This window comes from Panthera onca, chromosome D2, assembly GCF_046562875.1.
Source record: "Panthera onca isolate mPanOnc1 chromosome D2, mPanOnc1 haplotype 2, whole genome shotgun sequence".
NCBI lineage: Eukaryota > Metazoa > Chordata > Mammalia > Carnivora > Felidae > Panthera > Panthera onca.
Window position 1 is genome coordinate 7,839,496 of NC_138349.1, and position 69,774 is coordinate 7,909,269.

At 49.5% G+C, this 69,774-nt stretch overlaps 2 protein-coding genes and 1 long non-coding RNA gene across 4 annotated transcripts; 2 read left to right on the plus strand and 1 right to left on the minus strand.

Annotated features, from left to right (window-relative positions):
* The first annotated feature begins 561 nt into the window (after positions 1-561).
* On the plus strand, positions 562-5,526 carry NKX1-2 (NK1 homeobox 2). Its single transcript, XM_060641253.3, has 2 exons — positions 562-966; positions 2,632-5,526. The coding sequence occupies exons 1-2, from the start codon at positions 753-755 to the stop codon at positions 3,369-3,371; spliced, it is 954 nt and encodes a 317-aa protein (XP_060497236.3). The 5' UTR covers positions 562-752; the 3' UTR covers positions 3,372-5,526.
* Positions 5,527-17,805: 12,279 nt separating this feature from the next.
* LOC132684787 (uncharacterized) lies at positions 17,806-20,216 on the minus strand. Its single transcript, XR_009612792.2, has 2 exons — positions 19,719-20,216; positions 17,806-18,053 (listed from the first exon to the last, which is right to left on the minus strand). It is a non-coding gene; the product is annotated as an uncharacterized LOC132684787 (long non-coding RNA).
* A 28-nt stretch (positions 20,217-20,244) lies between these two features.
* On the plus strand, positions 20,245-41,593 carry OAT (ornithine aminotransferase). 2 transcript variants are annotated; one of them, XM_060641256.3, is made up of 11 exons: positions 20,245-20,351; positions 27,079-27,164; positions 29,517-29,744; positions 32,141-32,365; positions 32,470-32,565; positions 35,868-35,995; positions 36,761-36,883; positions 37,524-37,652; positions 38,435-38,548; positions 39,281-39,425; positions 40,520-41,593. In XM_060641256.3, the coding sequence occupies exons 3-11, from the start codon at positions 29,546-29,548 to the stop codon at positions 40,678-40,680; spliced, it is 1,320 nt and encodes a 439-aa protein (XP_060497239.1). In that variant the 5' UTR covers positions 20,245-20,351; positions 27,079-27,164; positions 29,517-29,545; the 3' UTR covers positions 40,681-41,593. The 2 variants fall into 2 exon arrangements, with proteins under 2 accessions (XP_060497239.1, XP_060497238.1); XM_060641255.3 differs by lacking the exon at positions 27,079-27,164 and having other exon boundaries at positions 20,254-20,351.
* The last annotated feature ends 28,181 nt before the right edge of the window (positions 41,594-69,774 follow it).

Sequence of the window (69,774 nt, forward strand, 5' to 3'; positions counted from 1 at the left end):
AACTCCTCATCTTTGAACCTCAGTGTCCTCATCTTTAAACGGGGATGATAGTTTTGCCGGGCCACTCCCACCTCACAGGGATGCTCAGAGAATCAGACGAGATCGCGCAAGCCCGGGGGCATTGTGAACCGTAAACCGTGAGAACGTTAGAGCCTTTCAGTCCGAGGTGACCAGGTCTGAGGTCACCCCTGTGATCCACAGGCGCGGCAGATGTGCTGAGCGTTGCCTTCGAGTAATCAGTGCTGGCCTCAATTACATCCCCAATTCAAAGTCACGGGGGAAAAGTCACAAACGCAAGCGCAAGTCAGTGTGTGTGTGGGGGGGGGGGGGCGGGGGTGTCCCCCAGGAGGGAATCGTCGCGCGATCCGTCGCTCGCGCACGCCAGCAGTCCCCGTGGGTCGGGCGGAGGCGCGCGGAGCCGGCGGCGGTGTAGGGGCGGGCGCGCGCGCCGGGCTCACGCAGGCGCCCCCGTGCCGAGGCGAGCGGCCCCCGCGCGGCGCGGGGCGGTCGTGGGGCTGCGGCGAGCGCGCCCTGCACGTGGTGGGGGCCCGGGCCGAGCAAGTGCCAATCCCGGCGCTGCGCCCCCGCGGCTCTCGCCCAGCCCCGCCCCCGCGCCCCCCTCCCCGGCTTCACTTGGCCGCCGCGACCCTCCTACTGGCCGGAGAGCGGCGGCCCCGCCACAGCCGAAGGCAAGCCCCAGCGCGGCCATCCCGGACCCCGCGCCGCCGGCCTCGGGCCCGCGGGCGGCGGGCATGCTGGCATGGCAGGACGGCGGGGCCAAGGCGGCTCCCGCCCACCACAAGATTTCCTTCTCTGTCCTGGACATCCTAGACCCGCAGAAATTCACCCGCGCTGCGCTCCCGGCCGTGCGTCCTGCTCCCCGGGAAGCCAAGAAAAGTTTGGCAGAGGCCGAAGCGGGGAAGGACGCCAGCCCGGGGGACTCAGCTCGGCAGCGGGAGACCCCTGGTAAGGATGCGAAGCGGTCCCCAGTTCCGGGAAGCCCCAGCCCAGATGATGCCACGGGGAGTTGGAGGCGCGCGGGGGGAGAGGGGGAGGGCAACCGGGGACAGAGTGAGCGGCCCTTAGCGGAGCGTTCGCCAAAGGGAGAAGGCCACCCGGGACGAGGTACAAAGTGTTGCCTTGCCTCTGTGTCGGAACTGAACTGAGGCAGAAAAGAGGCCCCCAACATCCTGGGTCAGGGATTTGCCTACCAAAGCTGGTCCCTACTCACCGGCCAAGTCACTAAGCGCCACAGTTCTATTTTTTTGCTCGGCAGTGGAAACTAAACAGCGGGCGTCCACCTTAGTCCCCAGGCTCACTCATTTATCGGGCATTTAATGCGCCCGCTGCGTGCCAGGGCCTAGCCTAGAGACGGGGATAAAAGTCAGGGAAAACTTCACAACCCACGAGGCAGAGAACATCATGAATACTGCCTCCATTTTATGATTGAGGAAACAGAGGTGAAATCATGTGGAGGGGTCTTCGTGAGTGCGAGGTCAGGTTTAAGCACCGCGTGCCCACTTCGAACCACCCTTCCCACCATAGAGACACCTGCAGAGATGCCGCTGCCCCAAGCGCTCTCTCTCCCCAGACCCAACCATTGACTGGGGTGGGAGCAGGGATGGAGTGGGGCGAGGGGAGGCCGCCGTGGTCCTCTCTCCTCGAAACATTTTGACTTAACTCTGGTGGACACTTGATGAGAAGCCTGGGAGAGTTTGTGCCCGGAAGGTAGGACAAAAGACAGCAGGATCCGTGCTGGGTTGAAGCGTGGGCACGAGGCTCCCTGGAGAGACGCTGAGTCCGGGCGCAGGTCCGAGAGACGCTGGATGTGGCACAGCCCCCCGCTTCTCCTCCCCAAGTTTGGCAGTGATTGTCTGGGCCTCCGGGCGCCTCTGGCGGCTGCGCTTGGGCCAGGGCAGTCTGCCTGGTAATTGTTCGGATCGCCCCTCGGAGGGGCCGCTCTCCCCTCCCCCCACCTCCATGATCGATATTCTATTACTGGCGCCTGCATATCTCCTGCCCGCAGCTTGCAGGTACCGACTTCAAACCCCCTTTCCCTGTCTGATCCTAATATTGTTCGATTAAAACTTACCTTTAATAGATGACATCTATCGATCCGGCCCCGCACAAATCTGAAACTCTATTAACACGGCAGGAGAGAGAAGATGGGAAAGAGGGAATTTCACTTTAAGGCGGGGGGGGGGGGGGCTTAATAACTTCTTTTTTAATTGCTAGGAGTTCCAGACCAAAATAGGCTTCTAGCGACCAGAGAGACACAGCCCTAAACGCACTTGACATTTCGATGTCTCAACGTACAGTGATCCTACCCTCCCAATATTGTCCAATATGGTCATTATTTTTTCTTAATGCAAGGTGTCACTCATTCATTCAAAACCCACTTCTTGGAAGTCAGCTAGGCGGCAGCTGAGTAAAGGGCAAGAGGATCCCGCACCCCTAAACCCCAAATCCTGGCTTGCGAGGATGTGTGGTCGCGGGGGTGGGGGAGGGGGGAGCGCGATGCCGGAGAGGGGCCGACCTGGGGGCTCTGAAAAAGAACAGGAGGAGGAGGTCTGGGGACCCGGAGGGGCTGGGTCGTGCGGGGCTTCTGGTCACCCGCCCCTTTTCCACTAGATGCTGCGGACCGCGGCGCGGGCGCGGCGTCCCCCTTGGAGGGCTCGGAGGCCGAGGAGGCCGAGGAGGAGGAGGAGGAGGCCGAGGACGCGGGGCGGCGGCGGCGGAGGGAGCGGGCCGCGCGCCTGGAGGCGGACCCGGCGCGTTCCCCCGAGTCCCGGGCGGCGGCGTTGGCGGCGGGGGACCGGGCCCCCGGCGGGCTGGCGGGCTCCCCGGGCTCGCCCGACTCCCCGCGGCCGCGGCGCCGGCGCACGGAGCCCCGCTGCGCCAAGCCCAGGCGCGCGCGCACCGCCTTCACCTACGAGCAGCTGGTGGCTTTGGAGAACAAGTTCCGGGCCACGCGCTACCTGTCCGTGTGCGAGCGCCTGAACCTCGCGCTGTCGCTCAGCCTCACTGAGACGCAGGTCAAAATCTGGTTCCAGAACCGCAGGACCAAGTGGAAGAAGCAGAACCCGGGCGCCGACGGTGCGGCGCAGGCGGGGAGCGGCGCGCCCCAGCCCGGGGCGCCCGGAACGGCAGCCGCGGCGGGCGGCGGCGGCTCGGGAGGCAGCCCCGGCGCCCCCGGGCCGGGCGCGCTGCCCTTCCAGACTTTCCCTTCCTACTCGGCGGCCAACGTCCTCTTCCCAGCCGCCACCTCCTTCCCGCCGACGGCCGCCGCCGCCGCCGCCGCCGCCGGGGGCCCCTTTGCGTCCTTCCTCGGACCCTCCTACCTGACCCCTTTCTACACCCCGCACCTATGAACCTGGAGCTTCTCGGGGGTCCACTTCGTCGGGACTCACAAATGACTGGCGTCGTCGTGTGGTCCCGGTTCCACCGAGGGGCGCCGACGTGCACGGCCCGCCCCCTCGTGGTGAACGGGTGTGTGCGCGCCGCTTCCTTTCCAGCTGTGGGGAGGCGCCACCGGAGGGCAGGGAGAGGCCGCCTGCCGACTCCCGCAGCGCCCCTTGCCGCCGCGCCGACCCCCTGAATCCACGAGATCCGCAAAGGGGATCAAGGATCTGCAGTCTTTAAAAGTGCCCCGAGATGAAGGCTGTCCTCAGAGCTTAGCGTTTCTGAACTTGGCTCTTCGCTTCGGGTCAGGCTCCATTCGGTTCAAGGGCTCCTTTTGAGGGTCTGGGTGTCCCGAGCAGGGCTAACACTGCCGCGCTGCGGGGTTGCAGATGCCGGGGACCCGAGACTTCCTGCCCACGGGTCGCTCACAATTAGGATGGAACCTTCGAACGTTTTAGCTCACACACGTGGTAAGCAGCTTGCCCTTTTCGGAGCGGATGGTCTCCCTTTTCGTACTTGATTATTGGCCCCAAACCAAGGCTTCCTCCCAAATATTGAATGAGCTGGGTCCACGAGCACACACTGGCGCGGTGAAATGGACTATTTTTCAGATGCACAAATTTCTACGTTTTTAGATTTTCATTTCAGACGGGGACTTGAGCACAATTCTTGTTCCAAACGGACTCTCCTGAGAGACTAGGTCTCTTACTTTTCTGAGAAGCCCTAGAAGTCTCTGCTAGGAAACGTAACGGCTTTGTGGCCCGCAAATAGTGAACCAAAAGCTAGGAGAGCGGAGCTCCTCCGGCACACGTGACTGTCCTGAATTGGACTTTTTTTTTTTTTTTTGAGCAGCAGGCAAAAGTTCCTATTAGAGTATCAGATTAGAAACGAATGGTATGAAAGCTGTCTTTACAGAGAGGGGACATTCGAAAGTGAATGCCTGCTGGGCTATTTTTTAAAAGCACAAACTCAACATTATTAGAGCTTCATCTAGAGCAATTCTTGTTCCAAACAGACTCTCCGATGGCATGGTGAACACGTGAAGGGTTGTCAAGGGTGTGAAGGAAGTATTTCTGGGGCTACAGCGGAAGCAAAATCGTACCCGTAATGGATTCAACCGCCGCAGCTTAATGTATGGCCCTTAGTTCCAACTGCTACTTTTTTCTCCCTTAAAAAATTAGTTATTCTGTCAAATTCTCACGCCAGACTTGTTTGGAATGCTGCTTTTAGTTTTCTATGTAATATGTGTGAAACTCATATCTCAGAAACCCAGCTCTGCCTAACTAGGTCACGTTTATTTCTTCCTTACCTGGATTTGATTATTTGAGGCCTGCTGCTATCTACGTGGATAGCATCCTGCTTGCCATTTTTTGATAGCCTGTGCCATTAAAAATTAAATTTAATGATCATGGGCTGCTTCTAAAGTACATGCGTTTGGTCTCATGAACACATGATATCATAATTTTGAAATATCTAGTTCTATGGTTATCAGAAATGATAGAAAATATCCCCCCTCCCTTATGCCAAATTCAGTGAAGACTCCCTATTCACAGGACTCTCACAAGATTTGAGAATGTGTATCATTTGATTGCGTATTATTTACTAATTACTCTTTTCCTTCTATTTTAAAGAAGAGTGTCCCCAAACAGTGCATTGTTTCTAAAAGACAATTGATGCCAGATGAGATTAAGAATGCAGTTACTATGGTAGAGAACATTTTATTCACTTTACGCGTTGATAAACACTCCCTCAATAACCGCTCCTTGGTTTCTGAAAAGCAACACCCATGCGTCACAAACAGGCAATTCAAGTACACAGAGGCAAGATCTGTAACGAGAAGCTGGATTTCCATAAGATGTGGAAACATTTCATCTCTCAGGTACCAGAGTCCCAGAAGACTCCAGTCGGAAGAGAGGGACTAGGGAGGGAGGCGGGAAGCTTATCTGCGGACTAGCTTGAAGTGCTGTCATTCTTGACCTTTCCTGTTAGGACACCTTGTAGCAGAGTAATGCTCCAAGTGTGTGGCTTTGGATTTGTGCTGCTTTGAAAGGCCCCGTGGCTTTCCAACCAAATCCATGGATGTGTTTGTCTAATAAATCCTTTTTGTAATGCTTTCTCATTTAACTGTTTCTTGTTTTCTCTTAGCAAAGTTTTCAACTAATTTTGTAATTATCAGAGTTTGTATGTATGTGTCCCCTCCCCTCGCCAGCTAGTATTCACAAACTGAGGGTATCTCCACCCTGACCCTACTTTTTCATGCCACGTTAGGTACTTTGCCAAACCCATGCCAAACATACACGGAATGGCTACCCTGGCAGGCAGCATATACGAACACACAGGGCCATTTTCTTTTTTTTTTTTTTAATTTTTTTTTTTAACGTTTATTTATTTTTGAGACAGAGAGAGACAGAGCATGAACGGGGAGGGTCAGAGAGAGGGAGACAGAGAATCCGAAACAGGCTCCAGGCTCTGAGCTGTCAGCACAGAGCCCGACGCGGGGCTCGAACTCACAGACCGCGAGATCATGACCTGAGCCGAAGTCGGCCGCTTAATCGACTGAGCCACCCAGGCGCCCCAACAGGGCCATTTTCAAAGCAAAAGTGAAGCATCTTACAGAATTTTGTTAGTGGCTACAAATTAAATCAACACCTATGTACCAGATTTTTAGGGCATTAACTTCCTAGACTCACTGTGCAAGTTCTTAGTACCTTATAAAGTGCCTGGTAGGTCACTTTTTGGAGTTGCGCCATCCATTGGTCATAGATTTCTGATGTTAAAAAATGACTATTTCAGATCCCCACTTGAAACCCCACAGCCAAGAAGAAGGGGAGTGAGTGGAGAGCGTCTCATACGTTGAGAAATCCCCATCCGTTTTATGGGCACGGATCAATTTAGTGTATTTGTCTTTTTAGAAATAACTGCTAAGCACCTATTGAACTAGTTTAGAAAAAATCTTTTTTACATTTATTTATTTTTGATAGACAGAGGCAGAGTACAAGTGGGGGAGGAGCAGAGAGAGAGAAGGAGACACAGAATCCAAAGCAGGCTCCAGGCTCTGGGCTGTCAGCACAGAGCCCAACGCGGGGCTCGAACTCACAAACCACAGGATCATGACCTGAGTGGAAGTCAGACGCTTAACCGACCGAGCCACCCAGGTGCCCCTGAACTAGTTTTAAAAATGATGAATAGGTCAACAAGATATTCTTCAATAAATGCTAATAAGTACACTTAAAAACATAATTCCCCCTCAGGGTGCCTGGGTGGCTCAGTCGGTTACACGTCCAACTCTTGATTTCGGCTCAGGTCGTGATCTCAGATTCGAGCCCCATGTCGGGCTCTATGCTGACAGCTCAGAGCCTGGAGCCTGCTTCGGATTCTGTGTCTCCCTCTCTCTCTGTCCCTCCCCTGCTCGCACTCTATCTCTGTCTCTCAAAAATAAAATAAACATTAAAAACTTAAAAACAACAACATAATTCCCCCTTAAGGTCAACTGAAGGGAAGCATTTAAGCGTGAATGAAGTGGGAAGACCAGATTCAGGGAAAGAGAAATAGGAAATGTCCCTTCTTGCTTCTAGTTGGAAGAAAATCCCACGGGAGCCCAGTTGTGGAGACAGAGGGAGAGGGAGCCTTGGAGACTGGAGGACTCGGTCCCTGCAGGAAGTGGGAGGGGAATGCCAGCTGGAGAAAGCCAGGCTTCCCCATACCTAACCCTCCCTGGTTCTCTGGGGCTGTGGTTATCAAGGACCACAGGTGAGGCCCCTGACCTCTGAGTGGCTGGGTTCGAAGCCACTTCCACCCCGGAGTCCATATATGAACTTGGCAAGTTCCCTGTGTCTTGGGCCTCAGTTTCCTCACCGTGGTGCCTAGCTCAGATGAGCAATTCGTATGGAAAACACTTAGTTCCTGACACATTGAAGGTAGTTGTTACGCCCAGTTTGACGCTGGGAAGGACGGTAAACGCGCTGTACCTAGCCCGACCCCCTCATTTACAAAATTTTTACTGCAGCATAATAAACATACAGAAAACTGAAAATACCCGACGTGTACAGCTTGGTGCCTTTTCACAAACAGAATACACCTTCCTAGGGGCACGTGGCTGGCTCAGTGGAGCGTGTGACTATTCATCTCGGGGTTGCAGGTTCAAGCCCCATTTCAGGTGTAGAGATTGCTTAAAAATAAAATCTTGAAAAAAAAAAAAAGAATATACCTTTATAATCAGCATCCAGATCAAGAAACTGAACAGGATGAGCATCTCAGAGCCCCCTTGTGTCCCCTTCCAGTGATTACCTCCCCCACGGACATCCGAAAGCATAGATTACTTGTGCCTCGTTTTATTTTTCTTTTAATTATGGAAAAGGAATCCTGCAGTATATATACTCTGTGTGCCTGGCTGTCTTTGCTCAACACTATTTATGAGTTTCATCCATGTTGTGTGGCATATAGTTATAGATTATTCATTCCTGTTACTGTTAGCATAGCACTGTAGACACAACTCATTTATCCATTCTACTGGTGGTGGGTGATCAAATACTCCTTCATTATTTTGGTTGAACTGTCTTGCACACATCTTTTGGTAAACATATCTTCCTATTTCCGTTGATAATGTATCCAGCAGTGGGGTTACTGGGTGCGCAGATGCCTAGCTTTAGATACAGTCAACCAGTTTTCCAGCGTGTGGGGGCAATTTCCATTCCCACCTGCAAGGGAGGAGAGTTCCAGGTGTTCCACATCCTCCCAACATATAGTATGGACCACCTTTTCCATCTGATGGTCCTGGAAGCTATGTAGTAGGCATCGCACTCTGGTTTTAAATTTCATTTCCTGACGGGTAATGATGTTGACTACCTCTCCATATGCCTGTTGGCCATTGGCGATCTGTTTCGGTGAATGCCCTGTCACATCTGCCCACTGGTAAGACAAGCTGAGTCTTAGAGAGGAGGGGACTTGCCCCAGGTTGTCCGTGTTACCAAAGAAACTGAGACTCGGCGAGGTTATGAGACTCGCCTAAGGTCTCACAGTAAGAGAAGAGCAGAGCCTGAAAGCTGGGCCTGATGACTCCAGGATGATTTAAATGGTACATGAGGCCACCAGTCATATAAAATATTTGGTAATTTTTTTTTAATGATCTGAGCGCTGCTTGGGCATTTAAAAAATGTTTATTGGGGCGCCTGGGTGGCTCAGTTGGTTAAGCGTCCGACTTCAGCTCAGGTCATGATCTCACAGCCCGTGGGTTCGAGCCCCGCGTCAGGCTCTGTGCTGACAGCTCGGAGCCTGGAGCCTGCTTCAGATTCTGTGTCTCTCTCTCTGCCCCTCCCCTGCTCGTGCTCTGTCTCTCTCTGTCTCAAAAATAAATTAAAAAAAAAAAACATTTAAAAAAATGTTTATTTTTGAGAGAGAGAGAGAGATAGAGAATGCAGGGGAGGGGCAGAGAGAGAGGGACAGAGGACCCTGAAGCAGTAGTTATAGCTAAGTATCAGTGTTGGAAAGAAAGGGTATTCCATTGTTCCTCCGTCCTCCCTCCCCCTCCTCCTTCCTTCCTGCCAGACTTGTACTGAGCACCCATTCTGTGCCAACTGTTTTGGATGGTGGGAATTTAAGTCAAGTGAGTTCCCAGACACAGGGTAGGTTACAGTCTGTGTATTCCTATCTTTTCTGTGATCATGGTGGTTTGTGGAGACAAAAAGAAGACAACCCACAGGGCACCTGGGTGGCTCAGTCTGTTAAGCGACAGACTGGCTCCGGTCACGATCTCATGGCTCGTGAGTTCGAGCCTTGCCTCTGGCTCTTGTGTTGACAGCTCAGAGCCTAGAGACTGCTTCCGATTCTGTGTCTCCCTCTCTCTCTGCCCCTCCTCTGCTCACTCTCTGTTTCTCTCTATTTCTCTCTCAAAAATAAACATTAAAAAAAAATAAAGAGGACCCTTTATTTTCCCTCTACCACTTACCAGCTATGCAATCTGAGGCGAGTTTCCTCAAATGTCTAAGCCTCCAAGAGGCACATATATGCCCTTAGTAATTGTTAAGGTTCTTCTTGCCAGTGTAGAGATTGGCTTATGTAGGTAACCAAGGGGTTGGACCAAGGCCCAACCTTGGGATTTTTTTTAACGTTTTAATTTATTCTTGAAGGAGAGAGAGACAGAACATGAGCGGGGGAGGAGCTGAGAAAGGGGGAGACATAGAATTTGAAGCAGGCTCCAGGCTCTAAGCTGTCAGCACAGAGCCCAATGCGGGGCTCGAACTCACGAACTGTGAGATCATGACCTGAGCCGAAGTCAGACCCTTAACCGACTGAGCCACCCAGGTGCCCCTTAAAGATTTTGTTTTTAAGTAATCTCTACACCCCATGTGGGGCTCAAATTTAAAACCCTGGGATCAGGAGTCACAGGCTCTAATAACTGAGCCAGCCGGGCACCCTGGGGACTGCATTTTCAATAAGCGCTCTTTTTTTTTTTTTTTTAAAGTTTTATTTATTTAAGTAACTTCTACACCCCATGTGGGGCTGGAACTCATGACCTTGAGATCAAGAGTCAGCATGCTCCTCTGGGCCAGCCAGGCGCCCCAATAAATGCTCTCCCGGGCAGCTGCTGATTACACAGTGCTCATCCTTTGCGAGATTTACTCTGGCCAAGAACACAGGGGGCGGGAGAGGACAGTAGACAGTCCACACAAAAGAGCTGAGTGGACAATCTTGTAAAATTATTTATTTTACAAAATCGATTCCCTTCTTGTGAGTCATTTTCTTTCATGTGTAGTTAATACATTTACAAAAGGAGCTGCTGTTCTCTTTGCTTTTATTTTCTTAAAAAAATTTTTTTTTAACATTCATTCATTTTTGAGAGACAGAGACAGAGAGAGAGACAGACAGACAGACAGACAGAGTGTGGTTGGGGGAGGGGCAGAGAGAGAGGGAGAGAAAACATCCGAAGCAGGTTCCAGGCTCTGAGCTGTCAGCACAGAGCCGGATGCGGGGCTCAAACTCATGAACCGCGAGATCATGACCTGAGCTGAAGTCAGATGCTCAACTGACTGAGCCACCCAGGCACCCTGTCTTTACTTATAAATAACCTGCAGATCCTAAGGCAAAAGGGGCCGGGTCTGGGGGACAGTTAGGCTGCACTTTGAGAGCGTCACACTCATGAGGTCCCAAATTACCACAAACGTGCAGGAAGGTTTCAAAGTAACCATTAAAAGGCTAGTTTCTTCCCTTTTTAAAAGGTCTTTTCTTTCACAAATGCATTTTTTTCTAAGGGGTTCTGGGGTGGCACAGGGGGCTCTTTTTGGTACATCATCATTTGTGGCTCTAAGTCACTCTAAGTTCTTAGGGATTCAGAATACTTAGTTCCTATGAATGGGGCACTTGGGAGCCTTGGTTAAGCGTCTGTCTGACTTCAGCCCAGGTCTTGATCCTACAGTTCATGAGTTCAAGCCCTGCATCAGGCTCCGCACTGCAGCAGAGACTTCTTAGAATTTTCTCTCCCTCTCTCTCTCTCTCTCTGCCCCTCCTCGGCTTGTGCTCTCTCTCTTTCAAAATAAATAAACTTAAAAAAAAAAAAAAAAAAAAGAGTACAGTACTAAGTACCATAGAAGGAAACTAACCAACTCCTCTTGGAGCCTAAAAATCCCCACTCACATCTAAGCAAGATTCTGATGGAATCTTTTTAAAGACATCAAAACAAAGTTCAAGCACATCTCTAGTGTAAAATGAGCTTCTTTCCATATAGTTCAGTAATATTGGTGAATAGAGCCCGTAGCAATTATTCAAGAGATACCACAAAAATACCGCGTCTTGTCTGATAAATTCACAAGGTGTCTTAATAAAAATACCTTATTCTTGAGTCACACTTCTAAATCTTTCAAAACATTTTAAGTCTTTACTCTTATTTATTTATTAAAAGATTTTATTTTTAATTTTTTTTAATTTAATGTTTATTTATTTTAGAGACAGAGAAAGACAGAGGGTGAGCAGGGGAGGGGCAGAGAGAGAGAGACAAAATGCAAAGCAGGCTCTAGGCTCTGAGCTGTCAGCACAGAGCCTGATGCAGGGCTCAAACCCATGAACCCTGAGATCCTGACCTGAGCCGAAGTCGGAAGCTTAACAAATGGAGCCATCCAGGCGCCCCAAAAGATTTTATTTTTAAGTAATCTCTACACCCAACGTGGGGGCTTGAACTCACAACCCTGAGATCAAGAGTTGCACGGTCCACCGACTGAGCCAACCAGATGCCCCTCAGCCTTTTTTTTAATCGGGAAAATATACATTACGCCGAATTTACCATTAAAGCATTTGATTTAGTGGCAAGAGGTATGGCCACAATATTAAGGAACCGTCTCCTCTATCTGGTTCCAGAACGTTTTCATCCTCTCACGCAGAGACCCTGCACCCATTAAGTAGTTACCATCCATCCCCACTGCCTGTACATTAACAGCCACTAGTCGGCTTCCTCTGCACATTTGTCTTCCCTGGACATTTCCTATAAATGGGATCATATAAAACACGGCCTTTCTTGTTTAGCTTCTTTCTCATGTAACGTTTTCATTGTGTTCATCCATGTTTTAGCAGGTGTTAGTACTTCACTGCTTCTCATGGCTGATTAATACCCACTGTAGGGAGAGCCCACATTTTGGCCATCCATTCCTCAGTCGATGGACATTCGGGTTCTTTCCACGCTTTTGCGATTGTGAATAATGCTGCCGTACACATTCGCGTAAGAGTTTTTGTTTGCACGCCTGTCTTCAGTTCTCTTCGGTACGTAAGTAGGGGTGGGATTACTGGCTCACGTGGTAATCCCATGTTTAAGTTGTTAAGGAATCCTAGAGTATTCTGCACCCTTGTACATTTCCCACCGGCAACAATGAGGGCTCCGATTTTTCCACATCCTTACCAACAATTTTTATGATTACTGTTTTTTTTTTAATTTTTAATGTTTATTTATTTTTGAGAGAGAGAGAGAGACAGACAGAGAGAGACAGAGCATGAGTGAGGGAGGGGCAGAGAGAGAGGGAGACACAGAATCCCAAGCAGGCTCTAAACTCTGAACTGTCAGCACAGAGCCCGACGCTGGGCTCCAACCCACAAACCGTGAGATCCTGACCTGAGCCGAAATCGAACCCTTAACCGACTGAGCCACCCAGGAGCCCCTGTTATTACTGTTTTCAAATTAAAACCAATTAGTCGGTGTAAAATGTATCTCATTGTGGTTTTGATTTGCATTTCGCTAATCACTAATGATATTAAACATCTTTTCATGTGCCTGTTGGCCATTCATAGGTCTTTGGAGAAATGTGCATGTAAACCTTTCGCTCACTTTTTAATTGGGTTGTCTTTTGTTGTTGAATTTTAAGAATTCTTTGTATATTCAAAACACATACCCTCCTCCTCCCCCTCTTTTTTTGTACATTAAAATAATTATACTCCCAAGACTCCTCCCTCCCTTCCTTTGCACAATTACTGAGCACCAGCTGTGTGCCAAGTGCTATCCTAGCATCTGGAAATGCAACAGGAAGACCCTGGCTGGGCCTGGGACAGGAGCTCGGGTGAGTGAAAGTCACAGACAGGTGCACACCTGGTGCAACAAAGCGTAGAAAATGCCATGGCTTTCTTGTCAGCAGTTTCTGTATGAAGCAACACTCTCCTTAGCACTGATGTCATTTGGAATTCGGGCTGGAAATAAATAGGCTATTGATGTCACTTCTGCCATGCTTGTTCTATACAGATCTGGTTTGTGTTTTACAAAGGTCTTGCCAGGCATTTATAAGGTGTGGCAGACATTATTAACATAGAAGCTAATGTTATTTGTGAGATATGTTCAAAGGATCAGAGTTACTTGTTTTCCTGAGATGAATCGTGATTGGTTTTTTTTGCCCTTACAAACTTGCTAGCTTTGGGTTGCCTGGGTGGCTCAGTTGGCTAAGCATCCGCCTTCGGCTCAGGTCATGATCTCACGGTTCGTGGGTTCGAGCCCTGCGTCGGGCTCTGTGCTGACAGCTCGGAGCCCAGAACCTGCTTCAGATTCTGTGTCTCCCTCTCTCTGTGCCCCTCCCCTGCTCATACTCTCTCTCAAAAATAAATAATGAAGATTTTTTAAAATTTAAAATAAACATTAAAAAAATTTAAAAATTAAATATAAATAGAATTTCTAACATTTTCTTCCTGCACATCCTTATCACATCTTACACTTCCTCCCAGACTGAATCCTGACACATTGCTTTTCTCTGCCTGGGCGGCCAGATCCTCTAGCAGGCAAGGCCTCACCTTAATCCCTTAGCACCTGCTACATTTTGTCTGGAGTCAGGGCTTCTTCCGTCTGGGAGAGCCTGCCCGTTTCTTTCTCTCTGTCTCTCGCTCTCTTTCTCTGCCAATTCATCCACATATCTTGGGGATCTTTTACCTCTCACACTGGAATATGTTGGCACTCAATCAATTGCCATTAAATGATCGAACTACCTTTCCACCTTTTGGTGGGTCTCATATTGTCGTTTTCTCCGGTGTTTGGGGTTGGTTCTATTTTTCCACAACCTTTTCAGAAATTTGGATAACGAGTCTGAGGCAACACCACACTAAAAAAGAAGTTGTTCGTAACTTTTGTGTAGCAATAGAAGCAATTTTTTTTTTTTTTTCCCTTTCAGGTCATCACAGATGTATAAGCTCAATAAAAATCAACTACTTAGAAAAATGGCCACACAGTTGAATGTCGCAGTGGGAAATTGCTCTAAGTTTTCCAACTGCCTTCAATTTGTTCGCTACCCCTTTCAGAGACGGCACCATTCCGTGGACCACGCCAGCCTGCTTTGCTCTCCTCGGAGACCTGGATTTAGAGTCTTAGCCTTGAAATTGGAAGTGCAGGTCAGTCCTGTGACCTGGCAATCCTACTTCTAGGACTTTTATGAAAGTCCTTCTACACTTTTATGAAATGTCACAGATCAGGTTATCTATTGTGACACACTTTGCAATAGCAAAAGACTGGAAATAATCCAAGGGTCCTGCAATGGGGCTATTAAGCAGCTGTAAACAAAAGAATGAGGGCCCTCTCTCCCTATTGACACAGAAGGAGCTCTGGGGCACATATAACCTGCTCTCAGGGGTGTTAGAAAGTGGAGAAAATAATGGCATGCATTTGTATTTGCTTCTATTTGTATGAAGAGTCGAGAAACCAGAAGCTAATACAAAGAGTTGCCCTTGGTAGGGGATGCTGACTGATGGCTTTGGGGCAGGAGGAAGAGTTCTTGGGGTGTACTTTTAAATTTGCTTTGACTTGTAAATGAGGCAAAGTATTAACTATTTACAAAACAAAAAGAAGTTGCTTGGGAGTGAAAGTGTCGGAGAGGAAAGTAGTTCTATGGAGTTGTCAAAAAAGAAAGAAAGAAAAAGAAAATAAAGAGCTACATGCTTTATACAATTGGATGACTTCCAAAGTTCCTTCAAATATCTCACTCTTTGGAAATTAGGAAGAAAATTGGAACTGTTTTTTTCCACAATCTGCCCAGTAGGGCACTGGGCTACCTCTTTGGATTTATGACAAGTTTCCTTAGAAAACTAACATACGTGGGAAGGTGTTACCAAAGCTTGTTTCAAGGACCAGAAGAAGGCCAGCTCAGAATGAAGTTCCTAACATATAATCCAGCCCAACTGTGCTTTGCTTCCTGACCTCCAAGGGGCAGATGAGAAAACTCTAGGGTGGTCATGAGTAGGGCCAGAGTGGGAACAATTTCTGAGCTATCTGAGCACCACTTCAACTGTTAAAAAGTTGCCTTTTTGGGGCGCCTGGGTGGCTCAGTTGGTTAAGCATCCAACTTCGGCTCAGGTCATGATCTCACAGTTTGTGAGTTCGGGCCTCGCATCCGGCCCTGCGCTGACAGCTCCGAGCCTGGAGCCTGTTTCGGATTCTGCGTCTCCCTCTCTCTCTGCCCCTCTCATGCCCATGCTCTGTCTTTCTCTGTCTCTCAATAATAAATAAACATTAAAAAATTAAAAAAAAAAGTTGCCTGTTCTAAATAAAATTTACCCCAGCAGATCCCAGTAGTAAAACAGTTGCCTTTTTAAAAAAAATGTTTGATTTATTTCTGAAAGAGAGAAACAGAGTATGAGCGGGGTTGGGGCAGAGAGAGAGACACACACAGAATCCGAAGCAGGCTCCAGGCTCTGAGCTGTCAGCACAGAGCCTGACGGGGGGCTTGACCTCATGAGACACGAGATCATGACCTGAGGCCGAAGTCGGAAGCCACCCAGGCCCCCCAAAACAGTTGCCTTTTTAATTGGCACTTCTCTAGCTTTCTAAGTATAAGACATGATTTACTTAGATTTCAGTAGGAATCTGCAGAAGAGGGAAGATTCAAAGCCGGGTGATGATGGTGAAGTTTTGTGAAAGAACCTTTACTCATTATTGTAAATAAAAAGATTAATGCCCCCGTGGTTTGAGCCACTGGGTAGCTTAGAAGTAGGTAGGTCTTTTACTATGACATTTATTAGAGGTCTTCAGGATAACCCATTTTACAACACGGATAAGTGAGCAATGGGATCTCAGGTTACCCCGGCAAGGAGCGGAGTCAGGATTGACTTCTGGATTCTCTGACTTCAAATAAAAGCTATCCAAGGTTTGGCACTCAGAGTTAGCCTTCATGGAATCAATAAAAAAATCATTGCAAAATACACTGAGCTTATTAGTATCTGGATAGATAAGGATGTAAATATTTAACTAGCACTTGCGATTTCTCTTATTTTTTTAAGTCATGAGCAATGCAAATAATTTCCAACATAAGTGGCTGCAAACGCACTACTTGGATTTTTTTTGTAAAAAAAAAAAAATGGACTTTCACCTTGAACTTTCTTACTTGAAATTCCTTCTTCTGATTGTCTCAAGTGTGGAACTTGATAGGGTGGGAAACCTGGCTTCTTGGCTGGTCCATTACCTATCTCTTGTAACATTGGCTGGCGCCTTTACCTTGGAGTCTTGGATTTGTCTTTAAAAGTATTAGATTACATGTTTAAAGCTCTTCAGCTCTAAAATCTACTATGCATTTATATCTCTAATTCATAATTTCAAAATCCATTTATTATGCTTCAACATTGAGGATTAGCTGACTTTTCACCTCCACGAGACGAGTCTCTTTTTAAACACTTGCTCTTGAGCTGATTTAAATAGTCCTCTCCTCTAGCTGGGTAAGCCCAAGTGGCTGGTTGGCCTCTATCCCCCTTCTGGTATTTTCCATTCTTTTTCTACTCAGACTTCCAGGCACACGGTATACTCCAGCTATAGTCCCCAGATCCCAGAGTCCTCGGAGGCTCCCTTCCTGGATCCAGTTCTGTCCCCATGAGATTTGGGGATGTCATGGCCCATGCTAAGGACTGGTCTCCCTCCTCCTCTCCAGCCCTCAACAGTATAAACTTACTGCACCCAATGACATTCCTCCAGCACTTAGATAATGGACAATAATGGTTTGAAGTGTCCTCTTTTTTTCAGCCCCAGCTTCCAGGGCTGTCATCTGCACTGCCGTTCCTAGTCTGAGAGTGGGGAGGGCTTTGGGCCACCGGGGCTTTTGGAATCTCAGGATCGTACTCCTGTAATGGCCACTTGCTCTGTCACTAATTCCCGTCCACCGGAAAACAGTGTAGAATAATAATTCCTACTAAGGCACCACGGAGATGGTTTCTGGGAGGCTGTAAAAATCCCGCAAGACAGGTTCAACCTTCAAGAACTTATAGCCTCCATGGGATGATAAGACATAGCTAGAGCTAGAGGTGTATGGTAGGTGAAACAGTGACAGCAGGTGGGTGACCACTGTGGCCTTTGTAGCCAGGATGGGTGTCATGTGGCAGGTGTGGAAGGACAGGAGCTGCAGCTAGATTTTTTTTTTTTTGGTTGCATCTAGACTTCTTAAGTGGAGTTCAGCTGCTGGGGAGAGAAAAGAAATACTCCTGGCAGGCAGATCCTCCTACTAGAACCAACATTTTAACTGCAAAATTTCTGAATCGCTGCCTATTGTTCCCAGTTCAGACCTAAGTTCAGAACTTTTACCAGCTACTCCTCCCCACCTCTCGTTACCATTTTGCTTACCTTGCTCCTGCCAGATCCCTTCTGGACTTAAGCAGGTTTATTTCAGATTCAAATGTCTGCCCCACCCAGCCCAGTGCTGTAGCAGCTGGGAGGACAAGTCGTGCAAAGTCGCCAAGTCTTTAGTAGGAAGATCTCTTTTTAGGGTAAATGAAATCTGGAGGGAAGGAAAATTTCTCCTGCTGGGTAAAAATCACCAAACACTTATTTTCTGAGTGTCTTTACCAGACTTTCTCCTTGGCTGTCAGCTTGGAGTTTTCCTTTTTACTCAATTCAAGGCCAAGTAGTGTAGGCTACACTAATGACAAGTAATAACGAGTTAGACACTGAAGGAAGCAATAAGTCAGAGGCCTGCAGAATCCATAAATTGTTTTACTGGGTACCAAATAATTGAGGGTTGCTGATAGGAGAAAATGACTTGTTTCCTCTTTTTGTGTAGTTATAGCTCTTTTAGATGGTCAAGGTTGCGAGATTTCAGTTCACTCCTGTTGAAAGAGCACTTCCTGAAATTTCTCCTTCCTGAAGTGACCCCTGTGCTCTTGCTTGATGTGAAACCCTCTACAGAAGCAGGCATGTAGGCGCTCAAGGGACTCTGTTGAGTGAACTAATGAAATTAATTTAGGTGTTGGATGGGTCTGTCTCTATATCTCCCAGATTTATGGCTCCTGAATAATTAGTTGAGTCTATGAATAGTTTTAGAGGCTCAAAAACCTTTGTCAAGTATGGTCTGTTTTATAGGTTTCTAGATTGTACAAGTAAAAAGCATACAAATAGAGCAGCTCTGTTTCTTGGTTGAAAACAAGCTGCTTTCCAGTCCAGGGCTCCAAGGTCATTCCACTACTAGTAGAAAAACCATAAAATATTATCATGTTGTTTGTAACTATTGCATCTTTTTTCTGATAAGAGAGAAAAGAGATAAAAGCCAGACATTCTCAGGTGTTCTTGAAAATGGTTTTTTTTTGTTTTTTTTTTTGTTTTTTGTTTTGTTTTTTTTTTTTGGTAAAGAGCATCTTATCTGTGAGTCCAAAGGCAATGCAACATATTTTGAGGTTACACTCAGATCTTGGGTGTCACGTTCCCTTCATGAACTCAGAAACGCCTGACCCTACTTGCCAAGGCAGAGCTGAGGATTCCTGGGCTCTGTAAGAGTTTCCAGAGCTAGGCTTGGCTCTATATACCTGCTCAGGTCTGTGGAGCAGGACCTTGGAGGAAGGATCCCTCTTTGAACTCTAGGGCAGAATGACCTAACTTCCAAGAAATCATACTGTGTTCAGTTTTGTGGAGGGACATCAAAGAACTAAAAGGCAAAGTCCTGCTCTCAGTGAGCTCCAGAGAGCATGTGGCTGTAACAACTGGAGTAAGTGACATTGGTCTAGGGCAGGTGGAGCCAAGGAGGACTGAATCCCTTTTGGTGCCTTGCTCTGGGCATCTGCGGACACGGGCTCTGCTCTTTACAGCACTGCCTCTGTCCCACGCCATTTTCCAGCCCTGACCACATTAGCTTGGACTTTACTTTCTACTCAGCTAAGGCTAACCTTAGTTGCTTATTTGTGCTGAATGTCTCCCGTGTGCCTCCCTACCCCATCCAGTCTCCACCCTTTCCCACAGAACCGGTGTCCCAGGAGGGTAACCTGCAGAAACTTCCTTAAAGGGCTCCCTAGGTCTCTAGCTTCCTAATATGTTCAGCCCACGGAGAACTCTGGCAAGAGATGAGAGTTTGGATGCTTACCACTCCAGCACCCTCCCAGTGGGGTCGCTGATGACCACAGCTCAGGCAGGTGGCCTCTCCTTTCTTTTCTCTCTTTGGGTTTTGGGAACCCCTCCCTGCAGGCCAGGATTCACAAGGGTGCACTGAGCCCAGGTTGCTTTCCACCCTTGTGGTTTACCACTCCACACTTAAATAATTCCTTTAACAAATGCATCTCAGATTTCCAGTTTGGAGTGTGCCATTTGTTTCCAGCTGGGAGCCTGACTGACCACTATGGTTTCATGAATCATGGTGCCGTCCTTTGTCCCTGCCATTGTCTTCCACCACCCACGGAGAAGGGCAGTGGTACACAGGGCTGGGCTGCCTCTCACCCGTGGGATAACCCTGGGTAAGTGGCTTCTCCTCTCCCAGTCTCTGTTTTCCAATATATAACAAAAATTGTGTAGGCTAAGTGATGATGTGCAAGTCCCTTCCGATTCTACTACGAGATAATCCTGGACTGTCCATTTTGAGTTCTGAGTTTTTATCACGGATTGTGCAGGGCGCTGCAGACAAACTTACACGGAGTGCCACGAGGAGGTGGGCCGTGTGTCTACCAGCTGCCGTGATGACTTCTGGGGGTGAGTTCAGAAGCTCACAGGGTTCGAGGGGTCCCGCAGCGGTATCTGAGGTGTAGCTGGGTGGGAGCCCCACAAAAGGCTTTGTGTGGCAAGGAACGGGAGCTCGGCCAAGGAGCCCTGGGCTGGGGATCGAGCCTGTCGTCCATACCCTCGTGGCTGGGGCCCAGGAGACGCCGCGAGCCCCAAGGGCGCCCAACAGACATTTCATCCTTTCAGGCCTCGTCTTCCCGCCAGCAAAGGGCGGGAGGTGAGCGACCGACTGAAAGGCACGGGCCAGGCCAGCACGGGAAGCGCAGGGACGCGGCGGCGGCCCAGAACAGTCGCGCCAAGGAGATCCGAGCAGCCTTTCGAACCCGTGGTGGGAGGCGGGGTCCCCGAAGCGCGGCAGTCTGGGGGCGGGGCGGAGGCCGGGCGCACGGCGATTGGTGCCCAGCCCTCTGCCGCCAGCCAATGGGCGGCGAGGGCGTCCCGGGGGCGGGGCGGAAGCCGCGTCTTAAGCTCTGTGACGCGCCGCCGTTGCGCTGCCGCGCTGTCGACGCCGCCTGTCCCGTGCCGGGTTTGGAGGTGCTGCCAGGTATCCGCGCTGGCGCTCCGGGGCCGGGACTTGGGTCGAGACCTGGGCGCCCCACACGACGGCCGGCGAGGCGGCCGGCCTGCGAGGCTCCGGTCCGGGGTCCGGGGCCTGGGGTCTGGGGGTAACGGGCTCAGGGGACGCACTGGGCCTCGGCCGGCGGGCAGGCTCCGCCTCTGCGGCCGTTTTACGTGGCCGGCGGCGGGCACCGCGGGGCAGGGGAGCAGTGGGCCGGAGCGCAGCCTCGGCGGGCAGGGACGTGGCGCATCCCGGCCCCGAGCGGCGGGCGGGCGGGCGAGGGAGGGAAGGGAGGCAGGCGGCAGAGAGAGGCTGGGGATGTGGCACCTCCGCCTGCCAGAGCGGGCGGAGCCGGGCCGGCCCTCGGTCCTCCAGGCCAGCGGCCCCCGACCCCGCGCCGCGGACCCCCCACTCCCCGGGGTCTCTGCGCCTTGGCCGCGCACCTCCGGGTTTGCGAGAAAGAGGTGATGGGGCGCCGGCTCGTGGGGAACAGGCTCCGGACACCGCGGGTATCCTGGGTTCCCGAGGTCGACCAGAAGGGTGCCTTGTGGGTGCGGGGAAACTGCTCAGTAAACGGTGGCTTTTGTAATGGGGCGGGGGGCCCTGATCTGGAAAAGGGTTCGAATCCTTCCGGGCAGCGCCTGGGCCCTGCAGCCAACCTGCTTATCTCTCCCCTCCCCCAACGTCGTTTTCTTTCCAGCCTTTGTCTGAATAAAAAATTGCAGAAGTAGAGGCTTATCTGCAGTAACGTGCAGATTCATTGGGTGGTGTCAAGGGATTGGGGCCAACCGGGCTTTCGGCACGAAAACTTAATTCCTAGAGTTCCTTTGCCAGCAGAGCTGAGCATCAGTAAATTCTGGTTGAATTCAGTGGGGCACTTGTTCTCAAGAACCTTTGATCCTCGCTTTTTTTTTTTTTGTCATCGTAAACTCTTCTTGATTTCAGTTTTGTCCCTTTGATAAGGTGATCAATTAAGGGAGAAAAGGAGTGGGTTTGAAAGGAATTAGCTTTAAGAAATTACTGATCTTTGGGGCGCCTGGGTGTCTCAGTCGGTTAAGCGTCCGACTTCAGCTCGGGTCACGATCTCGCGGTCCGTGAGTTCGAGCCCCGCGTCGGGCTCTGGGCTGATGGCTCAGAGCCTGGAGCCTGCTTCCGATTCTGTGTCTCCCTCTCTCTCTGCCCCTCCCCCGTTCATGCTCTGTCTCTCTCTGTCTCAAAAATAAATTTAAAAAAAAAGTTAAGAAATTACTGATCTTTAATTTTCTCAATTCTAAATCTCTTCGGGTTTGTAAGAGTTTCTGTAGGTAAACTGGTTGTGTCAGTTTGAACCGGGAAGTGTCCCTTCTGTGATCCAAATTCTTTACGTCACCTATTTGAAAGAAACCATACGCTTCTTTCGTTAGAATATCCTGGTTTCATCTTCAGAGAATCTAGTTCCGGACTGTGAAAAAGATCCAAGTATGAAAGTAGAGTCTTTTTTATTTTTTTTGGAAGCATCTTTAAAAGTTTTAATTCCAGTGTAGTTAAGCTACAGTGTTCTGTTAATTTCAGGTGCACAATGTGGGTTCAGCAGCTGCATATATTATGCAGAGCTCATCGAGATAAACGTACTCTTTTTTTTTAAAAAATTTTTTTTTTTAACGTTTATTTATTTTTGAGACAGAGACAGAGCATGAATGGGGGAGGGTCAGAGAGAGGGAGACACAGAATCTGAAACAGGCTCCAGGCTCTGAGCTGTCAGCACAGAGCCCGACATGGAGCTCGAACTCACGGACCGTGAGATCATGACCTGAGCCGAAGTCGGCCGCTCAACCGACTGAGCCACCCAGGCGCCCCAAGATAAACGTACTCTTAATCCTGTTCTGAAAGTTAGAATCTTCTAATAAAAATAAGATTTAAATAAAACTTACTGTTTTGGGTTTACAGTTTTTCCTGGTGTTGAAGATCAGTTTTACATCCCCGCCCCCCCCAAGACGCATCATAACTTTAAAGTAAAACTTTGGGGGCGCCTGGGTGGCTCAGTCGGTTAAGCGTCCGACTTCGGCTCAGGTCACGATCTCACGGTCCGTGAGTTCGAGCCCCACGTTGGGCTCTGGGCTGACAGCTCAGAGCCTGGAGCCTGTTTCAGATTCTGTGTCTCCCTCTCTCTCTGCCCCTCCCCCGTTCATGCTCTGTCTCTCTCTGTCTCAAAAATAAATAAACGTTAAAAAAAAAATTAAAAAAAAATTAAAGTAAAACTTTGTAATAAAAATTCTTGAAAAGGCACTTTTGTCCCCTCACGCTGTCTTATTTTTATTTCCCCCTATACTCTGCCTTTGTTACATTCACTTGTGTGCGTATTTAAGCCCTTTACTGAGTTCTGGAGGACGCACTGACTCCTGTATTTTAATATTGAGAGGAAGGCACCAGGTTTGGGAGGTGTGTGGAGGGTGTGGTGTGGCTGAACCAGTCCTTTTTCAGTAGTAACGCCCAAGGTGTTTGCCAGTGACGCACTTGGGTTGAATTTTAGCCAGATTACGTACAAAAAAAAAAAAAAAAAACCCTCAAACTTTTGTTGGCAGAACTTTTAAAAAAGGACTGCATTTGTGAATGGTTACCTCAAGAAAAGTAAATATTTGACCAACATAGTAAAGCCAAATTTACTCCGCAAGTTTTTAGTGGCTTTTGATGAGCTTCCACTGGTTTTTCTTTCAGCATCATTAAAAACCCAAAGTGCACTGCTGACTTAACTCTTCAAAATGCAGCCTTTTATGGACATTCTGTTTTAGGTGTGTGCTGAGGTCGACAGGGTGGATTAGATGGAAAGGAGTAATGATAGCTTGGAGAAAGACTGGGAGTTATGGAGATGACTGAAAACACTCAATGTTAAAATTTTTGCTGTCAGTCGCAATGTGTTGTTTTCTCCAGCACCTGACTGTGGGCCTTGGTTAAACGCACGACAACAGCCCGGACTGGTCACAGTTATACACGTTGCTTTGACTCTTGAAGGCCATTAAATCTCATAAAGTGAACTTTTTTTTTTTTTTCTCATTTAAAGTTTTAATTTAAATTCCAGTTAACATACAGTGTAATGTAGTTTCAGGCATACAGTTACCCAGTGCTCCTCACAAGTGCCCTCAATCCCCATCACCCACTTAACCCATCTCCCCATCCACTCTGTTCACCATCAGTTTAACTCTCTATGGTTAAGAGTCTCTTTCTCGGTTTTCTCTTTTCCCCCCTATGGTCCTTTGTTTTGTTTGTTAAGTTCCACGAATGCGGGAAATCATGTGGTGGTGGTTGAAGTGATCTCTTGACGGAAAGATTATAGTTCCTCCTGGTGGTATCTTAGGGAATGCTGGCTTCCTCCGAGAGCTAGACTCGGCTCAGGGATGGACGATTTCATCTGCCCTCTGGATGGCCTTGCTCTCTCTGCTGCCTTGACTTCTTCAGGAGTCCTACCTGTATTTAGGAATGACCTCATTCATTTGACAAAGAATGCTAGCGGAGTGTCCAAACCTGGGCGGGATTCTGGGGACGCAAAGTGAGTTTTAAGACATGGTTACTGTTCGGGGCGCCTGGGTGGCTCAGTTGGTTGAGCGTCCGACTTCAGCTCAGGTCATGATCTCACAGTTCATGGGTTTGAGCCCTACACTGGGCTCGGAGCCTGCTTCGGGTTCTGTGTCTCCCTCTCTCTCTACCCCTCTCCCGCTCATGCTCTGTGTCTCTAAAAAATGAATAAATGAATAAAAAAAAAATAAAAAAAAAAAGACATGGTTACTGTTCTTTTAAGGAGCCTACTGGGATTGTACTAGGGGGCCAGGCATGAAGACGAGTGTCCTAAAGTGTTAGGACCTGGGACAAAAACATGCAAGATTCCTGGGAGTCTTCAGGGGGGGGGTCTTATGTTGTAAATTCTATGGGGGAGCGTGAAAAAAAGCTAATGGGTATAGTATTTATGCATACTACAGTTTTATACTGCAAAGTATGAAACTGCAGCTAATTTTTCTTGTCATCTGTGTTTCTAAATTTTTATCAATAGAAAAACAATTTTCTTGGAAGTTTAAAAAATTTTTTTTTCACATTTATTCATTTTTTGAGAGTAAGAGAGCATAAGCAGAGGGGCAGAGAGAGAAGGAGGCACAGAATCAGGAGCAGGGCTCCAGGGTCTGAGCTGTCAGCACAGAGCCTGACGTGGGGCTCGAACTCATGGACGAGATCATGACCTGAGCTGAAGTCAGACACTTAACCAACTGAACCACCCAGGCGACCCCCCCCCCCCCCCCGCCCCGGCTTTTTTGGGGAAATTTAAAAAAGAAATCATGGCAATGTTGATTTTTATATTGTAGAAATTGTCAAGTTCCATTTTTGGATTTAAGGGAGGAAGGGAACTGAGTGGCCATTTATGCCAGGTTTGGCAGTTTAACATTATGTCATTTAATCCTCAGTAATGACCTTGAGTGGTTTCAACCTCATTTTACAAATGGGGAAATCAAGCTCAAGATAATCCAAAGGTCCTTTGAAGAGGCTCAGCTAGAATTTAAATCCTGGTCTCTAGACTCTGGACTTTCTGCTCTCCTCTCCTGGTTTTCTAATCCTTTTTGGAAGAGGAAATTACTGATACAGTCTATTTTTGAGCCCATCTTAAGTCTGTTCTAAGGTTTCTTGGATAGTGCCAAGCATAGTAACTCGACCACAGAAGGTTCTTTAATAGAAATATGTTTACAGGATTCTGGTCACATCATCACACTTTCAACTGCAAGACTTTCTCCAGTTGAATATCCAGAGTTCATCTTTAAAAACCTTAAGGATGAGTATTAGCAATGTTTTGAATGTTACTGATTTGTCTGTGAGTCGTAGTTATTTTTTTAATTTTTTTAATTTATTTTTTTTAATAAGATTGTTTGAACTCTGCAGATAGATGGGTATTTTGTCCCATTTCTTTTGCAAAGTAGCTGAGTAAATAGTAGGAGACCATTGAATTTAGATAATTTCAAAGATTCCTTTCACTTGCAATACTGCATCAACCTTTTAATGAAGTTAAACAATTTTTTTAAAAGTTGTATTATTTTGAGAGAGCAGAGGAGGGACAGAGAGGGAGAGAGAGAGAGAGAGAGAGAGAGAGAATCCCAAGCAGGCTCTGCACCATCAGCACACCTGACATGGGGCTTGAGCTCATAAACTGGGAGATCATGACCTAAGCCTTAACCAACAGCCACCCAGGCGACCCTTAATGAACTTAAAACATGCCTTAAAATGAACTTAAAACAGGAGCCTGCCTGGCTCAGTTTGTAGAACATGCGACTCTTGATATCAGAGTTGTGAGTTCAAGCCCCATGTTGGGTGTAGAGCTAACTTAAAAAAAAATCATGCTAGTTAAGAGAGTTTTTAGTATTTTTTTTAAATACCTCACTTAGTTTAGTAGTGCCTCTTTGCCAGATTCTAGTCACAGAGCTGCAGACCTTGATAGCAAAATCATAGAGAATAGTTTTTATTTTAGTATTTGGCCCTCTTCCCTACGTACAAATGAACTTTTAGACCTAATTTTTGTAATCCAGGCTGCACTTCCTAGGGGAAATGAATGCTACCTTTCTTTTAACCACAATCCATTTTTTTCAGAGCTTCTCAAACCTTTATTTTCCCCTTAGTTTTGTCTGTTGCCTAAACCTTTCTAATGTGACAGCTTAGGCAGGAACTCAGCTTCATTTTTAATAATTTTCTTTTTCTTTTTTTTTTTAAGTTTATTTTTATTTATTCTGAGAGAGAGCAAGCAGGTGAGGGACAGAGAGAGGGAGACAGAGAATCCCAAGCAGGCTCCGTGCTGTCAGCGCAGAGCCCAGTGCAGGGCTCGAATTCACGAACTGAGATCATGACCTCATGATCATGTGAGATCATGACCTCAGTGAACTTTTTTGTGCCTTTTTCAGGTAGTTTTTCCTTATATATGATCTTGAATGTTTTGTATATCTGTTTTTCTTCACTTAAACATCCTGAAACATCCCTCCATGTCATACACTATAATTATTTTATTGATTTATTGATTTTGTTTATTTTTGAGAGAGAGGGGGACAGAGGGTCCCAAGCGGGCTCTGCGTTGACAGCGGAGAGCCTGATGGGGGCCTTGAACTCACAAACTGTGACATCATGACCCGGGTCGAAGTCAGACTCCTAACTGACTGAGCCACCCAGGTGCCCCTCACTATAATTATTTTAAATGACGGCACGTTGTTATGTATGTGATTATGTTGATCCAGTCTCAAATTATTGACCATCTTTTATCCACGAATGTAGCATCTTATGAGTGAAATTACTGGTCTAAGAGGACAGACCCTTCCAAGGCTATGATTGTGGCTATAATTCTTTTCAGGTGGTGTTTCATTTAAGTATTACCATGGAACGCCGTGTTTTATTGCTGATTTGATCAAGTCAAAAATTGTGTTTTTTAGTGGTCAAATAGAACATTATTTCTCACTGAGTAGAGCATAAAGAGGCCAAGAAATAAAGTGGAGGGGGAGGAGGAGGAGGTTTTAAACTGCACAGTAGTATTTTGAAGAAGTTCTATCTCGTTTGCATCGCTAGACCTTGCATTTTTGTGAACTGCTATCTCCGGTCCGCTAGTTCCTATATAACTTTGTTATTGATACATGCCTCTCTCAGATAAAACCTGGTGAAAGCTAGGGAGCTTCTCCTTAGGAAAATGCACTTATGCATACAATTCTGCATTTTATTTCAGGAGTTCTCGGATCCTCTGAGACCGTCGTTGGATCTCAGATCACAAATCCGCATTCTAATTTGAACTGTGGGAAGAAAGGATAGTCGGTGAGTCCTGGCGTGCCGGATTTTGTTTAGTAATTGCAAATTCCTGAGCGTACAGGATTTACCAGGTCGTGCCAAGCTGAAAGGGAAGCCACGCTCCAAGTGTTAAAATTTTTGTTAATCTGGCAGTTCAAGTGGAGTTCTGCGAGATTGTGTGATTTGACTTGTCATTCATGGAACTCTGTCTAAACATGAGTTAACTAGTCTTATAGACATACTAAGTATTCTTAGTATTTGGCAACTTTCTACTAGTCTTGAAATTATCTCTCTCTCTCTCTTTTTAAGATGTTTATTACTTTTGAGAAAGGGAGTAAGAGGGTACAAGCAGGAGAGGGAGAATCCCAAGCAGGCTCTACACTGTCCTGCAAAGTCTATTGCAGGGCTGGATCCCACGAACCATGAGATCATGACCTGAGCCCAAATCAAGACTGAGACGCTTAACTGACTGAGCCACCCAGGTGCCCCAGTCTTGAAATTATCTTTAACCCCCTGCCCAGACATAATTGCTATGCATTTTCTCCACGTTCCTTTTTCTTCCAAGCTTCTTCCATACCTCAGTCTCTGCTTCATGGTTTATGGTGACTATTAACGGTCCAGGTGGATACAGAGCCCTAAGGGAAGCTCTGTGGCGGGGCTGGCTTTAGGGCTGGTGGGGACAGATGAGGGGGCAGCCGCGACTCTGAAATCTATACATAGGTTGTGAGGAAATGTCAATTTGCTCAGTGATGTTTACATTTTGTTACTAAAACTCTTAGCTCCTTGTGGTTTGTTCTCTAGTTCCTGATTACCTTTTTCTCCTTTCAATACTTGCTTTTGTAGGGCAGGTTTTTGGGGATAAGTTTTATAGAAACACCCATCCTGGCAGAGTAGACTTTCTTTTCGGAATTGCCAGTTTTCATCTGTGTGTGTGTGTGTGTGTGTGTGTGTGTGTGTGTAAATAAATGTATATGATGTGTATTTTATATAATTTATAAAGTATGTAATATAGAACATGTAATATATGTTTTGATCAGTTCATCTTAATGTTAAAGCTATTCAAATGTTAGTATAAATTACCAGATGATTTTTTTTCCTGGTCTTTTTGCCTTTAACCTTTGTTTACGATACTTTTGTCCTTTGGAAACTGTAGATATTTGTGGCTCAGTAACAGATTTTATATTTTGTAGTTTCTGTCTTTGGTGTTATACTTAAAACACCCTTCCTTTCCCCCAATGAATCACTTTTTCCTCTCTACACCTTTTTTCCTTTTGGATGGTCCCTATTATCTTTGTAGAAACCAAATTCTTTCTCAGTGTCTTCACTCCTTACATACAAGGACGGAGTCGGTACGCGAGGTATTTCTCAGTCCTTCCGTCACCTCCCCATGACAGGATGACTCCTGGGCAGGCTGCTTGCTTGTCTGATGTCTCCTTACTGGGGGTCTGTGTCCATCTGAAAGGATCCTGTCCCCACAGCAGTGCCTTTTTTAAAAACAGTTAAAAAAATTGTTTTTAATGTTTATTTTTGAGAGAGAGGGACAGAGCTCAAGCGGGGGGGGGGGGGGGGGGGCAGAGAGAGAGGGAGACACGGAATCTGAAGCGGGCTCCAGGCTCCAGGCTCCGAGCTGTCAGCACAGAGTCTGAAGCGGGGCTCGAACTCCCAAACCTTGAGATCATGACCGGAGCCGAAGTCTGACATTTAACCGATGCAGCCACCCAGGCGCCCCGCAGCAGGTGCCTTTATAATTGTGGCTAAGTCCACAAGACCCGGTCCCATCTCTTTAGCCCCTGTGCTGTGCAGCCTTGCCTGAGGCCCCCAGAGTGAGTTCCTTGTCCTTGATGTACCCTCAGCACTGATGACTTAAAAAAAGTATGTGTGTTTATGAAAAAACTCTCAAGTGGCACAGAAGAGGGTCAGTAAAAGCCTCTGACCTCCCATTCATAGTTTTTTCGATTTTCTTAGTGTTCTCGCAGAGTCCTTGCGCGTAGTACTTTGTGCGCGTCCCGCTGTAGCGCTTGTCAGGTTTTACTCTAAATGGGTTTTAAATTGCGATTTAAAAAAAAAAATGTTTATTTTTGAGAGAAAGCGTGTGAGGAGGGGAGGGGCAGAGATAGAGGGGGGCGCGGGATCTGAGGCAGGCTCAGTGCTGCCGGCAGAGACCCCGATGTGGGGGCTCGAACCCACGAACCGTGAGATAGATCCTGGCCTGAACTGAAATCGGGAGGGGCCGCTCAACCGCCTGAGCCCCCCAGGCGCCCCTCGCCCGCTGTCTTGATGCTTCGGTGGACTGTGGCAAACGCTCCGTGTGGGATGAGCCTGCCCACGTGGACTCTGGGAAGATTCTTATTCTTACTGCCTTCTCTTCTCCTTGGACAGGTGGGTGGTATTCCTCCCTGAAAGGCGCGATGTTTTCCAAACTAGCTCATTTGCGGACGCTTCCTGTGCTTCGTCGCGGAGTTCACTCCTCAGTGGCTTCTGCTACGTCTGTTGCGACTAAAAAGACAATCCAGGGCCCTCCATCTTCTGATTACATTTTTGAGCGAGAATCTAAATATGGTGCACACAACTACCATCCTTTACCTGTAGCCCTGGAGAGAGGAAAAGGTACATTTTGAATTAATCCCCCCCCCACCCCCCTCCCCCCCCCCGTCCCTTTTGCTTGAAACCTTTTGTAAAAATTGCTTGTAAATTTTCTCAGTGTACATTTTCCCAGATGCACTTAATTTCTATATTACAGGTCTAGTTAATTCAACATTTATTGAGTGCTTGCTGTATTAGGTATGGAGGGGAATACAAGATGCACTTCATTATTCAGTCTTTGTCACGATGGACCTTGCCAGGAGGGACTGTAACAGACATAAGCAAAGTACTCGGCCATTGCTATTGTTTTTGTCCTTTAACTTTTAATTGGGCATAACCTTCGGCTTAAAAGTTGCAGCCGTAGTGCAAAGAATCTTCAGCCAGATTTCTCGGTGCTAACATTTTACCACCTTTGCTCTATCTTCTCTTTCTCTTCACACACAACTGCGTTTCTTTCCTGAACTGAGAGGAAGTTGCAGACACGTGATGCCTCTTGATACGTAAATACTTTGTGTGTCTCTCCTGAACTACAGAACTTTCTCTTACATAACAATAGTGTAACTATCAAGACTGGGAAGTGAACACTGAAACAACCCCATTTTCTCATCTACAGACCTGATTCAGATTTCGTTTGTTGTCCGGTAGGCAAAGGAAAATCTCCAGTCATGGGTTATATTCAGTTTTCAGGTCCGTTTAGTTTTCCTTAATCCAGAACGGTCTCAGTCTTCGTCCTCTTGACCTTGGTATTCTTGAAGAGTACGGGCCAATAGTGTTGTAGAACGAACCTCAGTTTGGAGTTGGCTGGTAAGGTAGGGTCTGCCAGCCTCCCTCACTGCAAAGTTAATATTTTTCCCTTTTAAATATCTTGTGAGGACATGACTTGAGACTCTGCAAAGTTTCACTCACACTTTTGGCATCCGCTAATTATTCTCTGCCTCAATAAATGATTACTGATAGTTGCCAAATGGTGATTTAATCCACATTTTGAAATAACAGCCCTAACCTAATAAAACCAAAATTTATTACTTAGGTTTGGGCCAGAAGATGATGTATGAATATTAAACATTTTTATCATTCGCTGTATTTTATTTGGGACCAGCACTGTGATCTAGATTTTGAGCAAAATCTAGATTACAAATTTGGAAACAGTTTGGTTTATAAAAATATTCTTGGAGTAGCAGATTGTGGATTCTGGAATCTGAGTGCCTGGGGTCAAGTCCTGGTTCCATGTGTGCAGCTTGGGCTAGTTCCATATCGAAGTGTCTCTTTCCATATGTTTGTACTGTAGCGTGGTAACACTCTCATGGGGTGGTTTTTTTTTTTTTAAATAGGTTCTTTCTTTCTTTCTTTCTTTCTTTCTTTCTTTCTCTAATGAGAATGTACAAAGACGACTAACACAGTACATTGAATACATGGTAAAAGTTAGCTGGTAAGCCACCTGATATGTTTTAATATCTATAGTCAAGCTAAAAAAATTTTTTACAAAATGTACATAACTTAAAATTTATCATTTTATTTATTTATTTGTTTGTTTAGTGTTTATTTTAGAGAGAGAGAGAGAGGGAGAGAATGAGTCGGGGAGGGGCAGAGAGAGAGAGAGAGAGGGAGACACAGAATCTGAAGCAGGCTTCAGGCTCTGAGCTGTCAGCACAGAGCCCGACGAGGGGCTTGAACTCAAGAACCGTGAGATCACAACCTGAACTGAAGTCGTATGCTTCACTGACTGAGCCACCCAGGTGCCCCTGAGATATTTTAGTTTTTTTTTTTTTTTTTAAAGTTTATCTGTTTTGGGAGAGAGCATGAGTGGGGGAGAGGCAGAGAGAGAATCTCCAGCAGGCTCTGCATTGTCAGTGCAGAGCCTGATGTGGGGCTTGAAACCACAAACCACGAGATCATGACCTGAGCCGAAATCAAGAGTTGGACGCTTAACCGACTGAGCCACCTAGGCGCCCCTTGTATATCTTTTCTCGAGAGATGTCTATTCACGTTCTTTGCCCATTTTTGAATTGGGTTGTCAGATACTAGATCCTTCTCAGTTAGATGTATGATTTGAAAATCTATATTCCCATTCTTTTGGTGGTTACAGTCAACTAATCATGATTTTTAGGTCACGTATAACTTCTGCCTTTAAATTCCAAACCCCAGTTTTCTAGGATTAAAGATTTCGCTCTACAGTTTATAGACCGTTTCGTGTTAATGGTGTTCCTGTTAAATGTGTAGTTTCAAGTTGGACAGATAAAATGTAATTCCTTGTAAACCAGATTATTTATAACCAACCTTACTATGATGAGCTAAACCCTGCTTTAACAACCATTCTGAATTAAGTAGAGGTTCATGTATTCAGAAGGCTTGCCAGCGATCTTAATCTTTGAACTTCCTGTAACTTAGTGGTTTTCTAAAATAACTTTTTATGTATTTAGGTATTTACGTATGGGATGTAGAAGGCAGAAAATATTTTGACTTCCTGAGTGCTTACAGTGCTGTCAACCAAGGGCATTGCCATCCAAAGATTGTGAATGCCCTGAAAAGTCAAGCAGACAAACTGACCTTAACATCTAGGGCTTTCTATAATAACGTACTTGGTGAATATGAAGAGTATGTTACGAAACTTTTCAACTACCACAAAGTTCTTCCTATGAATACAGGTAAAATATTTTTTTTTCATTAAATATCTGAGGATATGATCTTACTACTTTTTTGATAATTTAAGATACATTTTTTTAAACTGAAAATTTTTCTTCCTTGATAGGAGTGGAGGCTGGAGAGACTGCTTGCAAACTTGCTCGTAGATGGGGCTATACTGTTAAGGGTATTCCAAAATACAAGGCAAAGGTGGTTTTTGCAGGTATGTGATTTTCAGCATTAACCTCTGTGATGTCAACATACGATGCTATTACTGTTTTAATTTACTGATAGAATATTTGTCGTGTGTTTGCCTCATCCATGATATACTATCTGCTGAATGTTTCATAAAAATTGAGAGTTTTTTTTCTTTTGGGATTATTTCCAAGTATTTCCACATAAATGGGATTTTTCTCTGCTAATTAACTTCCTACTCCTCACTCCCTAATATGAATGACTATATGATTTATTTCTCCTCTGCTTATCTGAATATTTTCTTTTTCTTCTTTTAATTTTTTTTTTTTTTTTTTTTTTTGAGAGAGAGAGAGAGAGAGAGAGCGCGTGTTGGGGAGGAGCACAGAGAGAGGGAAACACAGAATCCAAAGCAGGCTCTAGGCTCTGAGCACAGAGCCTGACACAGGGCTCAGACCCACAAACCGTGAGATCGTGACCTGGGCCAAAGTCAGATGCTTAACCAACTGAGCCTCCCAGGTGCCCCATGCTTATCTGATCTTTTCATAGCAGTTTTCTCATTAATTAGATGGTCTTACTGGTAGGGCATTTTTGTTGGGTTGTTGAGTTTGGGTTACCTCAGAGAGGAGCCATATCCTAGGTGTGGCACGAAGTCCGAATCTTAGTATTTGATGTATTGTTGTATCATGTTCTCAGAAGCTGGTGGAAGAGAGGACTGGAGTTGCCTTGGCTATATTTCTGGGAATGGTTGAGAGGAATGGCTTGAATACTGAATACCAATTCAGATGATGTAATCTGACCCTCCTCTTCTCCAACCCCCACCTTGTATTGGCATCTTATTTGTTTATTTAGATTTTACTTCTATTTTTGGACGTACAAAAAGGTACATGTAATTAATGTATACAACTTGATGAGCTTGGAGACAGGTGTATGCCCATGAGACCGTCACCCACGATCTATGCTGTTAACCTTTCCATTACCTCCAAAAGTTTCCTTTTGCCTGCTTATGTGTTGTTGTTGTTAATGTTTATTTTATTTTTGAGAGAGACAGAGTGTGAGCGGGGGAGGGGCAGAGAGAGAGGGAGACACAGAATCCGAAGCAGGTTCCAGCCTCTGAGCTGTCAGCACAGAGCACGACATGGGGCTCGAACTCAGGAACTGAGAGATCACGACCTGAACTGAAGTCAGACGCTTAACAGACTGAGCCACCCAGGTGCCCCTGCCTACTTTTTATTATTACTAGTTTTACTTTTTGCTCATTTTTTTAATTGAAGTATAATTAATATACAGTGTTATAGTAGTTACATTAGCATAATAGAATGATTCAACAATTCTATACGTTATTCAGTGCTCACCACAATAAGTGTACTCTTGATCCCCTTTATCTATTTCACCTATCCCCCCACCCACCTCCTCTCTAGTAACCACTGGTTTGTCCTCTGTAGGATTGTTTTTAAGGGTTTGATTTTAATTTTTAAAAACATAAAGTGTGGATAAATTTGTCATTGCACATGGTCAAAGTTCATTCTATGGTAGTTGAAATGGTTAAATATTCTGATGGGCAGGTGTAGTTAGTATTTAGGGGTGACATTACTATTTCCAAAGAAGAAAAACTCTTTGCTCAGCTCTGTGACTTGCCATTTGGAAATCTTGTGCCTTAGTTGTAGGGCAGCATAACTGTTCTTGCAAACAACAATGGCATTCCTGGTGATTTTCATTCTTAACAGACTGTATCAGTCTCTATCATATTAGCAAAAAGTACAAAGGTGTTTTCACCTGAGCACTGAAAGCAACTGGTGAGTCAGTGGGGGTAGAGAGACAAAGAAGACCGTCCCTAACTGGAAATCCCTTGCACCTGCAGAGTGAGTCACAGAGGAGACTCCTGAGGTTGAGTGGAGGAGAGCAGATAGGCTCCTGGTCTGACTAGTGCCTTTTCTACCCCCCCCCCCCAACACTATTTATTTGTTTGAGAGAGAGAGAGAGAGAGAGAGAGAGAGAGACAGACAAAGTGCAAGCAGGGGAGGGGCAGAGAGAGAGGGAGACAGAATCCGAAGCAGCCTCCAGGCTCTGAGCTGTCAGCACAGAGCCCGATGCAGGGCTCGCTCGTGAACTGCGAGATCGTGACCTGAGCCAAAGTCGGCCACCCAACCGACTGAGCCACCCAGGTGCCCCTGGTGCCTTTTCTCTTCAACAAGCTTGGTCAGTCTGTGTGCCATTGGTGGTGGACAAGTAGAGTGGGGGTCACTTGTAGGTGAGAGAGCCTTTGCAGGAGTCGTGTTTAGAGATGCTGAATACAGTAGTTCAGTACTGGGTTAAATTGAGTTGGTGCTGACACAGGTGGCAGAAAGATATTAAAACAAAACAAAAACGGGGGTGTCTGGGTGGTTCAGTCAATTGAGCATCCGACTTTGACTCAGGTCATGATCTCTCGGTTCGTGAGTTCGAATCAGCTTTGGATCCTCTGTCCCTGCCATGTCTCTGCCCCTTCCCCGCTTACTCAGACTCTTTCTCAAAAATAAATAAAACATTAAAAAAAAGAACCCCCAAACCTCGCTGTCATTCTACATTGTTTCTTTCCTAGCTTGAATTTAACCCAGTTTAAATTATCTCATGCATTTGCTTTACTCTGGTTCAGGTTATGCTGTTTCTTCCCTCCTGGCATTTGTGTAAGCTCCTTGAGGGCAGGAAGCTTGCCAGTCATGGTGACCACTCTATCATGGTGAACAGTGCCTGACCTATATGGTAGGGCCTCAGATTTATTAATGAAACAAATTAATGGGTAAAAAGATGTTCCTGAACAAAGGCTGACGTTAGTCATTTAGCACATAAAAGATTCTAATACCAAGGAAGGCAAAATTGAAAGTGTTTAGATTGCCTGAAGATGTTTTCTGCAAATGAAATTTAAAATTCATTCTGGAGTATTGGGTGTTTAACAGGGATGTACTAATTCTCCATAGGGGATATTTTTTTTCTCCTATCACTAGCATAAATGCACTGAGTCTAGAAAAACACGTATTGAATGCCTCAGTGGTTAGGGTTTGGGATTCTTGGAAGAAAAGACAAGTGTTTATCCTTGGGGTCTATACATTGCAGTCTGGAGATGAGTAGAGGAGTGCCTGAAGTAGCAATTGCAAGGCCAGACCTGGGTGGTCATGTGCATGTGAACCGTGGTGTTTAATATCAGGTTTATTTTAACAAAGGAAAGCTCACTGGAGGCTCTCTAAAGCAAACACTCATTTTTTTTAACAAATCAAACTTCTTAAGGCATTTTGGGGGGAAGTGCTTATTAAACTTGGGCGTTTGAAATCTTCTCTATTTATTTCTCCTTTTCAGCTGGAAACTTTTGGGGCAGAACACTGTCTGCTATCTCCAGTTCCACAGACCCAACCAGTTACGAAGGTTTTGGACCATTTATGCCAGGGTTTGAAATCATTCCGTATAATGATCTGCCTGCTCTTGAGGTACTTCCCTAGCATCATAGTGCTTTAGCGCAAGACTAAGTAGAAATTACAGTTGTTGGATGTATGAATCAAAATAGGTATCTGACTGCAGTGAACATCTAACTTAAGTTGAGCCCGGGTTGCAGACCTGTCTCTGTAATGGTCAGTTAGTTTCCAGCATGGGGAAGTTGGGTGCCATGGTCTAATCCTGAGAACCAGCTAACTGCTGTTTGTATCCTGCATGAGTAACTTGGGTAGTATGTGTTTAATTACTTCATTAGGTAAGATGACTCAGTTTTCAGCTAGCTGCTTCAAATTATGAGTGGAGGGACGCCTGGCTGGCTTAGTGGCTGGAGCATGCCACTCTTGACCTTGGGGTTGTGAGTTTGAGCCCCACGTTGGGTGTATAGATTACTTGAAATAAAGAAAAAAAAAATAAAATTATTGAGTAGATGACTTGTAAAATAAAAAGATTCACTGAGATATTTGAAACTAATATCTTTAATCTTTAAAACTAATTCACTGAAATTACTATAAAAACTAATGTCTTCGTTTTATACAGTTAAAACTAATATCAGAAAATATAAGGTAGAGTAGCTTAAAGCTGAAGTATTTAGAGCTTTTGGCAATTGAACGTCAGAAATGTGAATACTTTGAAGTCAGAATATAAGTTAGTGTAAAACTTTAATTTGCATACTTAACGTAAAAATATATGCAGCCTGTGTTTTCAGATTTCCAAATAGGCTAAAAAGGAAGTTACTAAAGTGTATTCGTATTTTTTCATAGCGTGTTCTTCAGGATCCAAACGTTGCCGCGTTCATGGTAGAACCAATTCAGGGTGAGGCGGGCGTCGTGGTTCCCGATCCCGGCTACATGATGGGCGTGCGAGAGCTCTGCACCCGCCACCAGGTTGTGTATCCTGCACCTGCCTGCCTGGCTCAGGGCTGGGCCCGTAGGGGAGAAGTAAAGGTGGCATCCCCTTTCCACTAGGGGGAGACCTCATTCTGAAGCCCTCTAGTACGCCCTATCAGCGGCCTGCCCAGAAGCTGACTTTTTACTGGTTCTGGCCACTGGCCAACCCGGGGCCCAGGCAGAGCCGCAGACTTCCTGGCCCCAACTGTGGTTCCTTCCCTCCACGCTAGCAGCCTGTGCTCGTCCCCGGACCCTTGGTTGTGTCCCTCTCCTCCGCTTCCCACCACGCTAGTACGGATTTAAGAAGGAAATATTTAATTAATAAGTGTTTGGAATAAGCAAGTGAATCTATTTTTTCCCAGAGGGTAGTTCTGTCCCCCTCTCCCCCAAAGTGCTCACTTTCTACTGTGCGGAACAGCAGAATAGGCCCTCGGGGAGAGTGGCCTGACACAGGAGATGATTGCCTATCTACAGGATGTTCACAGGATGGTGTTGAAATTATGTCGGTAATTAAAAAGATGTTCACGTATCCGAGGGAATGTCTGAATGACAGATTTGTGTGGGGAAAGGTAGGAGGTCACTATCTTCCCTATGGAAACAAAACTGATAATTAATGTATTATGTTGTTTTCCACTAGGTTCTGTTTATTGCTGATGAAATACAGACAGGATTGGCCAGAACTGGTAGGTGGCTGGCTGTCGATCATGACAATGTCAGACCCGATGTAGTCCTTCTTGGAAAGGCACTTTCCGGCGGCTTATACCCTGTAAGTTGTATGCTCAGCCCCTTGTTCTGTTCCCTACTCTCATGAAATCTGCCCTGAAGATATTTTTACGTCAGCTGGTGGTGACAATAATGCCTTTCCCTTGGTTTGTTACACTCCCGGTGCTCTAGGTCACCTGGCACACGCATAGAAACATTTCCGAGGCCACAGGGTTGACCCACTTAGTTAAGTTCCACTGCAGAATTGAGTGTGCCTCGCAATTTGCTACGGTCTTTCTTTTGGGTAGAAACATTTTACCCCAAAAGTACTCCTGGAGACCCCTGGGGTTTTTTTCCATTGTTCAGAAATCTAGCGTTACCAATTGTGTAAAACCGTGACTGGTTAATGTAGAGGTTGGAAAAAATGAAGGTTTGGTTGTAGTTTTGTCCTTGGGTTTGCCGTTCAGAGCCGGTAACTGGTCCTGGTTTAAAGGTAAAGGGCTTTGAACACAGTGCAGCACATTGTTTTTTAAGCAGTTAAACCAAGCCTTTTACCTTGAAAGTGGAAAGAATTCTAAAATGCATTGTTGCAGAAACCGCTTTCCTCTTGGTTCCCAAATGCTCTGGTTCTGTGCCCTCGAAGTGCCCTGACGTGCTTACACTGTGTTTCGGGTATTGCCAGTTTGTCACCGGTAGTTACGAGGAAAGAAGTGTAACTCTTGTTTGGGGAAGCATTCTGTCCAATTTCGTATGCGCTTCATAAACACTTGTGTTCCTGCTCTGCTGCGAACAGGAATGGTTAGTCTGAGAAATGATTTGGTTGGTACCGAATTCTCTCTCTCTCAGGTGTCGGCGGTGTTGTGTGACGATGAGGTGATGCTGACCATTAAACCGGGGGAGCACGGGTCAACCTACGGTGGCAATCCACTAGGCTGTCGCGTGGCCATCGCGGCCCTGGAGGTGAGGGCTGATCCAGCCGTGTGGTATCCATTTGTGGAGGTCGTGTTGGAGTGGCCTGTTGGTGTAATGAGACATACACAAGATGGCCGAGTATTATAGAACATGGGGTGCAGAGGAAGGATTTTAGGGGCAAGGCGCTCGGTAATTTAACCTTGGTCTAGTAGATGAGGATACTCTGGGGGTTTCTGAGTTGCAGTCACCTGGGGCTTTGGGCCCATAGGCCCTGGGTGGCTCACAGAGCTCTCACCCTACGACCAGCCCTGGCCTGCAAGGCATTGATTGATTGATTGATTGTAGATTTGAACACTTTTACACTTCTTCCTTAGGTGCCTACTACAGGTGTAAAATTATGTGATCTCTAAGGATGTACTTTTAAGGGAAAAAACAAAAGGAAACTATTGTAGTTTAAAAATTAAAGTTAACTTAGTCAATTGACTTATTCAACTAATAAGAAAAGATATCAGTCAGTTGCATTAAACAAATTTTAATTCTTATTATTTTGCCATAAAATCAGATGGATGGATTCGTGACTAAAGCAAGGCTCTATCTGAGCTTGTAAATGTTTAATTAGATATTAAGCCAGTGTAGGCTTTGGAAAACAGAAATGAAAGTTAAGTTACTCTAGTCTTTATCTGACGATGCTCTTCCTTTGCTTATAGTCCATGTTCTCTACTAAAGAACAACATAAAACAGGGTAGTCTTAGCATTTGTGTAATTCCTCTTTAAACACAGGTTTTGGAAGAAGAAAACCTTGCTGAGAATGCAGAAAAAATGGGTATCATCCTGAGGAATGAGCTCATGAAGCTGCCGTCTGATATTGTAACTGCTGTCAGGGGAAAAGGATTATTAAATGCTATCGTTATTCGAGAAACCAAAGGTACGGACACAAACGTTTTACTCAAGATGTTATTTTCATGGGAAGAAAGAAAACACATATTTTGTCTGGTTGTTGGGTTCCCCTGTTTGAAATTGTTGACTAGGTCTGTTAGACAGAGTATCACCTGATTTATATTAGTGGTCTTTGGAAATGGAGCCCTTTCCTACAGGAAGGATTTAACTACTTTGACCTATTTTTGTTCTGTTATGTCATTTGTTATTCTGCCTTAGGTTAGGTCCCAATACTTGTAGATTTCCAGTTACTTTCTGTTAGTCTGTACCCAGCACTTTCCTGGAGGGTTTCCTCTTCGCTATCCACCCCCTTCCCCACACTCCTTTGGGCTTCAGGAAAGGTAGCAGGAGCAGCAGTAATAACCTTGATGATGACGGTGATCACTTAACTGAGTGTGTGCTGCTGTTTCATTTGTAATAGCCCTCAAAAGCTCCTTGCCGGATTTTCCTGTGCTCACCCTTCCTTTTAAAGCAGCGATTCCAGCTGTGGCAACACTTTAGAATCACCTGAGGAACTTTTTAAAGAGTTAATTCAAACTTGTCTCACCCTGGAGATTCTGATTTGACGGGTCTGGGGTGGTGCCCAGGCGTTGGCAACGCCTTTTTCCACGATTCTGATGTGCAGCCGGGGTTGAGCATCGTGCCGTAACAGGGTGAGAGTCTCCTTCCACGAGCTCAGGAAGCAGATCCGGTTTAGGAACGTGTCGTGTTCACTGGGATTGGGGTATTGGTCATTCTATGCCAGTTTCCTTCTGCATCCTACCCAAATTCTTTTTGCATTGGTTCCTCATAATTAATACAACAGCCTTTAGCACATAATTTTGCTTGGTCTTTTTCATTTTTGAAAAACCAACAAAAACTGTATGTCTAATCATACTCTTCAAACCTAGTTATGCACTTGCTGAAAAATAACTTCATCTTTAAGGATAAGGGCAAAGCAAGTTTGCACCACCAACCGTCTTTCGTTAGTAGGCCCTGGGTGTTGTATCCTGCCAGGCGAAGTGTTAACCATCCATCCGTCCTGCAAGGGAGTGTTACACATTTGTCTTTGATCAGCATGCATGTTGGGCCATTTTTCTTTAGATTGTGATGCTTGGAAGGTGTGTCTGCGACTTCGAGATAATGGACTTCTGGCCAAGCCAACCCACGGCGACATCATCAGGTTTGCACCCCCGCTTGTGATCAAGGAGGATGAAATTCAGGAGTCCGTGGAAATCATTAACAAGACCATCCTGTCTTTCTGAGGGTGGTGACTGTTTCCAGTGCTGCCCGGAGCCAGCTAGAGACGGCGGTTCCTGTAAGTCCCGTAGCTTTCCTGTGCTTCGCGTGGGCACGGTCCACTCCCCAGTGTCCAAGGACTTTTTTTTTAAATACACTTTGTTTTTTTCAGTTCATGCATAATAGAATGACATTTATAAACACGCAGTTTGCTATGTAACATGACTAAGAGAATGTAATGGCATCTATATTCGATTCAGTTTCTCTGTGTGTGTGCTTTCTAAGATGAAACACATCTACTTGTATATAGAGAGCCTTTTAATCAAGCCCTTCGGTATAATTTATATGTTTTTATAATTTCTTTACTGACACAAATGTTTTGTATTTGAAAAAGTTATATGGGGTGTTACGTGGAAGACTTGCTTAACCTTAAAAAGTTAAATTATAATCATTAAGTTTTAGGAAGCCTTGGTGGTTAAGCTTATATAAAATACTGGATTTAAGGAAACTTCATATTGGCCAACATCAAGATGTACCCTGTGAATGTCATTTCTAACTAAGAATTCATGTTTAACATTCCCAAATTATGTTTTAAGTGATACGATTTGTAAAAAAAAAAAAAAAAAAAAAAAAAAAAGATTTATTTTCGGTTTTTCTTCAGCTTTAAAGTAAAGCTTATATTTAAAGTGTCTGTAGCGTGATCAGTGTGCTGATCCTGATTACCCAACGCTTTTAAGCTCCTTGAGAATGTTCTTCCCTTGCTTTATTTTGTGTATTTTCTAAGAACATTTCAGCTTCTTTGGTGATATCTAGAAACAGAAATTATGAAAAGAAAGTCTTTTGTTATACTCCCTTTTACTCTCTCAAAATGATTGTTTTTCCTGTGCTCATGTGCTGGTATTTACTATTTTTATTAAAGGATCCTTATTAAGCATGGTATTATGGAACTTTTTTTTCCTTTTTTCTTTTTTTTCCCCCCTCGAATATAGTATTTTGGATACTTTCTATGTCTGTAATTACAAGTTTATTTCATTCTGTGACGACTCATGTGGATATATTATAATCTCATATTGGGGAACATTCGGATGGTTCACAATTTTTCACTCCTTAAACAAAGCTCGTTGCGATTGCTTTATGTTTATACAGTTGGTGTTTTTGTAGTAGGTCTCTTGAGGTGGATTGCTGGGTCAAAGGGAATGAACTTTTATTTTCATGTTGTTGTTTTTTTTTTTTTTTACAGTTTTATAATTTTTAAGTAATCTCTAACCCAATGTGAGGTCGAACCTACAACCCTGAGATTGAGAGTCACACGTGCTACCAACTGAGCCAGCCAGGCGCCCTGGGGATGAACTTTTATTAAAAAAAAAAAAAAAACAAACACAAAAAAACCCAAATTACATTTATGTTTTTTTTGAGAGACAGAGCACGAGTGGGGAAGGGGCAGAGAGAGAGAGGGAGACACAGAATCCGAAGCAGGCTCCAGGCTCTGAGCTGTCAGCACAGAGCCCGACGCGGGGCTTGAACCCATGAACCGTGAGATCGTGACCTGAGCCAAAGTCAGATGCTTAACCGACTGAGCCATCCAGGTGTCCCTAAACTTTTAAACGCAATGGTGCCACGTGGCTCCCTGCCACCCCCAGGTTCCCGTAGCGCCATGGGAGTTCATGACTGAATGTGTGAGCGGTTAAGGGAGAGTCTGCTCTTACCACAATGGCAGGGCTTACCGGTCTGGGTAGGGGTTTCTGATTTAAATACTTGTAGGGACTAGACAGGTCTGTCTGTATGGCACTGGAGTGTGAGGTTCCTCCTAAAACGTTCAGAGGCTGCCCGTTCTTTATCCCTGGTTTGGACTATAGGACCGACTATTTCTGGTGCTGGTCCCAGTTTCCCAGTCTTCCCGCCCGGCCTCCCGGAGCCCCCTGATTGCGGCCTCCAGATGTCCTTGTGGCTGCGCTAGAATCCCCAGGGCCGCCGGAACCTCTGGGATGGCGCCAAAGCATCAGTAAGTGTAAAGCTCCCCAAGAGGATTCTGCGCGCAGTCAAGGTTGAGAAACCTGGCTCAGGCGTCTTACTAACATGCGGATCCTAACTCGGTGTGAGCGGTACCTGGGAGCTCCCAGTCCGTGCCGATGTGGATGGTCCTGTCCAGAGTCCATTCGATCTGTGTTCCGCAGTTCTCCCCCATCCGAGAAGCCCTGAAGGCTAGGTGAATGTAACAAACCAACAAGCTTCCTGCTAAATTCTTCGCAGGCTTTTAGAGTTTGAGAAATGACCCTGTAGGAAAGCACGGGGTGCTCTGGGGGCAGTTAGAACCCCCGGTGCAAGAAGGTGGGAATGTTGGGAGAGTATGCAATTCCCGGCAAGGGGTTGGGGCTTTATCTGGCGTCCGTGGAGGAAGGGAGGGCAGCCGAGAAGTGGCATGATGCCAAGCACGTTAGGAAACCCTGCCGGGTGGAACGGTGCAGACCGGTTCGCCCAGCGCACGCGTACTGGTTCGCTGGTCGCATCTGGGGCCGTGGGTGTGTGGAGTGTGGGGAACAAGGCAGGACGACCCAGTCGCTTACTTCACTTTATAATCCGTGCAGCGGGGAGCCTGGTAAGGGGGAGCCCAGGCAGTGGGGAGGCAGGAAGGAGGCAGAGGCTTTAGAAAGAGCTATTGTCTTGTCTTTCGAATCTCACTGTCCCCATCTGAGGAAGTGGGACAGCCCCGACCTTTCAGGAGAGGTCTGAGTGTTAAAAGCAATAGGGCAGGTGAAGTCCTGACCTACTCCATCGCTGAGTGAGTTGCCAACCTACGAGGTACGGATGTTGCCCAGGGCATGTGATCACAGGGGTACCTCTGGGACTCCGCTGAGTCTCCCTGAGAGTCAGGAAACCTCTAGACGAGGGTGCTGGCCGGGTGGGGTAGGGTTGATAGAGCTGTCTGCCCTGAAGGGGAGGAGCCGACCTAAGGCAGAAGCCGCGGGGAGTGCGGGATGCCCAGGTACAGGCCCTGAGCTGGAATCGCCCACAGAAGGGTAATCCAGGTGTTCTGCCCTGGCAGTGGTCACACACCGTGTGCTCCTTGGCCAGATCTGTCGTAACAAAGTACCCCAGACTGTCTTCAATGGCAGAAGTATACTTTACCGTCCTGGAGCCTAAAGTCTGAGGTCAAGGTGTCTGCAGGGTTGGTTTCTTCTGGGGCCTCTCTCACACCTCTCTCACTCCCGTGTGTGTCCTAAACCCTCTCCTCTGTGTGTGTCCTAAATCGTCTTCCTGTAAAGACACCAGTCACTCTGGGTCAGGGCCCACTCTAATGACCTCATGCTCACTCAGTTACCACTTTAAAGACCTGATGTCCAAATAGTCCCGTTACAAAGTCCTGGGGGTGAGGGCTTCCACATACTAATCTGGCGGGAGGGGTACAACTCAAGCCCTAAGAAACCCCAACAATGATTTGTTCTTTGGATTTTCACTTCCGAGGGCACCTGATTTAAATTTATCATTGCGCATGTAAGAAAATAGAGATTGGGATGAGACACCTGATTTCCCTAGGATAGTACTGAGATCACAGTGCATTTGAGGCAGTAGGAATTTCAAGTTCCCAGCCTCTTCCTACAAGCGAGGGATAGTACCACGTGGGGCCACTTGTAGGTTTAGAACTGTGCTTTTCTTATTTTTTTTTAATTTTTTTTTATTTTTTTCAACGTTTATTTATTTTTGAGACAGAGAGAGACAGAGCATGAACAGGGGAGGGGCAGAGAGAGAGGGAGACACAGAATCTGAAACAGGCTGCAGGCTCTGAGCGGTCAGCACAGAGCCCGACGCGGGGCTCCAACTCACGGGCTGTGAGATCATGACCTGAGCCGAAGTCGGACGCTCAACCGACCGAGCCACCCAGGCGCCCCCAGACCTGTGCTTTTCAATGCTGGCTGCATAATAGAGTCACACTTGGTGTGCTTAAAAAATGAATTTCAACATCCAGGCTCCACCTCAAATCAATTGCATCGGAATCTCTGGGGATAGGGTCTGGGTGTCTGTATGTTAATTGCCCCTCCCCTCATCTGGGGGTTTCTAACGTGCAGCCTTTGCAAAGTGGGTATTGGATGTAGATGTATGATGGGTATTGAGTACGAATGCAGGTGTCATTCACTCAACGTACCCTGCCAGGCACAGAATTGCACCGGGGTCATTGGTGAAAGAGAAGGACTTCATGGGCTTTTTAGTCAGGACATTTATTTGAAAAATACTTAGTACCACTTGGCTAGCCCCAGAGGAGAGGCAGTGGTTCAGAGATGCATTTATTAAACAGTATGTGTGAAGCGCTATCACAAATGTGTTTTACACCTGGTACAATCATTCCCCTTTCACAGATGAGAAAACTAAGTCCGAGGGCAAAGAAACTTGCCTTGTAGTATTTAAAATAATTGGTGGAGGCCTGGAGCCCTGGGTGGGCTGGGCTAGGCTTCCGTGGGGAGGGAGGGGGTGGTCCCAGGTGCCCCAGGGACTGGGGGGTTGGGGGACAGACTGCCTCCACCTGTCTAAGGAGTGGTTGAATGGCCCCGAGTGTGTGTAAAAGCATTTCAATTTGTTTCCAACTTGCGAAATGGATTCTCAAAAGTACCAGCAGGAGCCATTCAAATGAGTAATATATACAAAAAAGCAGCTTAGTCCACTTAGGAAAAACTCTTTAAAATCTATCTCAGGACTTTACTGTTTCGTGCATGTATAATGGCTCCGAGGAATTTTATTAGGCTCTCAGCCTTCATTTTGATTAACTTGCAAATGAGATCTTTTCCCCCTACGCACCACCGGTCCAGTCCGCAAATCGTTAATGAAATATCTGAGCTAATGTGGCTTGTTAATTTGCATCACAATATCAAGTGCAGAGCAGATGGTGGCCAAAGATAAGTGGGGGGAGGGCAGAACTGGACTCAAAGCAGCCTGTTCTGCGGGACTATGTATGGCTCTGGCGGGTGCGGGAATGGGCCCCCGGAGGGCCTGGGTGGCTTCTGACCTTGGTGGCCTTCTCTCAGGCCGGTGGGGTAGATGGGAAGTGAAAGATGCTAACTAGTAAAATTAACCAGCCCCCAGTCTCCCCTGCCTTCCCTTTTATCACCAAGCGCTTTCACTTAGTGGCTCCTGAGTGCCAAACCCCATTATTATTAATGATCTGGAAGTCAATCCCTCCTGGGAGTGACTGGAAAAGAAATATGCAAATAGCATACAGAGCTGCAGGGCTTGGCCAGGGTGACCTGGTTGCGGGAACCTGGCCGAGGGTCTGCTTCTGCCCCAGGAGCTGTAGAGCCACGGAGGGTCTTCTCCTGATCTCTTAGAACACAGACCCAGGGGAGGAAAGAGGACTGCCCAGGGCACACAGCCAGTGTGGCAGGCCTGGGACAGGAGACTGGCGATGGTCTCCTGGTTTCCCAAACTGTGGGACGCGGGAGGGGGTTGTGGATGCGCTGTCTGCTTTGCTCTTCCCTCTGTGGCCTTTGGGAAGGCACTGCCTGTCTGTCCTTTATGCAATGAGGGGTCGAATGAAGCCAGAATTTTTTAAGTTTATTTTTTGAGAGAGAGAGCACTAGCAGGAAAGGGGCAGAGGGAGAGAGAGGATCCCAAGCAGGCTCTGCACGGTCACCGCAGAGCCCAACGTGGGGCTTGAACTCACGAAACGTGAGATCATGACCTGAGCTGAAATCGAGAGTTGGGTGCTTAACCACCTGAGCCACCCAGGAGCCCCAAGCCAGTATTTCTTAAAGCGTGGCTCTGGCTGAGTTGGTCTCTAGAGGGAGGCCCAGGAGTGACTTGGGTGAGCCTGAGCCCCCAACCACTGGGCTCTCGGCCCACCTTGTGAGCCCGCAGAGGAGCCAGGGGCTGAGACCCACCCCACCCCCGCAGAAGGTTTCAAATAAGGACGGCCAGAAAACGGCCACTGAAGTTTGTGAGGCTCTCATTCCGTCTGGGATTTTTGGACTCTCTTGTGACTTAGTTATTCCTCTAAATCAGCTCCTTGGACATGGTGTTGCGGGATTTTTTTGCCTCGATACCCGGGATTCGTGGTCTCACCGCTTTGAAGAATGAAGACGTGGACATAAAACGAGCAGCAGGCAAAAGTTTATTAGAGTATCCGATCGGAAAGGGAGAACGGTAGGAAAGTTCTCTTTACGGAGAGGGCGCATTCGAAGGTGACCGCCCCCGGACTATAGGCAAGGTCCTAGCCTCACTGACTTGATAACCTAGGGGTCCATTCCTGAGTGGCTCGTTTCCATTGTAGGAGGGGTGGTCTATGGCCATATCATTCCTTGTGGGTCCTATGTTTTATGGTTTACTACTTCTCTTTAGTTAGGTGTTTTATCAAATTCCTGAGGGAATCCTGAGGGGGAGTAGGTGGTGTTATGTCCTTTTTTTTTTTTTTTTTAAATTTTCTTTTTTTACATGTATTTATTTTTGAGAGACAGAGCACAAGTCGGGGAGGGGCAGAGAGAGAGAGGGAGGCACAGAATCCAAAGCAGGCTCCCAGGGTCCGAGCTGTCAGCACAGAGCCCGTTGCGCGGCTCTAACTCACAAACCGTACGATCATGACCTGAGCCCAAGTTGGACACTTAACCGACGGAGCCACCCAGGTACCACATTCTTAAGAGGAACCTTGCACGGTAAGGGAGTGGGCTGTGGTCAGATGCTCCCAAACATTGTTCCAAAATGTGTGTTTTTCTCGACCCAGGGACCTCAGGTCCTATCCTTCCCCTCTCTGCCTACCGAATCCTATGTTTCCCTATCATAATGGGCAGTCCCATTCCTGCGGAGAAGGGGCTTCGAGCTTGGGTAGAGGATCGGACTGTGACGAGTTGCCTCTGGTCCCCAAGATCCGGCACCCCTCAAAACCAGGAGAGGGGTTTGGCCAGAGCCGCTCGCAGGCCCAGGGCCCAGAGCGCCTCCAGACGGCAGGGGGCGCTGTCCGCAAAGCTTTGCTCCCGGTCCCCCTTCCCACCAGAGCCGCGGGGGCGCGTGCGCTGGGGGGGGGGGGGGGGGGGGGGGGAGGGCCGGCCGGGAGGGGCGGGGCTCGGAAGACCTGGGCGGGGCCTGTTCCGGCGACCTCTGAGTCGCTGCGCTGCAGGGCGGGGCGGTGCAGGAGGTTCAGGGGCGCCGGCGACCCGCCCAGGCCTCGCGACCGCGCGTGGACCGCAGTGTGTACTTTTGTAAAAGTTGTTTTGTTATTTTTAAATATGTTTCTTGTAGGAAGTTCGAAAGTGTAGAAACAAAGCTCCCACGGCCGCTGCCCGCAGAGACGGGCCCTGTGGTCCACGGTCCCCTACACGTGGCTCGAGGGCTCAGCTTTCTGGCTTGTGGGGGCCTGCGAATCGCTTTCACCCTCTCAGAGCCCAGACGCCGTTCGCTGCACCCCTCTGGACCCCTTTTGTTCACTGTGCAGAGGTGGGGCTCCCGAGCAGCTGGAGAATCACCCACCGCCCGGGACAGTGACAGAAGGAGCCCTGTGGCCGACTTGACAAGCGAGGGCCGCCTGTGCCTCCACCGGGCAGGGGACAGGGGGCGCTCTGACACTGTGGGAAGGGGCCGCTTCCCGGGACTCGCCACGACCTCCTAGAACCAGACGTGATGGGAGGGATTTGCCGCTTGAGGTCCTGCAGGGACTGTGCAGGGGTGGAGGGTCGGGGTGGAGCGACCCGCTGGGGAGTGTGTGTGTGTGTGGCGGGGGGGGGGGGGGTGTGTGTGCTCTGGCTCAGTTTTTGTCACCGTGCAGCCGGGGTAGTAATGTCTGTCCCGGGGGGTTGGAGGAAGGGAGTTGTGGGACCTGGTGCGGTCCTGGCTGTGACTGGCTAATCTTGTCGTGGGTCACTGAGATAGCGACCGTCCTGTTATAGCGAGGTCTCGCAGGCCCTGGGTGTGTGGGTGGCCAAGGGCAAGGCCAGTGCCTGGGGCCCAGACCTGGGCTTACTGCTCTCTTCCTCCATGGGAGGGAGGGATGGGGGGAGCCAAGAGGGTTGCTATCCCTTGACCTCCAGGGAGGAGCCAGGTGCTGCAGGGAGGGGGTGGGGCAAGCTGGCTTCTGAGTCCTTTGAGGCTAGTTACCAGCTCCTTGGCCTTGGTCCAGTTTCCTCATTTAGAAAATGGGAGCAAGGTACTGGGTGGGGAGGAGTGTTGGGCTCTTGGTCCTGTCTGTCTTCCCCTCTGCCCCGACCCCCTCCTCTGGGAATTCTCAAGTTCTGGAGGGCACTGGGATGGCTTGAGACTTGATCAACAGTCCTGGGTCCTGCTGCACAGGTCTGGGTGGCCCCAGGAATCCTGCTGGGAACAACCCTCTTGGGGTCTGGTTGTGGACCCCAGGGGCCCTACCACTGGGCGTGGAGGTGCTAGGGTAGTGGAGTGTGGGGGACGTACCCACCCCAGACCCATTAACCTACAAAGGCTGTGTCAAGAGTGAAGGATTTGGGTGGTTTGTGCGGGGGTGGGGGGACTTTGGGCAGGACCTGAATCAACGTTTCACTTAGGAGGGCTCATTGCTCCCAGGAAGCGAGGACACCCTGGGCTCGGGTGGCCTGGAGGTCGTAATCCTGGATTCACTTGCCCACTGCCTGTCCCTCTCCCCGTGGCTCTCAACCTAATAAGTGAATAGTGATAATGATCCTATCCTTCCTTCCTGATTGAGGGCCAGTTCATGCTTTAGATTCATTAATCCCTGTAGCAGCCCTGAAAAGTTGGTGGTTCCCAGACCCCATCCCAGGCGGCTCAGATGGCTCTAAGGGTCTTCAGACTTCAGGCGTTGAGGCCTGGCACCCACATGGAGCCTGGCACCCACATGGCCTGGTTACTGAAACTCCAGACCCTGTGATCGCGACAACAGTGACCCCGTGTTCTCCAATCCAAGAGTGGTCAGGGCTGATTTGGTGAGCAGGACCCAGGGTAGGGCTGGATCCAGCCTGTTCTAGAGGCCGGGGTGGGGGAGGTGGCTTCCACCCGTGGCTTCGGTGCCCCTCACCTGTTCCTGCTGCGTGGGGCTGAGCCCCGGTGACCCCACCCCACCCCACCCCACCTGGAGCGTGGTCCTCTCTGGAGAGGTTCTGGCAGCTTGCCCTTGGGTGTAGCCAGGGCTCTCTCCTGTGGTAAGGAGGGGTTTTGTCCCCCCCCCCCCGCCCCCGCCACCTCCCATTTAGAGAAATGTCTGCCTTGCTGGAGGCTTCTTTAGGCTGCTCTCCCTCAAGGTGGGGGAGCTCTGCATCCTTGGGTGTGGGGCACATTGGGCTGCAGGAACATTGCCTGGCCCCGCTTGCCAGAATTTGGTCTCCCCTCCTGCCTGGCCTTGACTGTTTGTGCTTCTCCCCTGCCCAGAGTATGTTTGTTTGGGTTATAGCCAGCCCCTGGCACCTCTGTGGCAGCCAGCCCCAGCCCCGCCCATGGCCAGCCGCTTTTCCAGAGGAAAACGCAACCTCCCAGGAACCCCCAGCTCGGCCCTGACTGCAGCCTTGAAGGTGGGAGCCAGGAGGTGAGGGCAAAATTGCACGGAGGGGTAGACAGCTGAGGACCCCGTCTGGCCTGGTTGGGATGTCGGCTGGCTACAAAGGGACGCTTGTGAGGAACGCCCTTGGAGCAGAAGGGACCCATTCAGTTCTCCCAGAACGGGATTTGCCTGCTAATGGGGTGGGGGGGACCCTGGCCCTGGGTGGGGGCCTTAACATATGCCAGATCCCTGCCTGGTGCTCTCTGAGCGTCGGGCCTTCCACTGCTCCCCTCGGCATCCTGGGGGACAGGGGCTGAGCTCTGGGGTGCTTGGGTGGGACTCCGGGGTAGGACAACCCTCACAAGCCGTGCGTTCCTTCACTCAGTGTGCCGTGCAGATGGTTCATGTTCTCTATGTGCCCTGTCCTGAGAAAGTTGTGAAGCAGCTTCTTCCGTCTTGTAGCAGGACGGGCCTATTCCTGTCCCCCCTGCACAGGTGGGAAAACTGAGGCTCCGCGAGGTTAACTGATCTGCACGAAGTCGCACCATGCTGGGGCCGGAACTTTCTCCACGAGGCTGCCTTCGAGGGGTGGGTGGGGCCTGGGCACGTGATGTTGGAAAGTTCCACGGTGCCTGGACTGCGCAGCCCTGTCAGGAGCCGAGGTCCGTGGGACCTCTCGCTACCACGCCTCGTGGCTTCACTGCACAGAAGCTTCCGGCACCCAGAGCTCTAGGTGGGCGAGGTGAGGGAGATGCCCGTAGACGCGCTGACGGGCAGCACGAAGACAGGCGCCGGGGGAGGGCTCTGACTTCCAGGGAAAGGGATCCCCTTCTGTGCAGGGACACCCGCCCGTGCTCAGTGGTGGCAGCTGAGAGTCATCTGTAGATCCTTCTGGAGATGCGGCTATTCTTGCAACAGCGGTAGCTTGTTTGCTTAGCGGTGTTCTGCATGCAGGGCGCCCGGGTGGCTCAGTCGGTTAACTGTCTGGCTCTTGGTGCCGGCTCAGGTCATGATCTCCTGGTTGGTGAGTTTGAGCCCCACGTTGGGCTCTGCTGACAGTGGAGAGCCTGCTTGGGATTCCCTCTCTCTCCCTCTCTGTTTCTCCCCTGATTGTGCTCTCTCTCTCTCTCAAAATAAATAAATAAACTTAAAAAGAAAAAAAGAATGGTCTGAATGCATTTTGGTGGGCATCTGGTGGGCTCATTCAAGGTTGCCTGATTTGGGGCCCACCTTCTATACCTGGCTTGGAGGCCGGCACCCAGCTTACTGGGTACTTACTCAAGGCTAGTTTGGTTGGAGTAAATGGGTCCCAAGGCGGGGACTGAATGGAGAGCCAGCTCCCTGCATGTGGAGTTTTGTGGGCTCTGGGGCTGAGCAAGGTTTGGCGGTCCCACCAGAGGCAGAGAGAGGGCGAGTGGGCTCTAACAGGGCTGAGGGGTCCTGAGTGGGGGGGGGGTCCTAGGTGACTCCCCGCAAATACACTCAGTAGTCTTGGTGACAGGTGCCCGGCCGTGACGGGCTGACCACAGGTTCAGGCCCGGGGCAGCTCTTGGGTCCCAGTGCTTTCTGATCTGCACAGCTGCACCCTGCTGTGTTGGTGATTGGGGTCAGCCAGGGAGGCTTGGGGACTTCTCTGTGACAGGCCTCCCAGTGGTCTTGGGCAGACCCCTGCGTAGAAGCCACCGTGAATTCCTGTGTGAATTACTCCATGGCCCAAGTGAGGGGAGAGCTGAATTCCCATCGTTCTCTCTCAAGGACTCAGAAGAATGTGCTTGGACAGGTGAAAAAATGGGAAAGGTTTGCTTAGCTAAGCAGACTGTTCCCAAAGCAATTCACAATTTGGATTGAAAAGTGGGTTGCTATTTCTTAGGCTGTCCCTTAAAGCCTAGTAGGCTTTTCATTCCGGCTTGAGGTAGGAGAGGGAGTGTGGCTGGGGCTCTGTGGGGCTGGATGGAGGCCAGAAAGGCCTCCCGGGGTGTCTGAGTCTTTGGGGAATCTGACATCTGCTTCGGGTCCCCACCTCTACTCCGAGTTCGAATAAAGGATCAGTGGAGAGATGGAGTCCAAGATGAGAGATTCTGGAAATAAATCTGTGACTTCCTTGACCCTGTAAGATATTACTCTTGAAACTACAGCCTTCGAATTTCAGAGCTAGAAGACCCTAAAGAACGCTAGGCAGCCGGGACTTATTCAATGACACCCTTAGCAGGAGCTGAACTTGAACCCAGCTCATGGGACTTCCAACCCAGGGCTCTTTCTGGAGTCAGAAATCAGAGCTGAAGAAGCCTGGCTTCTGTCTGCTTTCTCTTAGACCCAAACCCTCATGTGCTAATGACAGTGGCTCAACATGACGAAGTAGATAATTTAGAAAAATTATCCAGGGAGATGTTTCTTGAATCTGAGTGTCATGGACCAAAGTCACGCTTGTTACACAAATTAAATATTTGTGGCTGGCACCTGCTTGATAAGGTCTGCAGTGTGGGTTCCTGTGTCTCGGGCAGACCCATGTGGTCGGAGGGGGCACAGGATTTTATTACATCTGTTGTAGAGACGAGAAAGCTGAGATTCTGACCAGTGACTGATGACAACCGCACAGGATGTGGGAGGCACTCTGTCCCTCTGTGGTCCCGTGGTCCTTAGCCTCTGGAACACTCTTAAGACACTTGGGAGCTTTAACAGCACCAAGTCTTGGGTGGGGGGGGGGGGCCCACATGCGTCTTTGTAACAGACTTCCCAGGTGCTTCGGTCGAGAACCCTGGGATCAAAAATTTTGATGATCAAATCCAGAGAGTTTGGTCGGTGATGAGACGAAGGACCGGTCCACCCCCTGAACATTGAATGACTTCATCGAGGACAACTGGGGATAGATTTGTTTTCCTGGGGTGAGGTCAGACCGTGCCGTTACGACTGCACGTTCGATGCTGACCTGCGGCCCGCGTTCGGAGCTTAGAATTCATAATTCAGCAAACTTCATCGAGTCCCTACCACGGCTTCTAGAGAGAGAGCCCCCAGAGGCCAGCGAAGCCACGGGTTCGGGGCCTGTGCGGGTGGGATGCATGCTGCTGCTGCAGTTTTGATCTCAGGGGGTGCCCCTTGCGCACCTGTCCTGGCCCTGACGTCACCGGCCGTGTGACCACATGACCCTCCCACGCGCAGGGTCCCCACGTCTGTCCAATCTGCATCTGGCACAGCCCGATCTCACGAATGCGGCGCATCAGTCAAAGATGTCCTGGCTTTGACTGCCTCCCTCAGCTCTGACGGTGGCTCAGGGATGTCCCCGCCTGGCCCCAAGGGTTCGGAACGCAGTGCCCATCCTTCACCGCGGGAGGGGCCTCTTGTTTCCAGTGATTTACTGTGCTTACAGCACTGATGTTCACAAGGCACTGCGTATTTATTCCAGCACAGCAATTTGCTCCCCTAAATAACACGCATGAAGGAAAACCGAAGAGTCTGAGTCTGGGAGGCTTTCCGAGGAGGTGGGAGAGGCTGCTTCCCATTTCCTCCACGTGCCTGGGTATCGTGGATCAATTTACAGAAAACTGCCAAGAAAATCTTGAGGTGGATTAATTTCAGAGATTGACTGGCAATTTCAACTCCAACCAGGGTTGGCAGGGGGCTTACAGGGCCAGGAACAGTGGCAGGGGCCCGAGGGTGAGAGTAAGAGAAGACAGAAGGCCCCTCAAGGTCGCAGGGAGGGGGAGACCAAAACAGTAAACCTCAGGCAAGTTAGGGGAGGTGCATGGAGACGCTGGGAGAGCTGGGTACCAGCAAGGGACAGCTGGGTGTCGGAACAGGTGTATGGGAGAGGTTTATTTATTTATTTATTTATTTAAAGTTTATTTTGAGAGAGAGCCAGTGTGAGTGGGGGTGGGAAAGAGAGAGAGGGAGACACAGAATTCCAGTGCGGAGCCTGACGTGGGGCTCGACCTTATGAAACCTCTTATGAGAGCACAGAGCCTGCTTGGGATTTTTCTCTCTCTCCCTCTTTCTCTCTCTCTCCCTTTCTCTCTCTCTCCCCGACCCCTCCCCACTCGTCATGCTCTCTCTCGCTGTCTCTGTCTCAAAATAAATAGACATTAGAAAAGAAATGGGTCCTTGTAGCCTACCAGGAACGTGACCGGCAAAGAAGAGGGGGAGTCAGGGGACTCCTGGGCGGCTCCGTCGGTTAAGCGTCCGACTTCGGCTCAGGTCATGATCTCGTGGGTTTGTGAGTTCGAGTCCCGCAGCGGGCTCTGTGCCGACAGCTCAGAGCCTGGAACCTGCTTCGGATTCTGTGTCTCCCAATCTCTGCCCCTCCCCAGCTCATTCTGTGTGTGTGTGTGTGTGTGTGTCTCAAAAATAAATAAACATTAAAAAAAACTAAAACCCAAGAAGGGGAGTCAGGCCCAGAGGCTTGGTGGCAGGAGGTCCCGACGCACATCCACCTGTCCGGTCGGCGTCTATACAGCGAGAGGGTTGAGCGCTGCTCTCTGACAGAGCGATTTGGGACTGAAAGACCGTGGAGAAGCTGATTCCGACCCTTGTCTCCCTTGGCTGGTTACCCTGCTCCTCGGTTAAGCCGTCTCTGTAAGGCTTTCTCACCAGCCTTCACTCCTCTGAAACGCTCTGCGCTGGGCTGGAACTCTGTCACCCTACGAACGGCCCTGGCGGTGGCTGTATACCCGGCACCTTGGATCTTTGCTACTTGAAGAGGGCAAGCCGCTCTCCCTCACCTCTGCTAACCTCACCTGCATTAGGATGCTGGGCCCAGCTCCCTACCTCGAGATCTCCGCTGACAATCGGCAAACTGTCAGGCCAGAGATGGATGGCTAAACCTTCTGGTAGTTTCATGCCCCAGATATGCCCCCAATGTCTGCAAGGCCAAGACGTGGCCTCGTTGCTTGGTTACTACGTGTTTCCACAGTGCCGGGCAGGCATCACGGCGTGTGCCCCAGCCCTGCCCCACGCTCTCCCTGGCCAGAGCTCTGAGTATTAAGTACCTTGGTCTGCTCCCAGTGGACTAGGGGGTGAGGGGAAGCCTGACTGCATTATAAATATGCTTTTCGATTTTAAAAGTCATCTATGTTCATTGAAAAACAATGGTATAGAAAAAATAGGCAGGGGAGCAGAAAACTCATCCGTTAGCCCATCTCTCAGAGAGAACCCCTGGGCATATGCTAGCGTCTTTCCTCCTGGGCTTTCCGTCTACCCTCACATAGCGATCCCTTCCCCAACTGGAGCACTATGGGTAACATACTGCCGGAGAAGGCGGAAGGCAATTCCCCATCTGTGTTTACCCGAAGAGCACCGTCCGTGGTCCCACTGAGTTATGCAGATGTGGAGCAGGCAGGCGCCTAGCTCCGGGGGGCCGGGGTGGATCTCGAGGCTCTTGGAGAGGAGGCTGGGCACCAGGTCCCCGTTCCCAGCTGCCCAAGATTGCGAGTTGGGGAGATCCGTGGGGGCCACCACAGGGTGGTCCCCGTCTGGTTGTAGGGTTGGAGTCGGCTCATGATGTCTCTACAAGAAATCCATCTCTAGGAAAGGGGCCACTCAGATTGGAGCACAGGGCTCCGCCCTGGGGCAGAACGGCCCGCCTCTGGTCACTCTTGTCCACCAGGGCAAAGCGTCCGTGTCTGGTGGTCCGCGTCACGGAGGACAGCGGACATCTGTGCGTGACGGGGCGCGTTCCCCAGGACCCCCTTCCTGCCACAGTTCCAGGTTGGCTGGGGCCGCCAGAGGTGTTTGGCCTGAGATTTTGAGGGAGAAGGGAAGTGGCAGCCGTGTTCCCTCACCTTCGGGGGCTTGGAGGTGAGCACCGGGAGCAGGCAGCCCACACACGGCCTGGCTCATCTGCGGGCTTCCCCGGCTGGCCTGGCGGCAGGGCCTCCTTCAGCCTCGGCCACTCCTGGCCTGGGGCTGTTTGGCTTCGTGACGAAGGGCGTCGGGGCCAGGACGCCCCCATCGTGCACATCGACTCCGGTGCATCCTCTGGGCTCGGCACCTCCTTGTTCTCCCTGCCTCCCCGACCTCGTGTCCACCTTCCCTTCTCCGCTGCTGACCTGGGGCTGTGTCACCAGCTAGAGAAGGACCAGCTTCACAGAGACGGTGTAACCCGCCCCCACAACTGGGCAACACCACGTCCCTATCATCACATATACGTATTTATTATACAATGAGTCCATTATATATACATTATTACATAATTATTGTTATGGCACCTATTTTAATTTATGTTCATGTTTATTTATTTCTGAGAGACAGAGACAGAGCACAAGGCAGGGAGGGGCAGAGAGAGAGGGAGACTCAGAATCCGAAGCGGGCTCCAGGCTCCGAGCCGTCCGCACAGAGCCCGACGCGGGGCTCGAACTCACCGACTGCGAGATCGTGACCTGAGCCGAAGTCGGTCGCTCAACCGACTGGGCCTCGCAGGCACCCCGATTGCGCCTAGTTTACACATATGGAAATGGAGGCTGGGAGACTAGCAGCCCACAGTCAGGCTGCTCCAGATGCCGGCTCAGCACCGGCCCCAAGGGACCCACAGTCCCCCGCGGACATTCTCCTCCAGTGGCTGAGAGTCTCTAGACACTTCAGCAGAGAAGCAAGATAGGGAGGGCGCTCCCCATCACCGTCTTCCTACCCCGCGCCCCCTTTTCCATGTCCTCCGAACCGTCGGTGCCCAGAGCAAGAGGTGGGCCCTCTGCCCATCAATCGGCCCTCAGCTGATTCAGAGAAGCGGGGAGGAGGTTGGGTGCCTGGGCGAAAAAGGAGGAGAAAAGATAAAAGAACTCAGAAAGGAAGGGGCACCGGGAGGGAGGTCCTGAAGACTAAAGGGCCCCCCATGTGGTCTTCACCCCAGAAGAGGGCACAGCATCAGGGGGCTGCTTGACACCAACAGCTGGTCCTCTAAAATAAATATAGCAGCATTGTAGGGAGTCCCCTCCCTTGTCCCCTGGAGACCCCGGGCACCATCCCAGACAGAGGGGCGGAGCCACAGACTCCCAAGGCTGTTTTGTAGGGTTTTTCATGCTGGAGAGAAAACTCGGGCATACCTTCTGGGAACAGCCCCCGCACGGACTTGGGGAGGGGGCTGGGAAAGATACTACCTCCCATCCCTCAAGAAAGAGTGCCCAGAAGAGAGGGCTGGAGCACACATCAGCTCTTTGAAGTGGAATGAAAAGAGTCCCTTTATACCTAGATTCACAAGTCTGTAACGTCACACGGGACATCGGTGTGGAGGAAGAAGGGGAACCCCAGCCCTGGAACTTCGCTGGGGCCTTGCCGTCCGCCGGCAGGCACCCCGGGCAGGGTTTGATGGGCTCGGGGCACGGGGACTTAGAATGCATCTCGGCCCTGCCCACCTTCTTGCCGAAGTCACCTGACGGCTGTTGAAAGATAAACTGAGGCATATTTAACATTTTAAGGGTTTGGGCAAAAATCAATTCGGATCAGGCCGCATTCAATTTAGCAGATAGAAAGGAGCTCTGAGGAGCGGTACAAAAGAAAAGACTTTTGCGGCAGAAGGGAGCGGGAATAAGGAAGTTAAACTGGCAAAAGAGAGGGCTGGTTGTTGCAAAGTCAGTCCTGAGGGGGGGGGTTCTGTGAACTTGGCCTACTTAGCACCGTCTTCCCTTTGTCACCCTGACCTTGGCCCAGGAAGGGACCCAACAGTGGCATCGGAGGGAACAGTAAACAGTGCCCAGGCTGCTGCTCTGTGGGCCAAGGGGGTTACTTGCTTCTCAGAGACCCTGGACAGTAGACGCTCCAGTCGTGGGGTTTCTTGTCCCACGTAGGACCTTTCTTCATGGGTACATGCAGCTGTACTTGGCTTAGAATGGGTCCTCAATACAACAACCTTGATGTTCTTAAGGTGCAATCTGCATGATAGAGGACCTAAAATAACTTAGGATGTGGTTCCAGTGGGAGGTTTTATGATGTCACACAAGTAGTATCCAGGCACCAGCAGCGGGAATTATTTTCAGGTGGGACTCGCAACAGGAAGTGACCCCTCCCTCCCAAGAGGATTTCATGGTGGAAGAACCACATTGGATTTAGGGTCAGACAAAGCTAGAACACACCGCGTCTCTATCTTTTCTAGCCGTGTCGCCTTTGAAAAGTTGCAACCCTTCTTTGAACCCCCATTTCCTCATCTCTAAAACTGGCAATAATCTTAGGCAATAGAGTTGTTAGAGATAAGAACGGGCACGTGGAATGCTTACGCTAGCAACTAGCCCACAGCACTAAATTAATAGGAGATCTTGAACATTGAAGATTGGCAGAGAGTGCAACGGCGTGTTAAAAAAAATGTACGGATGCTGCTTCATAACTGAGCGTCTCAACAGCTATCGAGACCTCTAAAAATGTCCTCCACCTAGCCATTCTTCTTCTAGAAACCCATCCCAGGAAAGTAACCTAGGATGCAGTCAAAATTCTGTGTACAAATATGCTTCTACAGCATAACTTATAAAGTAGAAAATGGGAGGCAGTATGTCAACGTCGGGCAATATGTCAGACAGACGAAGGGAAACTCTCATTTTGGATTGTTAGACATTAGAAGAATATTAATGATGTGGGGAAATGTGACAATTAATAAAAGGAAACCTGGTTTGGAATGGAGTCCAGAGGCTGGCGGAGGAGGCTCTCATCCCCCTCCTTGTCAATTGCGAATCCAACAGGAAGGGAGGCACCTCCTGGGGTGGATGCTGCTTTATTATCCAAGCAGGAGGAAGACTTTCCTTCTGCCCCAGCGACAGCCCAGCCAATGAGACGGCCGCAAAGCAGCCAGTGAAAAGTCACCAAACTTCAAACTCCCAGTTTGTTCCAATGGATTTTTGTTTATAACAGCCCTCCCAACAACCCTCCCCCCCCCCCCCCCCCGCCCGCCCAAGAAAGTTCGTCTCCTTTGTTCTCTGGACTTGCCCTTGGTTTTGTCATAGCTTGCTTGTCCTGGTTGGTAAAACTCTGCTATTCTTGAACAAAACCATTTTTGCTGGTAAAATAACCAAGGGTTCTATTTTTTTAAGGTTGACCACATCCACAACAAAACGTCAGGTGGGATACAGGATTACGGGCAGCCAGGACTTCAGAATTAACCTAAATGTTGTCTAACACTGGGGTTGGGGGCAGGGCAGGCTGAAGTGCATCCTGGTTGCAGGTGGTCATGGTGCCACGATCAGAGAGTGTCCTTGGGGTAATGGAGAGAGGGAAGGGCAGGGAGAGGGGGAGCTGGGACCTGGGTCAGCCTGGAGTCTAGCCACAATGCCAAGTGTCCTGGGAAAGGAAACCCGGCAGACTGCGTCCGGGGTTCCATGTCCATACTTTCCCTGTATTTTCTCACCGAATCCTCAGAGACACCCAGTTCAAACCAGCTTGAGCTAAAAAGGAACGACTGGATCATGGAACTGAAGTTTCAGTCGTGTAATTAGCCTCAGGCCCAGCGGGACGCATGGGCTGGAAGGTGTCACTGTGCCCCATCTCCCTGGATGTTATTTAGAGCAGAATCCCAGGTCTGCTGTCTCCCTCTTCATCACCCCAAAGGGCACTCCTCTTCGTTACGGCCAAGATGGGTGCCTGCAACCAGCATGTACCTCAGCCTTCGCAGCACTCTCAGCAAAGACAGATGGTTGTTTTTAACCAGAAAGATCCCGGGAAATCTTTTTTTTTTAATTTAATTTTTTATTTTTTAAAATTGACATCCAAATTAGTTAGCATATCGTGCAACAATGATTTCAGGAGTGGATTCCTTAGTGCCCCTGACCCATGTAGCCCATCCCCCCTCCCACACCCCCTCCAGCAACCCTCTGTTTGTTCTCCATATTTATGAGTCTCTTCTGTTTTGTCCCCCTCCCTGTTGTTATATTATTTTTGTTTCCCTTCCCTTACGTTCATCTGTCTTGTCTCTTAAAGTCCTCATAGGAGTGAAGTCATATGATTTTTGTCTTTCTCTGACTAATTTCACTTAGCATAATACCCTCCAGTTCCATCCGCGTAGTTGCAAAGGGCAAGATTTCATTCTTTTTGATTGCTGAGTAATACTCCATTGTGTTTATAGACCACATCTTCTTTATCCATTCATTCATCGAAGGACATCTGGGCTCTTTCCATACTTTGGCCATTGTGGATAGTGCTGCTATAAACATGGGGGTACATGTGTCCCTTCGAAACAGCACACCTGTATCCCTTGGATAAATGCCTAGTAGTGCCATTGCTGGGTCGTAGGGTAGTTCTGTTTTCAGTTTTTTGAGGAACCTCCATACTGTTTTCCAGAGTGGCTGCACCAGCTTGCATTCCCATTTTTTAAAAATCTTAAAAAAAATTGTTTTTTAACGTTTATTTATTATTATCGAGAAACAGAGAGACCCAGAGCATGAGCAGGGGAGGGGTAGAGAGAGGGGGAGAACAGAATCTGTAGCAGGCTCCAGGCTCTGAACTCTCAGCGCAGAGCCTGATGCGGGGCTGGAACTCAAAAACCGTGAGATCGTGACCTGAGCCGAAGTCGGTCGCCTAACCAGCTGAGCCACCCAGGCGCCCCCTGGGAAATCTTAATGAGCCTGGAGACCCATGCCCATCGTCAACAAGTCGGGAATGAATTTACCCCAAGAATGATGGACTCCATCTCCAGGAGGCAGAACAGAGTTGCTGGGCAGACAGTCTTGGATGCCCATCGTGAATCTTCAGTGTTATTACCTTAATTCTACAGATAGAGCCAAGGTTCAGAGAGGCTAAGTAACTTACCCAAGAACACATAGCCACTGAGGGACCAGGATCCTAACCCAGGAGGGCTGCTGCCCAAGCTCACGCTCAGAGCGCTCTTTTATGCCACGTCTTAGTCTGCTTGGGCTTCCGTAACAAAATGTCATAGGCTGGGAGGGAGGCGGGGGGGGGGGGGGCGGTGGTGCTTAGCCAACAGAAATTAATTTTCTCATAGTTCTGGAGGCTGGAAAGTCCCAGATCAAGCCCTGCCACAGTTTGCAGGGAGAGCCCTCTTTCTGGCTTGCAGATAATACCTTCTCTCTGTGTCCTCACATGTTAGTGAGAGGTATCTCTTTCTCCCTCTCTTTTTTTTTTTTTTAATTTTTTTTTTTAACTTTTATTTATTTTTCAGACAGAGAGAGACACAGCATGAACAGGGGAGGGGCAGAGAGAGAGGGAAACACAGAATCAGAAGCAGGCTCCAGGCTCTGAGCCATCAGCCCAGAGCCCGACGCGGGGCTCGAACCCGCGGACCGCAAGATCGTGACCTGAGCCGAAGTCGGACGCTTAACCGACTGAGACCCCCCGGTCTTATAAGAGCCTCCCTCTCCTTATAAGAGCGACCAGTCCTACCAGATTAGATTGCTCCATTATGGCCTCATCTAACCCTAATTACCTCCTAAAGGCCCCATCTCCAAATATAGCCACGCCGGGGGTTAGGGCCTCAACCTCTGAATTTTGGTGGGGCCCAGTCCAGTCCCCAGCACCACCCACTAGAAAGAGGAGCCAGCCAGCAGCCCAGTCTCGAACGCAGGCGGTCACACAGAGCTCCGTCCCTGGCTCACTCCCAAACCCTCCCACCAGAATCCTAGAACCAGAGCGCCTGCAAGCAGAAGCCGGCAGAGCTGCGTGCGCTAAACTGTGCGTCAATCAGGGAGCTTAGTTGAAGCAGCTGAAGTTAATTTTGCTCATTACAGCCAAGCGGAAATGCATTAAATGCTACGGAGCAGCTCACGGGACGGGCCAGACATCTAGGTCTGGGGGCTGCGCGGCCGGGAGCAATGTTCGACGTCACTCTGCAGAGCTGTCCCGGGGCAGACACCTGGGACAGTGGGAACTGACACCTCCACGTGTGCTAGTGACCCCGATAGTCAATGGCTGGCCACTGCGGCTTGAGCCCAACCCTGGAAGCCTCTAGAACTGCCATGTGGGTACCTCCGCTGCCCCCAACCTGTCCAGACTCTGTGTCACTGGCTCCCGTGGGCACCTAATTGGCACCTTATCAAATGTCTGCTCCCCTGGATGCAAGGGAGGCCGGGAAGGCAGGGGTTTCTGGCATTTCCAGCCTCTGTAATGGGATGGGGTCTCCGCCTTTCTCCAAGCTCCACGAAGTAGGGAAGGGGTATACAAGGATGGCCAAAAAGAATGACATTGATCAGAGAAGCAGAATCACTAGGAGGTTATATATATGTATGTCTGCGTGTGTGTGTACGTGTGTGTGTATACATACATATATACATATATGTGTGTATAGATATGTATATATGTCCATCTCTGGGTCTCTGGTCCCCCTGTTTTGGCCTCATCCCCCCAGTGAGAGGCTTTCCCGGGAGGGATGTGACCCGACTGGTGGCCAGCAGGATGTAGGTCAATGTGTTGGGGCTCTGTGTGCAAGCCCCTCTGTGCTCAGAGCAGGGTGGAGGAGGGCAGACCTCACGGTCAAGCACTGACGCCCCGTGCTGGTCCAGGAACATCTGCCGGACTCTTTTCCTTGTGGTCAGTGTGGACAGCATCTCCTCCCCCTGCCCCCTAGGAGTTTTCATTCAGCTTCTTAATAAAATATGGCCAGTCCCCCTGCCCCAGAAAGTTGACTTGTTATATTTATAGCTCTTGAAAAACTCCCTGCCCAAAGCCTCAAACCCTCGACCCGGCCTCTGCCAACAGAGATCCTTTCCCAGAGCGGCTATTTCCGCCTGGCTCGGGAGGGGTGTGGTGCCCTGGGGCAGATGCAGGCACTGGGTGATGGGCTGACAGGCTGCAGCCTCCGCCCCAACAGGTTCAAGTTTGCCGGAAAGCAACTTAAAATCGCTTTCGGAGAAGGAAGTGTGCCTTATTCAGGGGGAAACGGGAAGAGTCTTGCTGTTTAAGAGTCTGTGGCTTATTATATATTTTTCATCTCCTTCTTTTTTTTTTTTTTTAACAGGAAGTAGAACGGGATTATCCGAAGCCTGTTTTTTTTTTTTTTTTCCCTACGCACCAGGAGCAGAATTCAGAATAATTTTGCTCCACCAAAAGAGACACTTCTGTAAAATTCTCAGACACTTCTGTAAAATCCTGTAAAATTCTGCAGAGTCCTAGCTGGCCCTGCTCCCATGACAGAGGGCGGTGAGCAACAGAGTGTGAGTTTCTTTTTGCTGCTGTAACTAAGCGGTAGCTTAACACAACACAGATTTATTATCTTACAGGTCTGGAGGTCGGAAGTCCAAAATCAGTCTCACGGGGCTAAGGTCAAGGCGCAGGTCCTGCTGGGGGCTCCAGGGCAGAAGCCTATTCCTTGCCTGTTCCGGTTTCTCAAGGCCACCTCCATTCCTTGCACTGTGGACCCTTCCTCTGTTTGCCAAGCCCGGCAGTGACCTCTGCTTCTGTCATCACTTCTCTGGCTCGGGCCTGCTGCCTCTGTCTTCCAAGGGCTTTTGTGACTGCACAGGGCCTGCTAGGTGATCCAGGATAGACTCCTGTCTTTACGTCCTTACTAATTGCATCTGTAAAGTCCCTTTTACCACGTAAAGTGGCATAGTCGCACTTCTGGGGACTAGGATTGGACAGCTTTGGGGCCATCATTCGGCCAACCACAGCCAGCAAAGCACCTGCCTGGCTTCTCCGATCCTGCCCACCGCCCTGTGAGGCAGGAGGAGAGGGGCTGAGGGGTGGGGGTGGGGGAGGCCCTTTCACGGTGACTCCCAGAGGCGAATTCACTTGCCCGGGGTTGAGTAGTGAGCGTCAGAGTGTAGAGAGTGGAACCGGGGCTTCCAGATCCAACCCGTTTCTGCCCGCTCGCCCAAACTGGCCCAGTTGGTGGCCTCTGGGCGGGTTGGCTGAGCCTGTGGTGCCACCCACGTTCTAGACCTGCCTCCGCCCCCGCCCGAGACCGCACAGCCGGCACGTTCCTCAGCCTCGCTACAGCTCCGTCTCCTGGGGAGAAGGACAGCTCTTGTCTCCAAGGGTATTTGTGACGATAAAATATAATGCCATAAAAACAATGTTTTATCGTGTTGCCCATGTGGTAGCTGTTACTGTTACTGATGACAATGGGGCAGGACCCCGAATCTCAGAGGCTCCAAGTCTGTGCCCTGCGGTCGCAGGATACTTCCGTTCCTGCCCGCGGTGCTCAGGCTCCTACACATGCTCCGTTTTCTCTTTGTTTCTCTCTCTTAGGCAACCCTACTCATCCTTCCAGGCCTGACGTAGATGTCGCCACCTCCAGGAAGCCCTCTCTGACTGTGCCAGGTGGAACTGGCTTCTCCTTCCCGATGTTTGCACCTCCCTTGCCTCTCAGGAGGGGTGACCGTGAACGCGGGGGTGGAAGGAGCCTGGCCTGACCCTTTGCAGATCCACGTTGGAGTCCTGGTCCCATCACCTACCGGTAGGTGTTCTTGGGCTGTCGTGAACCCGATGCCTTCCCTGTGACAAGAGGTCGGAAGCTTGCTTCCCAAGGTGCCGTGAGGCCTGAATGAGATCATTCCTGCAAAGCCCCCGCCGTGGGGGTCTCACACATGCCAAGTCCTCAGTAACGGGTGGCTGTTCACAAGTAAAACATGGAGGGCTCCCCGGTACTGGAGACCGTGGAACCAAAGCGCCAGCCATCTCTGCTTTGGGCTGGAATCACATCACATGAGGGCTTAGCTCCCGCACACTGGGCCCTGGCTGCGGCCGTCTTTGAATAGCAAGGATGGGACGGCAAATTAATGACTATAAAGCAGGGGAACTGCTTAAAACAGGGTGGTCGGTGGGAGCTGGAGATACTTACAGGGTCCTTGGCACTGTTGGGGGGCAGCAACTCAGAGGCCCTGCCCCCCCGTCTGTGGAGGGGAAGGTCGCTCTCAGGGCTCAGCCGGCTGGAGGCACGTAAGCAGGTGGGGGAGGGCCCCGGTCCCTGCACAGGGGGTGAATGCCGCCCATTCTGCCCGCCTTTGTGCCTTCATCACAGGGTCCTTGTGTTGACCTGCCTCTTTGCCCCCATTGTCTGGGCCCCCGGCCCCATAAGCTGAGTGCTGTCCTGAAGTTGTCTCGTGTCCATAAACGCCTTGTAAAAGTCACCGGGGAACAAGACTACTTTATGTTGCTGGTGACTCCAGCCCAGGCCATTAAGTCTGTCCCGACGCAGGGTTGGGGCCTGCGGTGGCCTGGCTCACAGGCTTTGTGTAATCCCCTAATTAGGGCCCCCCGTGCGCCTGGCCCTGGTGCTGTGGGCCCCTTGGCCTGGCCCTGAGGGGCTCCGGGAGCCAGTGGACTCTGATTTATATTGTTTGATGCCTTCTACCCCTTCCCTGTGCGTTTTCTCCTTCTGTTTCTTTTCTTTTCTTTTTTTTTTAAATGTTTGGGGTTTTTGGTTTGTTTGTTTTTTGAGAGAGAGAGAGAGCAAGCAGGGGAGGGCCAGAGAGAGGGAGAGAAAGAGAATCCCAAGCATGTTCCATGCTTATCGCGGAGCCTAACTCGGGGCTCTGTCCCATGACCCTGGGATCACGACCTGAGCTGAAATCAAGAGTCGGACACTTAACCGACTGAGCCACCCAGGCACCCCTCTCCTCCGGTTTCTTAATTCCAGTGCCTGGAAGTGACATTCTCCTACTGGGCTCTGCTCTTCTCTCTGTTTTCCCTTCTTAGGGCTCATTCCCAGCTGGAAGCTCAAATTCATAATTCCTCGAGGAAGCACTTTGACCATGACACGGGGTGGGAGGGGAGTGTCCATGGGAGGTGTGCAGGGGAGCAGGGAAGGGGGTACCCAGAGTCTCTCTTCTCTCAGGGTTGGACCCAGACACGGAGGGGAGGGCGGCTGGTTCAGAGGAAAGAGTCCTGACTGTTGCCGAGGCGTAGGGTCCCGAGCTGGCCCTCTACTGTGTGACCCTGGCCATGTGCCTACCCTCTCTGAGCCTGCTTCCTTATCTGGAACTGGAGAAAATAACACAAATCTCTGTGCTTGCCTCATGGGGCTATTCTAAGGCCAGATGGGATAAGGGGTAGGGGCCGGTCTAGCTTTATGGCTTGTGACTTGTGTACAGGTGTGCAGGGCCCCAAGCTCAGAGGACCTGGTATTTGTTTTCACACTCTCCTGTGGCCATCTTGAAATTCTTTGTCGTTTGGAACAAGGGCTGGCATTGGCATCTTGCACCGGGCCCTGCAAATTATGTAGCAGCTCCCGGCTAAGAGAAGGGTTTATGGACTGCACGGTGCTCTCCAGACAGAAGGCCCGGGGTAGCCATAGCAAGAGCAGAGTGAGCCAGGGGGCACTAGCCAGAAACCAGGTCTGAGCAGTAACGTCATAGTGGGTATGGGGGGGTGTGGACAACACAGGGCTGTGGGGGTCATTGCTAGTGCTTTGGCTCCACCCAGAGAAATAGGAAGGCACCGGAAGGTTTGAACAGAAGAATGGCATTATCTGACCTGCAGTACAGAAAGATCAACTTTGGGGCGCCTGGGTGGCTCAGTCCATTAACTGTCTGGCTCTTGGTTTCGGCTCAGGTCATGATCTCATGGCACATGAGTTCGAGCCCTACATCGGGCTCTGCACTGACAGCGTGGAGCCTGCTGATCAACTTGGCTGGTGTGTTGGGAAGAGACTCCAAGGGTAGAAGCAGGAGAGGAGCTGAAGGCTGATGAGGAACCAGCAGAAATGGTAGCGACTCAGACCCACCCGGGGGGCAGTGGCGCTGGAGGGAAGGGGCGGGATTCTGGAATGTTCTCAAGGGGGAGCCACTGGGACTCGCGACGTGTCAGATGTCATCCAGGGCTTCTGGCCTAAAGACCAACAGGGTGGAGGTGTCGTCCACGGGGCTGGGAGAGGCCGTGGGGCAGGGGCGCGGGTTGGATTTCGGGAGGCTGGGTGTGATTGTCCTGGCAGAAAATCTCCAAAGGGAGCTGCCGGCAATTTGTCCCGTCTGCACCCCCACGCCCCTCGCCCATCGTCTCCCCCTCCCTCCCGTCCTCGAACCACGGCTGGTCTTGTAACCTGCGTGGACCAGTGGAGCGGGGGCAACCCAGCTGCCATGTGGTAAGGAAGCCGAGGGGGGCGACCGGAGGAGCCCCGTGGAGGGCGGTGAGGGTGACAGGCGGCTCGTACCTACCAGACACGTGGGGGAGGCCCTCTTCTAGTGCCGGCCGAGCTCCCTGAGGAACGCGGCCACCGGGTGGCTCTGGCCGGCAGCACACGGCCCAGCAGAACCGCCCAGATGAGCCCAGACTCCTGACCCCACGGCGTCATGAGAAATAACGAATCGCTCTTCGGGGTCGCTAAGTGTTGGGGCTGTTTGCCACACAGCAAGAGACGACGCGCACAGATCTCTGTCGGACATCCAGGCAGAAACATGTCGTGTGGGCAGCGGGATGCGTGAGCCTGGGGCTCGGGAGAGAGATCCCGTCTGGAGACATTGATCTGGGCATCTCGGACCCAGGTGGCGTTGGTCCTGAGACTGGATGGGATGAGCACGGTCGAGTGTGCAGAGGACGAGGGACAGAACCCTGGGGCCCCGGGGTCTTTACGTGGCCAGGACGGGGAGGAGGGGCTGGCGAGGGGGCATAGCGGCTGTGCTGGGGGTCAGGCCCCCCACCAGCACCGGCCAGACCTTCCCCCCACTCTCTGCTGGTGCCATTCCTTCCGACACCACGTCCCCTTGTGCCCGTCCCGTGAGAACACGAGCTCATTCAGCTGCGCGTGCCCGCTGTCCTGGGCCCCCCACATTCCCCTCGTCTCTGAGACGGGGTCCTAGCAGGCCTCATGCCTCCTCACTCCGTCTCAGCCCCGGGCTCGCGGAAAGTTCTGCATCTGGAGCCCGGAGCAGGCTGCGTGGTCCTCTGGGACCGCGGGACCTCCCTCCGCCCCGCAGGGACAGCCGTGGCCGCCAGGTCCCCAAAGCAGGCGGGAGCCACCTCTCATTGTCCGAACACACCCTCCCGCGGCTGGCTGAGCGCACAGAGCTGGGCACCGGCAGGGAGCCCAGAGTTTTGGCCTTGCGTGCGTGGAAGCAGATGGGAGACCGAAGGGTAGCCAGTCGAGGGAGAGCGGTTGGGGCAGAGGGAACATTCTATGAGAGGCCCCGAGGTCAGAGGGGAAGAAGGGGACGAGGAGGATGGCAGGGGCTGGCGGCGGGGCTGGTGGACGTGAGGCTGGACGGCAGGTGGGGCAGGCAGGTGGGAGCCACAGGCCCCATCAGGCCTGGGGTCCTCGCGGTGTTACACAAATGCCCCAGACGAGGACCCTTTTGAGAAAATATCGCATCACGCTTGGTGTCCTGTGGGTGGTTAAAGACAGGGAACATTAGTACTTTTTGCAACATTAAATGGTGCAAATAGACTAGTGCTTAAAGGGATAAGTTTTATTTGCCAGAAGATTCCAAGATGTGCTCAGCTCAGCTCACTCCATATGTTGCCATCAGATGCCTGCCCGGAGCCCACTGGTGTCAAAGGCTTTGGTGTCCTTTTGCTCAGTTGCTGTGTCTGTGAGATTGGTTTGTTGCTACTTATGTGTGGTCACTGCCCCTTCCCTGCTTCTCTCCCACCTCCCTCTCTCCCTTCCTCCCTTCCTTCCTCCCCTCCTCTTCCTTCCCTCCTCCCCCTTCCCCTCCCGCCCTCCCTTCGTCTCTTCCTTCCTTCCTTCCTTCCTCCTCCTCCTTTCTTCCCCCTCCCCCTTCCCATCCTTCCCTCCCTCTCTCCCTCCCTCCCTACTTTCCTTCCTTCCTTCCTTCCTTCCTTCCTTCCTTCCTCCCTCCCTTCCTCTCTTCCTCCCTTCCTTCCTCCTTCTCCTCTTCCTTCCCCCCTCCCCCTTCCCCTCCTTCCCTCCCTCCCTTCATCCCTTCCTTCCTTCCTTCCTTCTTTCCTTCCTTCCTCCCTTCCTCCCTTCCTTCCTCCTCCTCCTCTTCCTTCCCACCCTTCCCCTCCTTCCCTCCCTCTCTCCCTCCCTCCCTCCCTCCCTCCCTCCCTCCCTCCCTTCCTTCCTTCCTCCCTCTCTTCCTTCCTTCCTTCCATTCATCCCTCCCTTCCTCCACAGTTTCCACAAGGTCCTCAGCACCTGTGCTGTGGGGGAGGGACACCAACCCTGTCCTAAGACCCTCACCCTTCACACTGTCGCCCTCAAAAAGGTAATAACAGCAGGGAAGGTAAAGGAATGCCACCCCTAACAGCATCTCCTTTCATGAGCATCTTCCTGCTGCTGCTGCCTGGCCTTCGTGTCTGTCCCTCCCTGCCCAAGCACCCTTGGGAATCCCTGACGTAGTGGACCATCACCGGCTCTCCTCCTCTACGGTTATCAGGGCCAGGATCTAATTAACGAGAACTAACAGTCAGCAGTTATTCCGACAGCAGCCGAGACTGTGGCTGTCACAGGGCGTTATCTGGGCCATCTTTCTTTCCTGGATCCCAGGGCCCGGACCCCAGAGGTGCTGGCGCTGTCCCGCGCACGTGGTAAGTCCTGGAACAAAACCGGCCACCTGCTGCACTTAGATTTTATTCTCTTTATCACCCACCCCTGCCCATCCCCATGCTCCCTCCTCCCAGGAACACCCACCTTAGTGAACTTAATTTACTAGAGTTTAGTCCTTCCAATCCGTTGTCAATGCATTATGCATTTATTAAGATATAAGTGACTCCCTGAAAAGGATATAGTGCCATTTTGTGTGTGCTTGAAAATCTACTTAGACATTATTGGCCCATAAATCTCATTTTGAGTTTGGTCCTTGTTATATGTAAATCTGGTTCAATATATCTGATGGCTGCATGGGATTTTCTTTTTTCTTCCCTCCCTCCC

Coding starts and splice junctions, on each gene's coding strand:
- NKX1-2 (XM_060641253.3), top strand. CDS start 753: ATGCTGGCATGGCAGGACGGCGGGGCCAAGGCGGCTCCCGCCCACCAC. Junction 967..2,631: donor TCGGCAGCGGGAGACCCCTG/GTAAGGATGCGA, acceptor CTTTTCCACTAG/ATGCTGCGGACCGCGGCGCG.
- OAT (XM_060641256.3), top strand. CDS start 29,546: ATGTTTTCCAAACTAGCTCATTTGCGGACGCTTCCTGTGCTTCGTCGC. Junction 36,884..37,523: donor AGCTCTGCACCCGCCACCAG/GTTGTGTATCCT, acceptor GTTTTCCACTAG/GTTCTGTTTATTGCTGATGA. Junction 39,426..40,519: donor CGTTATTCGAGAAACCAAAG/GTACGGACACAA, acceptor ATTTTTCTTTAG/ATTGTGATGCTTGGAAGGTG.